Raw genomic sequence first — 72,089 nt, forward strand, 5'->3', positions numbered from 1 at the left:
CACATCCAGCGCCTCGACCTGAGCCATGAGCCCAGCCTTACGGTCCCGCTTCTCCTTCCCGAGGTTGGCCCCCCAACCCTTGAGGAACTGATGCGACAACCTGGCCACACACATCCAGAGCTCAATCGAACCCCTATGAGGACCAAAGTCAGTCAGAAAGGAGTCCAGTTTACCCTTAACTAGATCCAGGAAACCCGGGCCCCAAACCACCAAGTCTGGAACATGAACCTAGCGGGCCCGCATCGCTCATCCTCCCCACTATTAAGTAGAAGAGGGGTGTGATCCGAGCCAATGCGGGTGATCGCCGTCAAGGAGCAGAGTGGGAACCAAGCCTCCCAGGCCGGGGACACAAAAACTACGTCCAGCACACATCTCACTCGGCGACAGATTGCTTGTTCGTCCGAGGTGTAACGCGCCCCAACCCTTGCCACCTCCTAAGTGACAAGTTAGCAATGGCGTCATTAAACCTATGGACCACTGGGCCGGTTAATATTGGCATTATTCTTATCCCCAGCCCGGCGAATAAGATTAAAGTCCCGCACCAAAACCACGGGTCACGATAAGAGCTAACTTCCCTTGTCGGCTCTCCCAAGAACTCGTCGCGTACGGTCGGTGATGCGCCGATCCGTAAACCAGCACAAACCACCACTTCTTGTTAGACCTCCGCTGGAGGATGTGAGCGCTGAGGTAGAAGGTACCCTTCCTCCACACCCCAACTTCAAAAGTCTTATCCCTGAAACCCAGCAACAGGCCCCCCGAGTGCCCTGTCGCTGGCAGCCAATTCCAGTTGAATTGGCCACCGACCTCTAGCCTGCGTAACTCATAGGCCGAGAACTCCTGCCTGATCGTCCCTTGGAGACCCACAAAATCTACTTTCTCCGACCGCAGATAATCAAGCATTTGGGAGGTCTCCCAGACGCCCCAAAGCCCCGGATATTATAAATGAGTCCTCGCATCGCTACCCGGCGCGCTTACCCCGTCCCTTACGGGTTGACAGCATTGGCCGCTTTGCGTACGCACGCTTGGGCTTGCTTCGGGTCGAAGGACCTACCCCCTCCGGGTCCGCAGTCGCCGTAGGGCCCTCCTCCGGCGACAAAGCTTGCACATCGGCCTCCCTAGCCGCGGCAAGTTGCTCTTCCCTTTCCTTCTTGAGGGCCGCAGCCGCAATGGAAGCCTGGGCGAGCTCCCTTGCTCGCACCAAGTCCAGAATCTCACACGGTGAGCCCCTGCTCGGGTTAAACACTATGCAACTATCCACTAGAACATTTGCAAGCCTAGCATCATATCATGCTATTCAGCAAGGTCTCGACCTCCTTAAACAAAGGGGGAGTGTGCTACATGGCGGCAGCGCTCACATGTAGGTCCATGCGGCGGCACTCTCCATCTCCGGTCATTAACTATTCTTTTGATAAAGTTGCATCTCTCAAACGGTTTATCCCATTGAGGATCTATCTCATATTAGCATGTTTCGTAACTTTTTTTCACATCAATTGTCTAATTGTTATCACATAATTGCTAGATTATCACTACTTAGTTGCAGGATAAAAAAATTGTTTGTCGGTATTTGCTAGGTTGTTGTACCTGTAGAAAAGTATAACCCTAATACTTGTTTCGTGTTTATTTCGGGGACCCTCGTGGGGTACATATAGAAGTACAGGAGAGAGGAGACCTGGAGTACAAGATGTTATCTCTAGAGTCCTAGTCTAACTCAGTGTCCTATACGTATTCTAACATTCACCCTCAGTCGTAGCGGGAGTGAAGCGGATGATTGCGACTGGATTCGAAGTCCCGCGCTTCCGTCCTCTTCTCATCCTTGTCATCATCGGCGTCCACTTCTGGTGCCTTCTTTTCCCTCCCGCTGTCACATCGGGAGTGTCGTGGACGCCAATGTGTCGCTGTAGACGTAGCCTTGATGTCGATATTGAGGTAGCTAATCGTGATGTAGGTGTGGTCGAGGTGGGTGTGGTCAATGTCGTAGTTGTCGTATGTTGTGTGTCCGCTAGTGCCGGAGGCGCAAAAAATTGCGCGGTTTTCTTCTTCCTGTTTTTTTACGGGGCTGCTGTCATGACCGACGTTTTGCACCTCGTAAAGGTACCGTATGGGGCGTCTTGCAGATATCAGAGGGCGCAGACATAAGTGAGACCACTAGTTTTGCGAAGCCCGCCATGCACATAACGGTTTTGCAGAACCGTATGCGCGGTTGTAGGGGCATCTCAATTGTGACTGGTTTGTCGATGCAGACTTAGCCGCCAGACGCGGTCATGATGTCGTGTCGTGGGACATGATCAATGCCGCCGTCGTGCCTTGCAGCTGACAAGGGACGTCGTAGTTGTATCTTGTATGTCCATCATGTGGACGATGATGTGTGGCGGCGGCGATGTGTTGACGAAGATGTCGATGAAGACCACATTGATGCAGACCTTGGCGATGATGTGTCGGCGATGTTGGAGCAGCAGACATGTCGACAATGGATTATCGCTTGAAGGCGTCCCTCGCGGCGATGATAGTGTCGACGCCATGCTATCGGAGAAGTCGATGAAGAACTTGCATCTGTTTCCACACCGGCCTGCCGTGTAGATGGTGCATGTCAATGTCGCTTCTCGGAGTAGATGTGCTCGACGAAGATCTTAACTCGTAGCATGTTGTAGTCATACAACTTGATGTCGTGGCTCGGCAGTTCGGCTCGGTGCACATCGATACGGCTTGATTTATGCGACATAACCCTGAGTTGATGAAGACCCGCGGGCCCTCCGTCCCGCATTGCGCTGACTCGGTGAAGACCTAGCGGGTGGCGCATATCATGGTTGTCGGGCATGTGGATGAAGTTAGGCGCGGCGTAGATGTTGGAGTCAATGGTGTTGTATGCATCATCCCAGTGAAACCCCATGTACATATGTTTGATTATGTATCAGTACAAGATGTTATCTCTAGAGTCTTAGTCTAACTCAGTGTCCTATACATTTTTTTGATAATGAGCGCTTTATTACTTAAACACCTGGCCTCTGCATAATTTGGATGCACACATTCATACCAATTCAAAAGTTACAACTATGAAAAAGCAGTTCTCGATTATTACATAAAACATTAAAGACAACTAGGGCGCATCGAATTCGATCCGCAAGTCACGCCGCCATTCATGTTGGGAAAAAATATCCATCGCCGTATCCTCCAACCGTGTATACACCTCCGTAAAGAGGTCGTGATGCTCCACACGCTGTAGAGGTAACCACGAACGGAGCGTAGCTATGCAACGGAAGATTATCTGCATAAGAGAAGCATTTTTATTGTTAAAAATATTATCATTTCTACATAGCCATAGCGACCAAATAACTGCACTCGCTCCCACCCAAATAAGAAGGTTGAACCTATGATCTCCTATACTTACTAACAGTGTCCTATACGTATTCTAACAGTAACATGTTAGCCGAATAATGCATTATTTACTTACCGGATTAAAATAATTTGTTTGCCAGTAATTACAGAATGTTGCCACATACTGGCAAGATTATGTGTGATACAATAGCACCTCTTAGTTGTAAGTTGTTGAAGCATATGATCCCTTCGAGATGCTCATCTTTGCACTTTGCACTCTCAAACGAAACTTGATAACAGCAAATCGAACCCACATAGAAATCTTCTTTTCTGTTACACGCACATGAAAACATATCGAACCCACATAGAAACACCTAACACATAGATCATGCCTTAGTTGACAAAGTTCAGTTGACTTGATCCTGCCGGGTTAACAATGTCCTTGGCTTTAGCATGTTGATGGTGGACCCATTCTTCCATCAAGCTTTGGGCTCCTCAACTGGAGCAGTCGTCGGGATCGATGTTGAGGTCCCCTACCCAGACATACTCTATTTGGATTCGATGGTGCGGAAACAGAAACACTGAACTGTCTATCCTCAGTTAGCTCGGCTGGACGGAATCCTGGAAATGCTCCGCCTCGTCACCTCGAGCCACCGGTGACTAGTTCCTCAGTGCCAGTAGGCGGTCCAACATCTTCCCGCGACGGCTTCCTCCTTGGATTCAGGGAGGGAGGGCTGGCGCAGAGACCCGTTCTTGTGCCTGCTGCCGTGGGACAAACAGACCTGTAGTAATAGGCGTACATTCTTGTGTCCTGGGACAAATGTATTCTCTGCAATTGACTAAGATATACTGAAGAGGAACGTAGGAGGACCAGAATATGGAGGACTGGCAGCAGCTGAGAGCCATCATTGAGCAAACCGTCCTTTCCCGAGGTCAGGACAGGGTCTCCTGGTCCCTGGAACCCTCGGGTTGCTTCTCCGTCAGATCCATGTACCTGAAGCTGGCCCAGGGAGCCTCCATTGCTCATTTCCGGGACGGTTGGGCGGCTCGCCTTCCTCTTAAGATCAAGATCTTCTCGTGGCAGCTAGTCCTCGACAAGTTGCCCTCCTGCATCAACATTGCCACTCGGCAGGGGCCAGGCAATGGTTGCTGCAAGCTCGTACGTGGCAGAACCGGAAGACGCGGCGCATATCTTCTTCTTGTGCTCCCCGGCGATCTTTGCCTGGAGCGTTGCCCGCCAGCTGCTGGGCTGCAGTTGGTGCCCAGCCAATTTTGCTCAATTATACGCCATCATCTCTAGTCTTTCGGGTAGATTTAGAAGATGTGTGTGGTTGCTTTTCGTGGCGCAATCCTGGGCCTTGTGGCTCTTTAGAAATAAGATGACCATTGAATCAAAATTGTATGAACCACCCCGCTAACATCATCTTTAAAACTATGCTGTTTCTTCAGATGTGGATGCCCCTGGCAAAGCCCCTGGACCGGCCATGGATCGAACACGCGATTGCCGAGCTCAAGCTTCTTCACGCCGCCTCCAATCCAAGAAGGCCTGATCAAGTAGCCTGAAGGCCCCTGGTGCTACCCCTGGTGTCTGTGCCGTGCTCTTCTTAGGCCGGTGTTTAGCTCGGACTAGTTCTTTTGGCCAAAGCTGTTGTGCCGCAGCATGTATCTCTTAACTTGTTGTGTTAAACCTGAGGGCTTTATTAATTTAAAGTCGGGCAGTCCATGCCTTTTATCTAAAAAAAAAAGAGGAACGTAGGATGTTCTTCTACAACGATGCAGACAACATGATAAAACTGTGACCTGATTGCACAAGAACTACTTTCCAGTTCACGTTAGGGAAAAAAGAAGACGCGCTCATGCACGTGGAATTAGAACTGTTAGGATGATCTCCAACGTGGTCGAACCCAACGGATCGAGCACGACCCTTTGACCTCGTCCGCGTCCTGATCGGGGGCGCCCAACCGCATCTCTGGTTGGTGAGCCCCTGTCGCTTGTGCTATATATAGAGTGGTGGGGGCGGTGGCACAGATGACGAGGTTGACCGGAGTGCCACTCGCCCCACCAACACACCTACCGATCTAGGTCTGCACAGTGCCGACGGGAAGCTCCGCCGCCACCTCTCTCGCTCGACCACTTCCCCACCCGCCGCCGTCGCCACCATGCCTGCGTCGACGGGATCCACCTCCATGGGAGAAGGTAAACATCACAGCATTCGCAGTATCTCTCACTCCCTCTCACAGTACATGAACACAACTCGTTACAGAGATAGTCTCTACTCGATTAGATCTACACTAGTTGATCCATAGCAGAGCCTGCTAGTGTTGTAGATCTCATGTTTTCGGGTAGAAATGTTCATCGAAACCCTAGATCAATTTAAAATCCCCACAGTAAACGAGAGGAGAAAGAATTGCTCACCGGGCAGAGCCTCGGGCTCGCCGGCAAAGAAAGAAAAAGCCCACCCCCACCGGTTGCTGCTGCTCACGGTTGCTGTCACGCCCCGCGGTCACCTGGCTGCCGCTCGCCACGCACGGCAAAGGGCGCCGTTGCTCGAGCCGTTTGACGCCGGTGCGCCCACCGGGCGCACGCGACGACAAAAGGGCTAGAGGGGCGCCACACCAGCTCGTCGTCGGCCCTCAGTGTGGGTGGCGGTCGAGGATCTCGGTGGGGAGGAACACCAAAGAAAGGGGAGGGGCTCGTTCCCCGGCCACCTGCAGCGCGCGAGCGCGAGGGGCTGCCTTCCAGCCGCCAGAAAGTGGCAAAGAAAAGGGCAGGGTGGCGGGCTCCGCTGTCGCCGGCTTTGGGCCGGGGCGTCGCCGTCGCCTAGCCGCCGCCAGCGGGAGACACAAAGAGGGGGTTGGGGGATCATGCGGCTAGGGTTAGGGTTACTGCGGGGGCGGCGGTTCAGCTGTCGCCTTATACCAGCCGAAAACAGTGCGCGACCGTTGGATTTCATCCGACGGCCAGGGGCGATCCGGCCAAAAGGGAGGCCGCGGGCTGGCCATGGGGCGTCAAACGGGCCGCCTGGGCTGAGCCAGTAGGCCGAATTTTAACGCGCCAGAGCGGCGCGTAACATTTTTTTGCTAAGTGGGCTATGGGCCGCGGAGCAATTTTGGGCTGGGCACAGTGTTTAACAGTCTTTTCTGTTTTTTTAATTTACAGAGGCATTTAATTTAGGCAGTTTTGGGTCATTTGTTTGGCCAAATTTTGTCTAGTTTTTTCTGAATAAATAGGACCAACGAAATATTTGTTCAGAAATTAAAAAGTAAAGGATATGCCTCTGAAAAGTTCAAAAGATAAATAGTTTAAATTCACAGTTTCCGCTGCAAATAGTAAAAGAAGCATTCTTGTCAAGTTTTTTCCTGAGCAAATTGAACCAATGAGATATTTGTTTTAGGAAATTAAAAAATAATAGAGATGCTTCTAAAAGTTTTAAAGTTTAATAAATTCAAAGTTTCCGCTGCAAATAGTTAAAGATGCATTTTAAATATGAAAAATGCAAAAGTGATGATTAAAATTTAAAAAGTTGCTTAAAAGTGATTGTTGAAACAATTATGATCATGTCATTTTATGACCAACGTTATTGATGGCATGAACATGTTTTGTTGTAATAACATGTGCAAAAGTGACAATTAAATTTTGAAGGAGATGATCAAAGTGATTATTGTGACAATTATGGTTCTGTTATTTTTTAACCAACATTATTAATGACATGATCATGATTTGTTGCAATAAGGTGTGCATTTATCTCTATTTTCTGCCCAACGGTGATATAGATTTAATTGCATAAACAGTTGTATGTTCTAATTTTGACCAACGTTGGATTATTGCATGCAATTGTTGTTATGATCTCATTTCATTGTGGTTTAAAGGAGGGTACTACTTGATGTGATGCATCAAGGATGTTCCAACCCTCAGAGGTGACAACTACACTGAATGTAGAAAGAAGGTCGATTTGTGCTGAGGCGGTCAGACCAAAAGATCTAGTCAGAAATGACGAGAAAGATGATGCTGTGTGGCAGAATAAAAAAAGGTGGCTAAGTGTCATTTATAAAGAATACAATTGAGAATGCTATTGTGGGCTCAATTACAGAGTGCGCTTCCGTAGGGGAGTATCTTGAAAGAATAAAGAGCCGGTTCACTGGTTCTTCAAAGATATGTGTGATCCAGCTGCTGTAGCAACTGGTGACAGAAAAGTACACATGGATAGGGAAGGACATGGCAAGTGTGCCATATGGTGTAATAATTCTTATGTGGGTATTGTCTGTGCGTAATGTGAGTGAAAAAGTGTTGTCCGCGTCGGACAAAGAAACAAAAAGAAATGAAAAGAACTGATGAATCATCAAAATTATGGCACTGTCGCTTAGACCATATTTCGAGGGGGGAATAGAAAGACTTGTTAAAAATGATATTCTTCCTCCATTAGAATTCTCAGACATAGAACAGTGCATCGATTGCATTAAAGAAAAATTTGTAAAGCAAATTTAAAAGGGTGCAAATCGAAGCACAGCAACACTAGAAATAATTCACACCGATATATGTGGACCATTTCCTGTGAAAAGTGTGGATGGCTATGATTCGTTCATAACATTCACGGATGATTACTCCCCATATGGTTATATTTATCCAATAAAAGAAAGAACGAAGCGTTGGATAAATTCAAAATATTCAAAGTCGAAGATCAGCATGATAAAAAAATAAAGATAGTCGGGTCCGATCGTGGAGGGGAGTACTACGGTCGACATACTCCATATGGCCAAGTCCTCGGACCTTTTTCAAGGTTCCTACGAGAGATCGGAATAGTCGCCCGGTACTCGATGCCGGGCGAACCACAACAGAATGGGGTAGCTGAAAGGCGCAACCGTACCCTTATGGATATGGTGCGCAGTATGATGAGCTATTCCACCCTACCATTGGGATTGTGGATTGAGGCGTTAAAAACCGCTATTCACATTCTAAACAGAGTACAATAAAATTGGTGCCCAAAACACCGTATGAGCTATGGACAGGGAGAGTGCCTTATCTAAACCACCTGAAAGTGTGGGGGAGCCCTGCTGAGGCCAAAGCATTCAATCCAAATATCGCAAAGTTAGATACCAAAATAGTCAGCTGCCATTTTATTGGCTATCCTGAAAAGTCAAAAGGTTATCATTTCTACTGTCTAGAGAAATACACAAAGTTTGTGGAAACGAGACATGCTGTCTTCTTAGAGGACGAGATGATGAGGGGGAGCATGGTAGCTCGGAAAATTGATCTTGAGGAGAAGAGGGTGCATGCACCTAATCCGATGACTCAGGAGCCATTTTTTGCCCCACCATGTGCACCTGTACCGACGATCCCTACGATTGTGGTGCAAGCGCCTGTTGTGACTCCACCCGTGACAACGATGAGTGAAAATTCGGAACCTGTCCGTCAGGAGCCGAATGAACCATTTGTTGAGCATGAAAGGGAGCAACAACAGCCACCTCCTGAAAAGTACAAAGCACGACTTGTGGCAAAAGGATTTACACAAAGAGAAGGGGTAGATTACAATGAGACATTTTCTCGGTCTCATGTAAGGGTTCCTTCAGAATCATCATGGCACTAGTTGCACATTTTGATTTAGAGTTGCTTCAAATGGATGTAAAGACGACATTTTTCTAAATGGGGATTTAGAAGAAAATGTCTACATGAAACAACCCAAGGGTTTTATCATGGAGGGCAAGGAAGAAATAGGATGCCGCCTAAAGAAATCCATTTATGGATTAAAGCAAGCCTCTAGACAGTGGTATCTAAAGTTTAATGAAACAATCAAAAGATTTGGATTTAAAGAAAATATTGAGGACAATTACGTTCATGCAAAGTTTAAAAGTGGGAAATATATTTTCCTAATCTTGTATGTGGATGATGTTCTGCTTGCCAGCAGTGATGTTAGTCTACTGCAAGAGACAAAGAAGTTCTTGTCCTCAAATTTTGATATGAAAGATCTTGGTGAAGCGTGATATGTTTTGGGCATAGAAATTCACCGAGATAGGAACAATAGAGTATTAGGACTATCGCAAAGGCTTATTTAGAAAAGATTCTAAGTAAGTATAATATGCATAAGTGCAGTGCCACACTTGCCCTATAGTCAAGGGCGACAGTTTTGGGAAACATCAAAGTCCCCAAAATCAATACGAGCTCGATCAAATGAAAGCGGTTCCATATGCTTCGGCCATTGGAAGCCTACAGTATGCACACGTGTGCACTCGCCCCGACTTAGCTTTTATCACCGGAGTACTCGGTAGATATCAAGAAAATCCAGGTTTTGAACACTGGAAAATGGTACAGAAGGCATTGCGTTATGTGAAAGGCACAAAGAATTACATGCTAACATACAGAAGATCTGATTCCCTAGAAATAAGAGGGTATTCAGATGCAGATTTTGCGGGGGATAAAGATGATAGAAAATCCACATCTTTTTTGAAACGAGGCAAAAGCTTTGCCTTTCATTGATATAGGAGAAAAGAGATGGCCCGTTTATGAGGAAAACATGCCGAAAATCGTTACAACATGACACCACACGCCAGCCCCAGGGCTGCGCTCCACACGGGTCGACGACCAGCCAGGTCGACACCACACCTCAACGCAACAGGCGGAGGCGAAAGACCGGAGCCACCGCTCCAACTACCACACCGGCCCCGAGGCCGCGCCCCGCCTGGCCGAAGACGAACCCGCCTCCGCCGAAAAAACCACCAAAACACTCCACAAGTCTCCTTGTCCGGTGGACATCCAAAGCGAGGCCCCAAGAGGCAAAGCGACGCAAGAGCGCCGCCCACGCCCGATCCCGCGAGGGATCTAGGGTTTCCCTCGGGGAACCCGAGTAGAGAACAAGGAACACCCGCTTCGACGACGCCTTCAAGAAGTATGCGGCGCCCACAGGCGTCACCGTCGTCGGTCCCGGCCGGCCGCCAAGACAGAGCTTTCGCCCAGCGAAGAGTTCCAAGACCTCGCGCCCGCCAACAAGGACCGGCACAAACCACCATCTGCAACCGCTAACCCGTAGCGGCCGCCGCGCAGAGGGCAACACATCCCGAAGCCAACGGAGAAACGCCGAAGATCACCGTGGGCGCCGCCGAAACGCCACATAGAGGGAACGCCAACAACACCGACACGGGGCTCGAGGATGATCGCCGAAGTCCGCAGACGTGAACACCCCGCACCATCCGAAGCCGCCACCGCACAGCCAACTGGCCCAACATGCCCAGATCGGGGCCCGCCTATCACCGCAGCCTCCAGAAGCAGCACCGCCGCCATGGCCACCGGCTGGCTCCTCCGCCCACGCTGCTCCCGATGCGGCGCCACTGCCGCAGCCTCCCGAAGCAGACCCGCCGCTACGGCCTCCCGATGCAGACCCACCGCCGCGGCCGCCCGATGCAGCGCCGCCGCCGCAGCTCCCGAAGCAGCGCCGCCGCCGCGGCCGCCCGATGCAGCACCGATGCCGCGGCTCCCGAAAACTGCGCCTCCGCCGCGGCCACCTGAAGCCTCGCCGCCGTCGCGGCCACCCGAAACAGCTCCGCTGGGCCGCCGCAAGCCCGCCCGTAGCCAACACTGCCGCCCGCAGCGCCCCCGCGCCGGGGAACGCGAGGGTAAGTCGAGGAGGCGGAGAGAGACCGCCCCGCCGCCACCATCCTTGAGGCGCGCGCGGCTTCGCCGGCGCCCCCTCAGGCGGCGGTGATGCGGGGGAAGGAGAGGGGGGGCCTAGGCGGCGGCGCTAGGGTTTCTCCGTCGAGCCGCCAGAGGAGCGACGCGGGGGGAAAAAACATAGTATTCACCCTCGCAGGGGGAGCTATTTCGTGGAGAAGCTCCAAACAGACCATAGTTGCATCATCCACGATGTATGCAGAATTTATAGCATGTTATGAAGCCACAGGGCAGGCATTATGGTTAAACAAATTTATACCCAACTTGAAAGTGGTAGATTGTATCGACAAACCACTAAAGATGTACTGCGACAATGAGCCTGCAGTATTTTATGCTCACAACAACAAGTCGAGTAATGCTACGAAACCGATTGAGGTTAAGTATTATGTTGTGAAACACAAGGTCCAGGATCAAACTATAAGTCTCGAGCATATAAGGACAAAAGCTATGCTTGCGGATCCGCTAACGAAAGGCTTACCACCCAGCGTGTTTAAGGAGCACGTAGCCGGCATGGGTTTAAGGGAAAGTCTTACCTATCCTGGATCATAAGAGGCCCAAAAGTAAAAGAATTTGTTTCAAAACAGAGAAGTGTATTGTGGCTGTCTGATTCTATCGGTAATAGAGCTGTGACGATGAAACATGCCCTTGGACTGATCCAAAATGAAAATGAAACGAATAAAATAAAAGTATAAAGCTAAAAAAAAAGTTGAGATCAAGGGGGAGAATGTTAGGATGATCTCCAACGTGGTCGAACCCAACGGATCGAGCACGACCCTTTGACCTCGTCCGCGCCCTGATCGGGGGCGCCCAACCGCATCTCTGGTTTGGTGGGCCCCTGTCGCCTGTGCTATATATAGAGTGGTGGGGCCGTTGGCACAGATGACGAGGTTGACCGGAGTGCCCGCCCCACCAACACACCTACCGATCTAGATCTGCACAGTGCCGACGGGAAGCTCCGCCGCCACCTCTCTCGCTCGACCACTTCCCCACCCGCCGCCGCCGCCACCACGCCTGCGTCGACGGGATTCACCTCCATGGGAGAAGGTAAACATCACAACATTCGCAGTATCTCTCTCTCCCTCTCACAGTACATGAACACAATTCGTTACAGAGATAGTCTCTACTCGATTAGATCTACACTAGTTGATCCATAGCACATTCACTAGTGGAAAACAGGGCTTTCGTGGGAGCCTTTTGTCGCGGGCGTGCCTGCACCCGCGACAAATGGCCTGGCCACGTCGCCCCGAAACCATTTGGAGCGAGCCGGGCCTTTTATCGCGCCCTTTTGTCGCGGGCCGTATCACAACCCGCGACAAAAGGGGTCTGTGCTCTAGCGCCTCCTGCCAGCACCCCTTTTGTCGCGGGTCGTAATACGGCCCGCGACAAAAGGTCCATTCCTATATATACACGCAGCCAGCCCCTCCCCCCCCCCACCTCCCCCTACATTTTTTTCCTTGGTGGTGAAAGGTGGAGGTGTATGCTAGCTCATTTTGTCTTGATGTGCACAAGAGGTGTTTGATGGAATGCTTGTGAGGGATGCCACTTGATTTTATTTGATAAGATTTCTCCTCTTTTTGATCCTAAAAGGTTAGCAACTATTTTCTCGTATATACATAGTCCGTACAATACTAATTTTAGCAAGGCGATTGCATCCGATACACTTATGATGCGGATGAGTCATCCATGGATGTACGGTAACCGATGTGCTCCCGCTTTCGGAGAGGGCGTGAATTCTTTCCTGCTTGTGGCTGAGGCCAACAAGTCGAAGCAAGGTTTTATGTGTTGTCCATGTCCGAAATGTAAGAATGAGAAGGATTAGTCTTGCTCAAGAGACATTAAGAGCCACACCGTTCGGTTTGGATTCATGTCCAGCTATAATGTTTGGACCAAGCACGGAGAAGAAGGGGTTATGATGGAAGACGGCGATGAAGAAGAAGATAACGATGACCAGTACCGATCTATGTTCTCCGAATGCGATGATACCGCAATGGACGACAATGAAGAAGAAGGAGGTGAAGAACAGGCATCGGATGATCCCGTTGATGATGATCTTCGTCGGGCCATTTCGATGCAAGAAGAGACGTGCCACGGATAAGGAGAGGTTGCGGTTCGACAAGATGTTAGAGGACCACCACAAATTGTTGTACCCAGGTTGTGAAGATGGACATAGAAAGCTGGGTAGCATATTGGAATTGCTGAAATGGAAGGCAGAGGTCGGTGTGACTGACTCGGGATTTGAGAAATTGATGATAATATTAAAGAAGTTGTTTCCAAGAAATAACGAATTGCCCGTCAGTACATATGAAGCAAAGAAGCTTGTCTGCCCTCTAGGATTAGATGTGCAGAAGATACATGCATGCATTAATGACTGTATCCTCTACCGCGGTGAGAAGTACGAGAATTTGAATAAATGTCCGATATGCGGTGCATTGCGGTATAAGATCAGAAAAGATGACCCTGGTGATGTTGAGGGCGAGCCACCCAGGAAGAGGGTTCCTGCGAAGGTGATGTGGTATGCTCCCATAATACCACGGTTAAAACGTTTGTTCAGAAACAAAGAGCATGCCAAGTTGTTGCGATGGCACATGGAAGAACGTAAGAAAGACGCGATGTTGAGGCACCCCGCTGATGGTCGGCAGTGGAGAAACATCGGGAGAGAGTTCCCGGATTTTGCGGGTGAGGCAAGGAACTTATACTTTGGTCTAAGTACGAGATGGCATGAATCCCTTTGGGGAGCAGAGCTGCGATCACAAGACACTGGCCCGTGACTCTATGTATCTACAACCTTCCTCCTTGGTTGTGCATGAAGCGGAAGTTCATTATGATGCCAGTGCTTATCCAAGGTCCAAAGCAACCGGGCAACGACATTGATGTGTACCTAAGGCCATTAGTCGATGAACTTTTGGAGTTGTGGGCCAAACCAGGTGTACGTGTGTGGGATGAGCACACCGAGCAAGAATTTGACCTACGAGCGTTGCTATTCGTAACCATCAATGATTGGCCTGCTCTCGGTAACATTTCGTGACAGTACGAACAAAGGATACAATGCATGCACACACTCGTTTAGATGAGACTGAAAGTAAATATTTGGAAAAAAGCGAGAAAAGTTGTGTATCCGTTCAATCGTCGTTTCCTTCCGCGCAAGCATCCCTTAAGGAAAAAGGCAAGCATTTCGATGGCGAGGCGGACCGCCGTCCGAAGCCTATCCCCGTAGTGGTGCTCGATATATTTGACATGGTCAAGGATTTAAATGTTATCTTTGGAAAGGGTCGAGGCAATCGACCTATTCCGAAAGACGCCGACGGACACGCGCCCATGTGGAAGAAAAATCAATTTTTTGGGAGCTAGAATATTGGAAAGTCCTGGAAGTCCGCTCTGCAATTGACGTGATGCACCTAACCAAGAATCTTTGTGTGAATATTCTAGGTTTTCTGGGCGTGTATGGAAAGACAAAAGATACACCAGAAGCACGGGAGGACCAGGAACGTCATAAAGGACAAAACGGCAATCATCCAGGGTAGTTTGTAGGGCCTGCCAGCTATGCTCTTACCAAACAAGAGAAGGAGATCTTTTTTGAAGCCCTATTCAGTATCAAGGTTCCGTCTGGTTTCTCGTCGAATATAAAGGGGATAGTAAATATGAAGGAGAAAAATTCCAGAACCCGAAGTCCCATGACCGTCACGTGCTTATGACACAATTGCTTCCGGTTGCATTGAGGGGACTTCTACCGTAAAATGTTCGACTAGCCATTGTGAAGATATGTGCATTCCTCAACGCAATTTCTCGGAAGGTAATGGATCCAGTAAACTTTGTCGAGATTACAGGAAGATGTGGTCGAATCTCTTGTCGGCTTCGAGTTGTTGTTCCCACCATCCTTCTTCAATATTATGACGCACCTCCTCGTTCACCTAGTTGAAGAGATTAGAATTCTCGGTCCCGTATTTCTACACAATATGTTCCCCTTCGAGAGGTTCATGGGAGTCTTAAAGAAATATGTTCATAACCGAGCTAGGCCGGAAGGAAGTATCTCAAAGGGCTACGGAACCGAGGAGGTCATTGAGTTTTGTGTTGACTTTCTTCCCGACCTTAAGCCGATTGGTGTTCCTGAATCTCGGTATGAGGGGAGGCCGATCGGAAAAGGCACACTAGGAAGGAAAGCAACGGTGTGCAGGGACAAGATTTCTTTCAATCAAGCACACTACATAGTTCTATACAATTCCATCTTGGTGGCTCCGTACATCGAGAAACATAAGAATGCTTTACGAGAAATAAACCCGGGCCAGCCCGAGTCCTTGATTACACGTCAACACATGAATACCTTCAGCGAGTTGGTTGCAAAGACATCTCATTAATGACCCATCTGTTGTGGAGCAGCTGTTCTTGTTGGCCAAGTTACCATCTTCAAACATATGTACATTCCAAGGGTACGAGATAAATGGGAATACATTTTACATGATCGACCAAGATAAAAAGAGCACCAACCAAAACAGCGGTGTCCGCTTCGATGCAAAAGACGAGAATGGGCAGACCACCACATATTATGGATACATAGAGGAGATATGGGAACTTGACTATGGTCCCACTTTTAAGGTCCCTTTGTTTCGGTGCAAATGGGTGAAGCTCAGCGGTATACATATTGACGATAAGTACGGTATGATAACAGTGGATCCCAACAATCTTGCGTACCGGACGAGCCATTTGTCCTAGCCAGCCGAGGTGGCTCAAGTTTTCTACGTGAAGGACATGTCTAGCAAATCAAGAAAAAGAAATCAACAAAAGAATACATCAACCGAGGAGCCAAAGCGCCACATAGTTCTTTCGGGGAAAAGAAACATCGTGGGAGTGGATGACAAGACAGACATGTCAGAAGATTATAATAAGTTTAAAGAAATTCCGCCCTTCACGGTGAAAATGGACCCAAGCATCTTACTAAATGATGAAGATTCTCCATGGCTACGGCGTAGAAGATCACAACACTAGATGGCGATGTAATAATGTATTCTTCATATATAGTTCCCAAGACACAATCTCTACATTTATGTAATAATGAGAACCCTTTCCCCTTCGAGAGGTTCATGGGAGTCTTTCACGGGCTTGCAGGGAAATTTTTCCGAGGAGCAGCTTCCGAAGATGCCGTAGGGCGTGTGCACCAACGACATCTTCGAGAAGCTGCGCCACAGGAGATTTCCCAACCCTTTCCTTCATCCATGGGAATGAAACTGTGCTTGGCTTGTTGATCTGCTTGGCAAGGCGTATCGATGCTCCTTTTATAGGCACGACACCGCTTCTACTTTGTCTTGTTCCTTCGACAAGGCGTCGTGCGCTACATGCTTTATCTCATCGAGCAGTGCGTCCACCCACGCGTCCTTATCCTGCCGACAGCTTTAGTCCCGGTTGCGGCCACCAACCGTGACAAAAGGTTACCGACACATCCTTATCCTGCCGACAGCTTTAGTCCCGGTTGCAGCCACCAACCGTGACAAAAGGTTACCCGCACATCATCCCCCGGATAAGGCCCTCCTAGATAAGCCTCCCCGCGTCTTTTGTCCCGGTTTGAGCCTCCACCCGGGATGAAAGTTTCGCGCGCCACTTCGTTCCCGCCTATTTTCTTCCCGCATTCCCGCCATTTTTCCACTATATATATGTAGGCTTGGACTCATATCTCGCAAACCTCATCACTCTCTCCCATGGCTTCCATCGTATGTCTAACACCCCGGGAGGCGGAGGCGCTTTGCGCCTCGAACTACCCCTCGCCCGCCCGGCTACCGCGTCCCGACCGGCTGGTTGCCGAGCGTCGGAGGCGTACCGGTCCCTCCTATCCCTGTAGGTGTGCCACGCGAGATGGCCATCACGAACCACTACTATTTCGAGCTCACGCCCGAGCAGCCGGAGGAATCCCCGGTGGCATCCCGACTACGGCCCGACTTGGGACAGCTTCTTCATCAATCGGCGTGAGAGGGCGGTTGCCAGGTACGAGGAGGACGGCCCGCCTCCTTCAAACTTCAACGAGGTCGTCCGTCGGATGTGGTGGCGCGGCCGGACTCTCCAGAGCGTCATGGCCTATCGTGGCCCCCGCCTGCGCTACCCTCAATCCCAGCCCACGCGTGGTCATCCGCCGAGGTTCGACAACCGCGACCCCGATGCTAGCGACGATGACGTCGGCGACTATGATGACTACAGATGGCGACTATTATAGGGCTAGGCACGACTATGATTGAATGGCTCCAACATTCGAATCTGGCCATGTATCTTATTTTTCAGTTGAGCTATGTACTTTAATTTCAGTTCAATCGTAATAAATTTCGTGTCAACCACTTTATTGAACAAAAACAACCGATAACGACTTTATAAACTAAATTTAAACTAATATAACCGACAACGACTTTATTGAAATTACAATAAAATAGATAAATTACTAGTCTAGTCTCTACTCGTCGTCGGAGGTTGTCTCCGTCCAAATGTCGTCCCACCGAGGGTCATTTTCGGTCCAAGTTGTATTAGGGTTCTCGAGCTCGAAGGCGCGACGGCCCGACGGTGGCGCCTGTTGGACCTGCGTTGTGCCCTAAGGTTAGCAAAGAACGCGTCGGTGTTGTCGACATTGTTGGGGAACTGCGCCCTCCACTGGCGCATCAACTGCTCGTCGCGCTCGGCGATGGCGATCCTGCGCTGCACCTGGCGCTGCCGGCGACGGTCCTCGTCGTCGACGAGGCACGGCGGTGGCGCGAGGAACTCCGCCTCCTCTAGCGATTCAACATCCGGGAAGTTTATGTCGTGCCCTGGCCGCCGAAAGCGCCACGCCGCCGCGTCGTAAGCGCGCGCCGCCAGCTCCGTCGTGTTGTACGTGCCGAGGGTGAGGCGGAAGCCACCGGCGCGTATCTCGGCGGTGAACCTACCGCTCGGACGCACTCGAACGCCACGGAAACCGGACGCCCCTCGACGACGTGGAGGCATATCCCGGAGATGAATGAGCGGAGGCGGTGGCGACGTGTGGTTGCGCCCGCACTCGTCACTCTATATAGCGCACGCGGGGCATGGCACGTGTAAGCGGTGGCTACATGTCGCACGCCGGCGTCGGCGGGGCGAGGCACGTGGAAGCGGTGGCGACACGTCGCACGATGGCGTCGACGGGACGCGACACGTGGCACGGGGACGCGACATGTGTGGCACGGCGGCACGTGGAATAGGTATATGGATGTCATATTCATGTTCATTAGCTTTTTCTTATCAATATTCATATATAAAACATTTGTACTTGAGTTACCATTCAAAAGTTATTCAAATAATAGTTTTATTAATTTAAAATAGAAAAAAGAAAAGGGGTGAAGAGGGTGAGATGAGCTGATCCATGGCACAGCCCATCCAACGGCTCTAGGCCGTTGGATTCAAACGGCCAGAGCCGTTGGATGGGCCGTGCCACGGATCAGCTCCTACCCCCTTTTGTCGCGGGTCGAGCCACCGCCCGCGATAGGGGACCCCTTTTATCGCGGGTGGTGGCACGACCCGCGATAAAAGGGGGGCCTTTTATCACGGTCCGTGGCTCGACCCGCGACAAAAGGGGATATGTATAAATACCTAACACCGCGGGCGGAGCCCCCACCCGCGACACCCCGGAGGCCATTCCTTAGCGAAATTGCGCCGCCAGGCTGCCAAATTTCACCGCCGCCGCCGGCCATCTTCCTCGCCTCCGGCCGCCGCCTCTTCGCCTCCGGCCGCCACCTCTTCGCCGCCCCCGCCCTCTGCGCCGCCTCCGCCCTCTGCGCCGCCTCTGCGCGCGCCGCCTCCGCCACTGATCTGCGCCGCCTACACGCGCGCGCGCGGCCTCGATCTACGCGCGGCAACTCCGGCCGCCGCCGCCCCCTTAGCGCCACAGGTAGCCGCCACCCTCCGCCGCCCCGCGCGCGCGGCCGCCGGTGCCGGCCGGCCATGCCCCGGCCTTTTTTTTTTCTTTAAGTTTTTTATTAAATTTTTTATTAAGTTAGTTAGTTTAGTTTAGTTAGCATTAGTATTTAGTTTTAATTAGTATTAGTTAGTTAGTATTAGTATTTAGATTGAATTTAGTTAGTATTAGTTAGTATTAGTTAGTTATTATTAGTTAGTATTAGTTAGTTATTATTAGTTAGTATTAGTTAGTTAGTATTAGTATTAGTATTAAGATTAAATTTAATATTAGTTAGTTAGTTTAAATTTTTGTACATAGTTCATTCAAATTTTGTAGTTACTTAGTTTAAATTTTGTATTAATTCAAATCTTGTAGTTAGTTAGATTAAATTTTGTATTAATTTAAATTTTATATTAGTTAGTTTGTAAACAATCGACGCAAACACTCTCGCGAACAACACTCGCCGACACCGCTCTCCCTCTCGCGAACACTCGCCGACACCCCTCTCCATCTCGCGAACACTAGCCGACACCCCTCTCCCTCTCGCGAACAACCGACGCGAACACTCGCCGACACCCCTCTCCCTCTCGCGAACAACACTCGCCGACACCCCTCTCCATCTCGCGAACACTCGCCGACACCCCTCTCCCTCTCGCGAACAACCGACGCGAACACTCGCCGACACCCCTCTCCCTCTCGCGAACAACACTCGCCGACACCCCTCTCCATCTCGCGAACACTCGCCGCCACCGAGAAGCGGAACAAATCTATGTGGATACTACGTTTGCGAGTCCATTCGCATGTTAACCACTGAGAAGCAGAACAAAAATAAATTCAACGTAAGCAATAACACTCAGAACTTTATTTATTATCGTCAATATTTCGTTATCAAGATTGATATAGTCATACTCATCTCATTTTCGTATATAGGTGGACTACATGCGGGACAGACTCCAACCAAAGGAACACCTACTAGGAATTGCGGAGGAACTGGCGGGACTTTTGGTTAAAGAAGTACTAAACAACAAAGGCTTGTTTAGTCCAAATAGATGCTCTACCTCCAAATAGACGGTCGTTAGTACCGCTTGTCGATCGTTATATATATATGTAAGGAGAATCTACATGTAAGGGGAATCGACTTTTGCTTCCAATATTTGTTTGATCGATCTATATATATATATAATGAATGAACGTGTACCACTTCTAGTAGCGTACAAATATATGCAACTTTTATTTTCGAATGAAAAAATGAAATAACAGGCGGTCGGTGGGGGGGGGGTTGTGCTACACCCCTCAAACCCTAAAGCAGCAGCGTTGTGCGCCCGCCACGTAGAGGGCCTTTTGACGCGGGTGGTAATACCACCCGCGACAAAAGGGCCTGTTCCCTGCGCGCCCCGCGGCTGCCACGTGGTGGACCTTATGTCGCGGGTCGTAAGCCACCTGCGACAAAAGGGGGACCTTTTGTCGCGCCTCCCTTGTCGCGGCTGGCCGCCCGCGACAAAAGGGTCATACGACCCGCGACATTAGGCCTGTTTTCCACTAGTGATTAACAAGAACAGCTACAGGAAAAATGAAAACAGCGAGAGCACTGTCCACCAGAACATGAAAACAAGTTACCATTGGATACTTTCTAGTAACCGATTGTATGTACTCATCGTCTAATCGACAACTTAGAAGTAGGGTGGCAGGCGGTGTCCCACATCTCCCTGCAAATGCAAAATTAGAGAAAAATGAGTTATGGAATCAGATCGGAATTAGAGTATGATTAACGAAAACTTCTGCCCGCATGCCACGCCGCTTTCCACCCTAATTACAAGCGCACTGTATATCATTTCATGTCTGATTGAGAAAACTGAAGAAAGATGTGCCATCAACAGGCCACAGCAGACCCAAGTTCTAATGTAGGGGTTGCTCATCTATAATACTCTCATCTCTCATAATGCAGTGGCAATTTCACAGTCAAAATAGATGTATGTGCTCGTCCACACTGAGAAACATATCCAACATGGCCATGGTTTCTTTTACTCAGTCACAGATACAAAATGGAGGAAACACAAGTGACAGATAGGGATCAAACACTGATGAAAACCTACCATACCATACTTGACAAACAATAAGTGAAATGTATATGAGTATATCCATTGGTACTTCAACCTACCTATGCCAATTCAGAACCACTAGCATCATCAGCAGCCCATGTCGCGTGGGCGCAGAGCACCTTGCCTTTCCATCCATGCAGAAGCCACCGATGATCCTCGTTGACGGTGAAATGTTTGTGGTACTCATTCATCACTATGTCCTTGAGCATCAGAACAATATCAGGGTCCAGGGGCAGCTGCCTCAGCCCTGCCCGCTGGTTCCGTGACTGCCATTCCCTGTAGTTCTGAGGGCGCTCCACCCGGTCTGCGCCTTCGCAGGCTATCATGTTCATGGCGGACCGTGCAAGAATGTCCCGCTCCACCAGCAGTCTCTTTTCATTGTGCCGTGGAATGGTGGTCTCCATCACGTCGAAAAGCGCCGTGAAGTAGTACAACGCTTCGCGGAACCGTGTCATGAAGAACGCCGCGCTGTACGCTCCATTGACAACAGATTGGATGAACACGGCTGGCTTCATCTTCCTGATAGTGTGGAGCACCATGTCCCTTGGACTTACCTTGTCAAAGGTGACGCTCTCATCCATCAAGATCCTGAAAAAGAATACGCTGTTCACAACGAGGACCTCATCGGGATCAATCTGGAGGTCCTCGACCCGGACAGCCTCTGGCTTGGATGCAATGGCCCGGAACTTGAATGGCACGCCAAACTGGCGAGCGCAATTGCTGAGCCGGCGTCCTGCCTCCTCAATTTGCTCAGCCGGATGTAACCCAGGCTGAGGGTTATTAATGCCAGTGATCCTCACTTCTGGTGGCCCGCCCTCCCTGTCCGCCAGCCACCGGAGCAACTCTGGCCACTGGAACCCAGTGTTGATGCCGTAGTGCACAATATGCAGTTTCCTCCTCCCTGCAACGGATGTGTAGATGGTCTTGTTAGAAAAGAGCAACGACACCTTGAGGGAACAACAGGCTGCCATGTAAAGATGGTAGCCCTTGATGAGCTCCACGACAGAGGTGCGCTTCCCCATGAGTGCGCCATAGAGCTGGCTCCCCGTGCCTGCCAGCCGCGCCTCCAGCCCTTGGGAGAAGTAATGGGCCAGCCGCTGCCTCGCGTCCCCTGCCGGTGAGGAGTGCCACTTGATCCTGTGCAGCAGCTCGCGCGCACCGCGTCGGTCATTGCTGGCCACTGCTTCTGCACAGTGGATCAGTAGTGTTTCTAGGTCAGTCACTGCCAATTGTCTGATGCCGCGCCTCCCACGCCTGTAGATGCGCAGCTGTGTGCTGCCTTGTTCTCCTTATCCAAAGTGACACGTACTACCTCCTGCATATTATTGAGGTACTTGTCGTAGCCATTGAGGATGAGCCGGTCCAACTTCTCGAGCGCGATGGCTTCCTCATCGGTGTCAGTATGTACCAGCACCACTATTTGCTTGCTTCTCCTTCCCAAGTCCGCCTCCATCTCACCACTCATGCTAAACTTGTTCTTACGCCCCCTACCATCCACCACCGCGTTGTCTGTGGGCAAGAACATGTTGGCCTCCTCCATGCCTTTCAAGAATGCCATACTCGACAGCATGTCCATGCTGGTGCTGCCCTCTCCGGGGAACACCATATTGTTGGGCTCCACCACACAACTACCATTCAAGTAGAAGGTTGGATCTTGTACCTCGCGAGAAAAGAACCTGCAAACCTTGTCGTCCATGTTGTTGTTGCCTTTGCTAGGTAGCACGGTCAAGGCAAGTGTGTCGGGTGCTGAGGATTCCTGGGCATTGGATGACGTGGTGGCAGCACCGGAGAGGATCTGGGCGAATGGCTGCTCGGCCTGCTGGAGCTTCAGATGGTCAGGGTACTGGTAGAGGAACTTGTCGACAATGTCTTCCTCCATAAGTATGCGTGAGATGTTTGCCAGGGTTTGATCATCCTGAGGCAGCTCTGAGTCACCATGTGTCATTGATGGATGGTCGAGGAAGACGGAAGGGCTCGGAGGTGCAGGCTCGATGAGGCCCAGCAACTCCTCTGGGGTGGCTGGCATAATGGGGTGCTTGTTGAGAACCAACCAGTGCCTGGTTGGCTGAAGAGCGCACGCCCGTGAATATCATGTTTAAGGGAGGGACCCCCCCCCCCCCCCCCACCCACCCCAATCACGTTTTTAATGGGATGCTTGGTGATGGTGTGGTGTAAATATCGATTGGAGATATCGTCTTGCTCTCCATCCACTTCATGTGATGCCACCAGGCTCAGCATTGCTAGCTGTTGGAACAATCGAACCTTTACATGTCAGAAGGTTGGTTTGATCAGCCAGCACCGGCCGCACATATATTGATAAACAAAGAAGGGTTCGTTTCAGAAAGAATATGTTCACCTTGGTGTTGCAGCCATCCTTCTGTCCCAGTCTCATAAAAAGCTGCAGTTCCTCTTGGAGAGATTGATTTTATGTGTTTGAAATGTTGTGCTGATGTGAATTCACATGAAGGGATCTGTTCCATTCATAGAGGGAAAGAACCAGTCAAATTCATGAGAGAAATAGTTGTATCTTACTAGTAATTATATTGACATAGATGACCTCTAACCATGTCCGGTCCTATGTTCTTTCGTGCTCCATGGTTGGACCAGATCAGTAGCACTTCACACCTGCAAGCAAACAGATGGTTTGTGAGAGTAAATAAATTAAAAAATTCCAACCATCTGATTGGATCAAATGATGTTGAATTCAGTGTTATCTCAAAACGCATATATGCAATGGAATTTCTACATGGTTAAAACAGATAATTCACTTTTAGCAACAACTGATTGTATGTACTCCCTCCAATTCGTAAATATAAAACGTTTTGGGAGTTCAATTTGAACTCCCAAAACTAACTTATATTTAGGAACAGACAGATACCATTTTAGAATCATTGCCAACTTTCAAGCGCACTATATACCATGTCATGACTGATTGGAGAAAACAGAAGAAAAATGTGCCACCAACAGCAGGCAGAAGTTCTAATGTAGGGGTTGCTCATCTATAATAATCTCATCTCTCATAATGCAGTGGCAATTTTGCAGGCAAACAGATGTTTGTGTGCTCGTCCACTCTGAGAAACATGTCCAACATGACCATGGTTTCTCTGAATCAGTTACAAATACAAAAACGGAGAAACACGCATCTGATGCAACTGACAGATACAGATGACACACTGATTAAACTTACTGTACCATACATGACAAACACCAGATGAAATGTATACCCGTTGGTACTTCAACCTATCTACCTATGTCACTTCAAAACCACTAGCATCATCAGCAGCCCATGTGGAGATGGCGCAGAGGACCCGACCTTTCCATCCCTGCAGAAGCCACTGATGATCCTCGTTGATCGTGAAATGTTTGTGGTAATCTTTCTTCACCATGTCCTTGAGCATCAGAACAATATCAGCATCCAACGGAAGCTGCCTCAGCCCTGCCCGCTGGTTCCGCACCTGCCACTCCCTGTAGTTCTGAGGGCGCTCCACCCGGTCTGTGCCTTCGCAGGCTATCATGTTCATAGCGGTTCGTCCAAAAATATCCCGCTCCACCAGCAGCCTCTTCTCATTATCACGAGGAATGGTGGTCTCCATCACGTCAAAGAACGATGTGAAGTAGTACAACGTCTCGCGGAACCGCGTCATGAAGAATGCCGCGCTGTATGATCCGTTGACAACGGATTGGATGAAAACCGACGGCTTCATCTTCGTGATAGTGTTGAGCACCATGTCCCTTGGGCTTACCTTGTCAAATGTGAGGCTCTCGTCCATCACGATCCTGAAAAAGAATACGCTGTTCACGACAAGGACCTCATCAGGATCAATGTGGAGGTCCTCAACCCGGACAGCCTCAGGCTTGGATGCGATGGCGTGGAACTTGAATGGCACCCCAAACTGGCTTGCGCAGTTGCTGAGCCGGCGTCCTGCCTCCTCAATTTGCTCAGCCGGATGGAAACCAGGCTGAGGGTAATTAATGCCAGTGATCCTCACTTCTGGAGGCCCACCCTCCCTGTCCGCCAGCATTCGGAGCAACTCCGGCCACTGGAACCCGGTGTTGATGCCGTAGTGCACAATGTGCAGTTTCCTCCTCCCTGCGACGGCGTTGTAGATGGTCTTGTTGGAAAAGAGCAACACCACCTTCAGGAAAGAGCAGGCGGCCATGTACAGATGGTAGCCCTTGATGAGCTCCACGACAGAGGTGCGCTTCCCCATGAGCGCGTGGTAGAGCTGGCTCCCTGTGCCTGCCATCCGTGCCTCCAACGCCTGGGCGAAGTAATGGGCCAACCGCTGCCTAGCGTCCCCTGTCGGTGAGGAGTGCCACTTGATCCGCTCCAGCAGGTCACGCCCGCTGCGTTGGTCATTGCTGGCCACTGCTTCTGCACAACGGATCAACAACGTTTCTAGGTCAGTCACCGCCGTCTGCCTCACGCCGCGCCTCCCACGCCTGTAGATGCTCAGCTGTGCTGCCTTGTTCTCCTTGTCAAGAGTGACGCGTACTACCTCCTGCATCTCATTGGGGTACATGTCGTAGCCGTTGAGGATGAGCCGGTCCAACTTCTCGAGCGCGGTGGCTTCCTCCTCGGCGTCAGTATGCACCAGCACCACAATTTGCTTGCTTCTCCTGCCCAAGTCCGCCTCCGTCTCACCACTCATGTCAAACCTGTGCTTACGCCCTCTATCATCCGCCACCCCATTGTCTCTAGGCAAGAACATGTTGGCCTCCTCTATGCCTTTGAAGAATGCAATGCTCGATACCATGTCAATGCTGGCGCTGCCCTCGCTGGGGAACACCATACTGTTGGGCTCCACCACACAAGTGTTGTTCACGAAGAAGGTTGGATCTTGTACCTCGCCAGAAAAGAATCTGGAAACCATGATGTCTGTGTTGCTGCCTTTGCTATGCAGCATGGTGGAGGCAATCGCGTTGGGTGCCGAGGATTCCTGGGCATTGGATGAGCTGGTGGCAGCGCCAGAGAGGATCTGTGCAAATGGCTGCTCGGCCTGCAGGAGCTTGGAGTGGTCAGGGTACTCGTAGAAGAACTTGTCAACAATATCTTCCTCCATGAGCATGCGTGAGATGTATGCCAGGGTTTGATCATCCTGAGGCGGCTCCGAGCCATCATGGGTCATTGATGGATGGTCAAGGAAGATGGAAGGGCTCAGTGGTGCAGGCTCGATGAGGCCAAGCAACTCCTCTGGGGTGGCAGCCATGATGGGGTGCTTGGTGATGTTCAGTGTAAATATCTTGGACTGGGATTGGTACACACCATCTTGCCCTCCATCCATCCCATGTGAAGCCACCAATCTCACTGTTGCTAGCTGTTGGAACCATCGAAACTTTACATTTCAGAAGGTTGGTTTGATCAACCAGCAGCGGCTGCACATATGGATAAACAAGGGTTTTTTTGAGAAAGAATATATTCACCTTGTTGTTGCAGCCATCCTTCTGTCCCACTCTGATCAGAAGCTGCAGTTTGCCTTGTAGAGCTTGATTTTATGTCTTTGAAATGTTCTGATGATGTGAGTTCCCATGAGAGGATCATGTCCCATTATACTGGGAGAGAACCAGTCAAATTTTGAAGATAAAACATTGTACCTAAACCATCTGTACTAGTAATTATATTGCGGTAGATGACCTGTAAGGCTGTAACCATGTTCGGTCATATGTTTCTTTCCTTCTCCATGCTTGGACAAAATCAGCAGCACTTCACACCTGCAAGCAAACAAATGGTTTTGTAGGAGTGTAGAACCTACAGATTCATATCCATTTTGTTGGACTAAATGATGTAGGATTCAATTTAAATCATCTATCGATGCATTTCTACACAATTAAACAGACACATAACTTTTAGCAACAACTGTTTCTTCCATTCTTGGGGTTGTCAATAGATCATATATCAATGCATGAGACACATGCTTTTGCGCTTTTTCGAGGAAAAAATGTTGCAACAACAGCTGATCATTACAAGGTGTCTTTAAGTCATGAAAGTCAAACATGATGTCGTGGAATTAATTTTCAGACAGCTACTGAAGATGTTTTAACTCATGAAAGTCAAACATGGTCTCTACATCATGTACTCATATATTTATCTTTCCTAAGGGAACAGTATGGGATGCGCCGACTATATATTTAACGATAACTTCTTTTATGCAGGAAAAGAAAACTAATAATCAGAGCTAGTGTCGTCTACTACCCATGCCGAGTGTGCATAGAGGATTCGCCCCTTCCATCCCTGCAGCAACCACCCCTGGTCCACGTCGACAACGAAGTCCTTGTGGTACAGGCTCTTGACCTTGTCTGTTGCCACCTTAGTGATAATTGGCTTTAATGGCAGCTGCCTCAGGCCTGCCCGTTGGTTTCTCAGCTGCCACTGTTTATATGTCTCAGGGCGCTCGACTCGGTCTGCACCCTCACAGGCAACAGTATTCAAGGCACACTGCCCGAACATGTCTCGCTCGAGCACCAAACGCTGATAGCTCTCCGGCGGTGTGGTGGCTTCAAGCATATCGAACACCGATGAGTAAAAGAAGAGCGCCTCTCGGAACCGTGCCAAGAAAAATGGGCCGCTCGAACCATTCACAACACCTTGGATGAACAAATCTGGCCGCATCTTCTGGATATTCCTTAGGACCACATCCCTGGGACTGGGTCTGTCGATAACAAGGCTCTCATCCATCAAAGTGTTGAAATTGAACAAGTCATTCACCACAAGCACCTCCTCAGGGTCGATGTTGAGGTCCACCGCGTGGATAGTCTCCCACTTGGCCGTGATGGCATGGAACTTGAACGGCAAGCCGAACTGACGGGCACAGTTCTTGAGCGCCCGCCCTGTCTCCTCAATCCTCTTAGCTGGGCGGAAACCAGGCTGGGGGAGGTCAACCCCAGTGATCCTCACCTCTGGTGGCCCGCCTTCCCTACTCGCCAGCCAACACAGCAAGCCAGGCCACTGGCACCCATAATGCAAGCCATAGTCCACAATGTGCAACCTCCTCTTCCCTTCCACTGCATCGAAGATGGTCATGCTGGCAAATGTGAACGCCACCCTCCTGAAGGAGCAGGCAGCCATGTACAGCTCATACCCTTTGAGGAACTCCATGGTGGAGGTGTGCTTAGCCATGAGAGACTTGTACACCTGGCTCCCCGTGCCCGCCAGTCGAGCCTCAAGCCCCTCGGCAAAACAATGTGCCAGACGCTGAGCGGCATCACCATTCGCTGACGCATGTGCCCTGATCTGTTTCAGCAGATTGCCCGCACCCTGGCGGTTGCCAGTGGACACCTCCTGTGCGCAGCTTAGCAACAGCCCGCGCAGGTCCACCGCCTCTCTCTTTCCCTGCTTTCCCCGCGCAGCCCTCTTATTTCTTTTCTCAGCTGTGATATTTCCCATTGTGATTTCTAGCTCATCCATCGCATCAAATCGGAGCTTGTAACTTTCCAGCATCATTTTGTCGAACAACTCGCTGGCACCATCCTCCTCCAGCTCCGGCACCATCAGTTTGCTGGCCCTGCCCACCACCTCCTCTTCCTTGTCCCCATCAGCCCGTCCCTTCCTCCCCCGACCACAACCACTTCGCCCAACAATCTCTTTTGCTTGGCCCTCGGTGAAAGCACCAGCCTGTAGCTTGTCGTCTCTAGGCAAGAACTTGTTGGCCTCCTCCATGCCCGTCAAGAATGCCAAGTTAAGCATGACTTCATTGGAGGGGAGCTTGCTCTGATCAACGTTCTCGTCCATCTCAGCCCCATCAAAGGCCCAACCTTGGATGCCCTTGTCGGCCAAGAACAGGCTGCCCCCACGAACACCCCGCAAAGATGCATCAGAACTCATCCTCTCCGTGTCACCCTCTTTGCCGGATTGCAAATCCTTGGCGTCATCGAGTATTTGGGAGAATGGCTGCTGCGCCTGGAGGAGGGCAGGATGGTTGGGGTACAGGTAAAAGAACCTGTCGTCTATGTCCTCCTCCAGGAGAATGCGTGTGATGTATGGGAGCACTGGGTCGCCGATGCTAAAGCTGTGGGACGGCTGAGGGATATCAAGGTAGAGGGACGGGGATGGCGGAGGGGACTCCGCGAGTCTCTCCAGGGTCAGCAACTGCTCCGGGGTGATTGCCATGGTGGTGAACTGAACTGGTGATGGTGCTGCACTCCACAAGGACATGGCCGATTGCTCTTGTACAGAGGGAGGGGCAGGGTCGATGCTTCCCATGCTTGGAGACTTTGGTGTCATCCATCAACCATGCACCTGCCTCCGAAATACATGGTCGTTGCCTCTTTAAAAAGAATTGTCCTAAGATATACTATACCAGAACATCACTGGTTCTCCTGCTTGTTCCCACCACCCGATAGTATGTTCTCCAAAAATTCTATGATATGTAGTAATTTTTAATTTAACCACCACAAGAAAATACTCCCTCCGTCCCACCAAAAGTGTCTCAATTTTATCAAAATTTGGATATATCTAGACACTATCTAGTAGGTAGATATATCCAAATTTTGACAAAGTTGAGACACTTTTGGTGGGACGGAGGGAGTAGTATACTTGTATTTTTCTTTTAAACAGTGATCACTATTAGAATGTGGTAGTCGTTTGCTACCTTCAGGCCTGATCCGTTGATCCCCTGCATTGCACACAGCCAAGTAGCACACTAGACCTGCAAGTAAACATAGCGCTCAATGTGAGGTACTTGTGACCTGAAACAGTAAAGCAGAGAGAAAACAGAGAAATTCGAGGCAGTCAATAAGAATCTGAAGAGATTAACAGATACAGTTTTATGTTGGTTACAAATTATCAAAATTGTCTTAGCAACTGACCTCAAGCAAGATTAGTAGCCAGCTGTACAAGAGCATGGTAGCTTCAGAAGAAATAAAACTGTTAACATGCTTGTTATGGGCTAAAAGTATGGCCACGCAGTTGACATGTGACATATTTCCTAGCCAGAAACCAATGGAGTTAGAAGATGCTTCGAAATAGATACGTTTACTGGATCATGTATGAGCACAACATCAAATTCTGGAGATTGATCAGCCACTTTAGTGAGCACAACATCAAATTCTGGAGACTGATGAGCCACTGTAGTAGCCAGCAAAATTAGCAATAAAAACAAGCATGCCACCAGTTCAAATTATACTGGATCATGTATATAGCCATCGTCCCAGATAACGTAGAACCATGAATATATATTTATCTTATACAGTTGGGTGGAGGATGTTTGATACGAGAAAAACGTCTGTGAAAGACAGACGCGCTACGTTGAGGGGAAGGATGGTAGCGTGTTTCTCTCATGCACCGGGGTAAAATAAAGAAGTACGGGCGTGCCAGTGTACCGTAGTACACGAGAAAAAGATAGGGAAGCATGCATTTCATTAATCTCTCTTGGAGAAACAAAGTACAAGTTCCCGAATACAAAGCGCTCCGTGGCCTGCTCGCGCGGCCAGCGTGACTATGGCGATTGTGATCTCCTGGTTCCCGGGGCCTCGGAAGGCACCCGGTTAATTACTCCCGCGGGTTACGCCGCGAGACACCTCCGATTAAGCCGTGTGGTCGTCTTCGTCGTCTTCGCTTTGCGTTCTCCATGCATGATGTGGTAGTGGTGTGTGTGGGCAGCGGCAGAGCCCGTGTCCTCGTCGGTACACGCGCCGCAAGAAGCATGGCCTTTGCACCGGCCATGCCCGCCCTCGCCGTCGCGCCTCGTCGGTCTTGACGGTGTTAATATAGTTGGAGTTGAAGTAGCATGGGTCCGCTCAGCTGGGACTTGTCGACGACCAGCAGCCTTGTCGGGGTGCACAAGGGGTATATGCCTCGTGGGAGTAAGTTGTCGTTGGAGATTGGCGTCGGTGTGAAAACCGACGCACACGCCGATCAATGTAGCCAATGTGGTCGGCGCCTCGTCTTGGACCAACGCCAAGTTAATGGCTGTCAGCATAGACAAGGATGTCGTCTCACGGACTAGTGGGGAGTGGCGTCGAAGGTGTCGTCTCGCCTCGCCACGAGTGGTGTTGTCGCCAGGCTCGAGTGGCCTCCATGTGATAGCCACACAAAGCCCATCCCGTCTTAGATGACCCTCGGGCGCGGGCCGCTCTCAAGTTGGTGGTGACCGCGGTTGCCGTGAGCCCGTGACTAGCAGACACTGCTTTGACGGCAAGGATCGAAGAGGTCCGACACCCGACGAACGGTCGCCTGTGTACATGATGTGGCAAGGGCCACCATTTGTGCCCCATGGTTTGCGTTGCATCGGCGGCCATGAGGATCTGAGCAGCGCGGAGGCTGCTCTATACCATGCACGTAAATCGGTAAATGCATGCATACACATAAGCCCAGCTCCAACCTTCTTTATTTCTGTATAGGCTCTTGAATTGGAGAGGACATATTTATCACGTCCCCAGCTTGCTTCCTAACTCAACTCCTGCGGCGCCATCGTCCAGCAAGGCTGCTGAGCGTGATGAAGAGGCGGTACCGGTTGTGTCGCCTCGATGATCCCACGGCCGGTCAAGGGAGAGAGCTACACGCTGGCAGCCCCGTGAAGGACGCTGTCGCCGCGTCTCGTGGGTGGTGGAGATGGCGCCGCGCTGCACGCCGACAGCCTCATCAAGGTCGGCGTCGTCCTCGCCATGGCGGATGGCGCCGGGTTGTACGCCGGCAGCCCCGACGTTGTCATCGGTGGCATGGTGTAGAGTTGAAGATGACGTCGCGCCTCGTGGGCGTCCTGGAGAGGGCGCCGCGCTGTACGCCGACAGCCTCCTCATGGGCGTCACCGTCGCGCCTCACGGGTGGTGGAGATGGCGCCGCGCTACGTGCCGGCAGCCCCGACACGGATGTTGTCTCTGCGCCCAAGGGTGGTGGAGATGGCGCCGCGCTACACGCCGGCAGCGTCGTCAAGGTCGGCGTCGTCCTCGCCATGGCGGATGGCGCCGGGTTCACTACAGGAAAAACAGGCGTTGCCGTGCAGCACATCATTGCCGTGAGGTGCTGCACGGCAAAGAAATCTTTGCCGTGCGCCGCGAGTTGTACCCACGGCAAAGAAAAAACGCACGGCAAAGTCTTAGCGCGGCGCACGGCAAAGATTCGGTTCACGGCAAAGTCAGCAGCGCCGCACGGCAAAGTATCATCGCACGGCAAAGTCCCTCGAAAGCCCACGGCAAAGAAGCAAGCACGGCAAAGAGCATAAGAGCCTCACGGCAAAGAAAACCTGGTCGGCAAAGGGGCTGGGACGTTGCCGTGGGCCTCCCTTTGCCGTGAGGCCGAGCAAAGTGCACGGCAAAGCCTCCTTTGCCGTGCGATTTCTTCTTTGCCGTGCGCCGTCATTCATTTTATTTGTTTTCTATTTTATTTCATCTAATACTTATATTTTTTTATTAGTTTTACTTTTTGATGACTATTTATTAGTGTTACTTATGACAATGTGCAATACAAAATTAGTCTCCATGCTCATCCCCCACAAATATCGGGGTTCCGGTGCTCGGCGGCCGTCCCCCTCCTTCCCCCCAAAACAGCGGGACGGCGGGTCTACCCCCGTTGATTTCTCCGCGCGAGGGTGCACAATGTACTTTTTCATTCTCTTAGGTTTGTTAGGGTAGGTTTTAGGTCCAGTTGCAAGTTTTGGTTGCATTTCGGTGCTCCGGGGTCATTCCCCCTAAAAACGGCCGTCTCGTGGGCCCCGGATGGTCTACCCCCTAGATTTCTCCGCGCGAGGTTCCACCAATATACCTTTTCATAGGTTTAGGTTTGTTTAGTCCATGGACATATGGAAAACCATGTGTGGCACCCTTTGGCACAGTCTAGCCCCCGATATACCCGCGGCGGGACACTTCAGCGTACACGTCCGGGGAATACGTTAAGTGTTATCGCCCGAAGGTGAGGTATGTCGACCGGGGATCCATGCCATGCACCATTTGGTGAATCACACCTTGCATCACACTTTGACACATATCATAGGTCCACATGCAAGGTTTGGTGGGGTTCCGGTGCTCCGGCGGTCGTTCTCCCCCTCCTCCCCCCAAAACAGCGGAACGCGTGCCCCGGCGGGTCTACCCCCCTAGATTTCTCCGCGCGAGGGTGCACCAATGTAACTTTTCATTCTTTTAGGTTTGTTTAGTCCATATACACATGGAGAACCAAAGATTGGCACCCTTTGGCACATATACCCGCAGCTAGAGCCATTATCACACGATCGACGGTGTCGTCGATCTACTCGGTTAGGGTTAGGTGTAGGGTTAGGGCTAGGGTTTAGGGGCTAGGGCTAGGGTTTAGGTTAAAGGGTAAGTATTTATGGTTAGGTATAGGTTTAGGGTTTAGGGTTAGGGTTAGGGTTTATGATGCATGGTTCTCGCAGCTCCGCGTCGTGGTTTAGGGATTTAGAGGGGTTTAGGGCTCGAAGCCTCCCCGGCTTAGGGTTTAGGGTTTAGGGGAGCTACTTTTGCACCATTACACCTTGCACCACACTTTGACACATATCATAGGTCCACATGCAAGGTTTGGTGGGGTTCCGGTGCTCCGGCGGTCGTTCTCCCCCTCCTCCCCCCCAAAACGGCGGAACGTGTGCCCCGGCGGGTCTCCCCCCTAGATTTCTCCGCGCGAGGGTGCACCAATGTAACTTTTCATTCTTTTAGGTTTGTTTAGTACATATACACATGGAGAACCAATATTGGGACCCTTTGGCACATATACCCGCAGCTAGAGCCATTATTACACGATCGACGGTGTGCCTGATCTACTGGTTAGGGTTAGGTGTAGGGTTAGGGCTAGGGTTTAGGGGCTAGGGCTAGGGTTTAGTTTAAAGGTAAGTATTTATGGTTAGGTATAGGTTTAGGGTTTAGGGTTAGGGTTAGGGTTTATGATGCATGGTTCTCGCAGCCTCCGGCGTCGTGGTTTAGGGATTTAGAGGGGTTTAGGGCTCAAGCCTCCCCAGTTTAGGGTTTAGGGTTTAGGGGAGCTACTTTTGCACCATTACACCTTGCACCACACTTTGACACATATCATAGGTCCACATGCAAGGTTTGGTGGGGTTCCGGTGCTCCGGCGGCCGTTCTCCCCCTCCTCCCCCAAAACAGCGGAACGTGTGCCCCGCGGGTCTACCCCCTAGATTTCTCCGCGCGAGGGTGCACCAATGTAACTTTTCATTCTTTTAGGTTTGTTTAGTACATATACACATGGAGAACCAAGATTGGGACCCTTTGGCACATATACCCGCAGCTAGAGCCATTATCACACGATCGACGGTGTGCTCGATCTACTTGGTTAGGGTTAGGTGTAGGGTTAGGGCTAGGGTTTAGGGGCTAGGGCTAGGGTTTAGTTTAAAGGTAAGTATTCATGGTTAGGTATAGGTTTAGGGTTTAGGGTTAGGGTTAGGGTTTATGATGCATGGTTCTGCAGCTCCGGCGTCGTGGTTTAGGGATTTAGAGGGGTTTAGGGCTCAAGCCTCCCCAGTTTAGGGTTTAGGGTTTAGGGGAGCTACTTTTGCACCATTAGACCTTGCACCACACTTTGACACATATCATAGGTCTACATGCAAGGTTTGGTGGGGTTCCGGTGCTCCGGCGGTCGTTATCCCCTCCCCCCAAAACAGCGGAACGTGTGCCCCAGCGGGTCTACCCCCCTAGATTTCTCCGCGCGAGGGTGCACCAATGTAACTTTTCATTCTTTTAGGTTTTTTTAGGACATATACATATAGAGAACCAAGATTGGGACCCTTTGGCACATATATACCCGCAGCTAGAGCCATTATCACACGATCGACGGTGTGCCGGATCTACTGGTTAGGGTTAGGTGTAGGGTTAGGGCTAGGGTTTAGGGGCTAGGGCTAGGGTTTAGTTTAAAGGTAAGTATTTATGGTTAGGTATAGGTTTAGGGTTTAGGGTTAGGGTTAGGGTTTATGATGCATGGTTCTGCAGCTCCGGCGTCGTGGTTTAGGGATTTAGAGGGGTTTAGGGCTCAAGCCTCCCCAGTTTAGGGTTTAGGGTTTAGGGGAGCTACTTTTGCACCATTAGACCTTGCACCACACTTTCACACATATCATAGGTCCACATGCAAGGTTTTGTGGGGTTCCGGTGCTCGGCGGTCGTTATCCCCCTCCTCCCCCAAAACAGCGGAACGCGTGCCCGGCGGGTCTACCCCCTAGATTTCTCCGCGCGAGGGTGCACCAATGTAACTTTTCATAGGTTTAGGTTTGTTTAGTCCATATACACATGGAAAACCATGTGTGGCACCCTTTGGCACATATACCCGCAGCTAGAGCCATTATCACACGATCGACGGTGTGCCTGATCTACTGGTTAGGGTTAGGTGTAGGGTTAGGGCTAGGGTTTAGGGGCTAGGGCTAGGGTTTAGGTTAAAGGGTAAGTATTTATGGTTAGGTATAGGTTTAGGGTTTAGGGTTAGGGTTAGGGTTTATGATGCATGGTTCTGCAGCTCCGGCGTCGTGGTTTAGGGATTTAGAGGGGTTTAGGGCTCGAAGCCTCCCGAGCTTAGGGTTTAGGGTTTAGGGGAGCTACTTTTGCACCATTACACCTTGCACCACACTTTGACACATATCATAGGTCCACATGCAAGGTTTGGTGGGGTTCCGGTGCTCCGGCGGTCGTTATCCCCCTCCTCCCCCAAAACGGCGGAACGCGTGCCCGGCGGGTCTACCCCCTAGATTTCTCCGCGCGAGGGTGCACCAATGTAACTTTTCATAGGTTTAGGTTTGTTTAGTCCATATACACATGGAAAACTATGTGTGGCACCCTTTGGAACATATACCCGCAGCCTAGAGCCATTATCACACGATCGACGGTGTGCACTCGATCTCATCGGTTAGGGTTAGGTGTAGGGTTAGGGCTAGGGTTTAGGGGCTAGGGCTAGGGTTTAGGTTAAAGGGTAAGTATTTATGGTTAGGTATAGGTTTAGGGTTTAGGGTTAGGGTTAGGGTTTATGATGCATGGTTCTCGCAGCTCCGGCGTCGTGGTTTAGGGATTTAGAGGGGTTTAGGGCTCGAAGCCTCCCCAGTTTAGGGTTTAGGGTTTAGGGGACCTACTTTTGCACCATTAGACCTTGCACCACACTTTGACACATATCATAGGTCCACATGCAAGGTTTGGTGGGGTTCCGGTGCTCCGGCGGTCGTTATCCCCCTCCTCCACCAAAACAGCGGAACGCGTGCCCGGCGGGTCTACCCCCTAGATTTCTCCGCGCGAGGGTGCACCAATGTAACTTTTCATAGGTTTAGGTTTGTTTAGTCCATGGACATATGGAAAACCATGTGTGGCACCCTTTGGCACAGTCTAGCCCCGATATACCCGCGGCGGGACACTTCGGCGTACACGTCCGAGAATCGTTAAGTGTTATCGCCCGAAGGTGAGGAATGTCAGACCGGGGATCCATGCCATGCACCATTTTGTGAATCACACCTTGCACCACACTTTGACACATATCATAGGTCCACATGCAAGGTTTGGTGGGGTTCCGGTGCTCCGGCGGTCGTTATCCCCCTCCTCCCCCCAAAACAGCGGAACGCGTGCCCCGGCGGGTCTACCCCCTAGATTTCTCCGCGCGAGGGTGCACCAATGTAACTTTTCATAGGTTTAGGTTTGTTTAGTCCATATACACATGGAAAACTATGTGTGGCACCCTTTGGAACATATACCCGCAGCTAGAGCCATTATCACACGATCGACGGTGTGCCTGATCTACTGGTTAGGGTTAGGTGTAGGGTTAGGGCTAGGGTTTAGGGGCTAGGGCTAGGGTTTAGGTTAAAGGGTAAGTATTTATGGTTAGGTATAGGTTTAGGGTTTAGGGTTAGGGTTAGGGTTTATGATGCATGGTTCTCGCAGCTCCGGCGTCGTGGTTTAGGGATTTAGAGGGGTTTAGGGCTCGAAGCCTCCCAGCTTAGGGTTTAGGGTTTAGGGGACCTACTTTTGCACCATTAGACCTTGCACCACACTTTGACACATATCATAGGTCCACATGCAAGGTTTGGTGGGGTTCCGGTGCTCCGGCGGTCGTTATCCCCCTCCTCCCCCAAAACAGCGAAACGTGTGCCCCGGCGGGTCTACCCCCTAGATTTCTCCGCGCAGGGTGCACCAATGTAACTTTTCATTCTTTTAGGTTAGGGTTAGGGTGAGGGCTAGGGTTTAGGGGTAGGGCTAGTGTTTAGGGTTCAGGGTTAGGGTTCCGGTGCTCCGGCGGTGTGTGTGACCCCGACGGTTAGTGTTAGGATTTATGTGCTCGAATTTGCACCCCTATAGATTTAAGAAAACATGATAAGAACATTATGAAATATTACTCATGTTGGAAAAACAAGTTTAATTTAATTTGAAATAAAACTAAATTTTCATATATGAAAATTTAAATGGTAAAAACAACGTTGCCGTGCGCTAGCGCACGGCAAAGGCCAAAGACGCACGGCAAAGGCCGTTGCCGCACGGCAAAGCCGTCCTCGCACGGCAAAGGCCGTTGCCGCACGGCAAAGCCGTCCTCGCACGGCAAAGGCGCGTGGATAAGGTGCGGGTTGGCCCGACCAAGTTTTATTTCGCTGTCCAGATCGAGTCCCGCCCGCTGCCGTCGCCGAGCTCCCTCACTCCTCCCCCCGCCGCCGCCTCCCGCACACGCCGCCGACACCATTGACGCCGCCGCCTCCCGCAGACGCCGCCGCCCGCAGACGCCGCCGCCTCCCGCAGACGCCGCCGCCTCCCGCAGACGCCGCCCACCCTCCGCCGCGCCCTACCCCGACGCCGCCGCGCCCTACCCCGCCGCCGCCTCCCTCCTCTCTCGCCGCTGCGTCGCGGTCGGACGCGGTGCACCCGGCGGCTCCTCCCTCCGCCACCCGTCCCAGGTCAGGCCCCCCTCCCCCTCCTCCCCCTCCGCTGCTCAGTGCACGGATGCCCTGCACGAGATTTGACATGTTCAAACAAACTTGTAGTATCCTTTTATGGACATAGGTAGTAATACAAATGCACAACTATATAAGCAGAGCATTGTATGTTCCGTATGTGTAGATCAAGAATGTATGTTGTAGCATGGACATAGATATGTAATACAACCAAAAAACCCGCCCCGTTCCCTGAACCTTTGAGAGTCCACTTACGACGGGGCCGCGGAAGCCTCTCCGGCGAGCTCGTAGCAACACGGCCGTGCCGCCGCCACCATGTAGCAACGCCGGCTGCCCTGTAGCAACACCGGTCAACAGAAGTACCAAAGTCCGGCCTCTCATCGGAGCAACGTCGGCTGCCCATCGGTGTAACCCGTCGCCTATTGTAGTAAGCCAGAAGATGGAGCATGTTAAGACAAATGCTCCGAGCCCTCGCTGTCCTCTTCTTAGATGTAACATTGCATTACCTCATTCACAAAGCAGCAAAAGTAACATTGGCTTTCTACTGCTCCATATACTCTATATACGCGCATACATGGTAATTATTAATAGCCCCTAATTGTTTTTTTTTGTTATGCAGGCGATGCTTCGAGGTGGACACGAGGGGCGGCGTCGCGGGGGTGTTTGACGGGGCGTTTCGGATCTTCTTCGACGATTCTCTCGGAGGGTCGTTGGTCTTCTTCGCCGGTCGTCGGTCACGCTTCGAGGGTGAGAATCCGTTCGCCTCTCTTGTACCTAGGTTTTTCTTTATGTCTAGATCACCAAGTCTGTCGCGATACCTAGGCGTCTCTTCCCGACCGTAAGGGTTACGCGGATAAATATGCATTAGTGGTCTCGCATATTATGAACCGTAACTCTTACGGCATTTATCGGGACAGCCGGCGGATGCGTAGTTGGGTACGTTCTCCGTGCTCTACCCCGATCCGAGACAGGATTTCGGTAGCGCCTCCCCGTTGTTCTCCGGATGCACACCCCTCTCGGCTTTTTGCCGAGACGTGTATCGGGAGAGCAGCGGGGAGGTGCTGCCGAAATTCGGTCTCGGATCGGGGTAGAGCTGGGAGAACGTACTCAATCTACGGATCCGGCGGCTGCTAGGAGCCCACCTAGTAGAGTTTCGGGTTGATGCACGCGTAAAAAAATAAAGATATGATGCATTTATTTCCTATTTGATATATAAATGCTATGTTCGTCTGTTTTGTTGCTGATTAGAGGATGGATAATCGTGGCTGGATGTACGATGGCGAGAATCGGTCGGTGCAACTATACTCGATGAATGGGGAGAAAAGACCGAGCGGTTTGTGGATAGGGCGTTTGCCATCCCTAGCAGACCTATAAGTGTTTGGTGCCCTTGTAGTAAGTGCGCTAACCGAAAGGCACGGGACAAGGAAACTATGAGTATGCACACTGATCAAGTTTGGGTTCACACCGTCCTACAGGATTTGGACTTACCATGGAGAAAAGGCAAAGAAGCGTGCTAGGAAGGAGGTGCGGCAGATTCAACCTAGGGGGAATATGACACCTGGTTTTGATAGGTGCTTAGAAAACTTGGCTAATGGTAATGTGCTCGAAAGCTCTCATGTAGAGGTGGAGACACCTCAGGATGCGGAGACAAGTGAGGACCCGGAGGAAAACACAAAGGAGTACTATGAGGCTCTGTTTGCTTCGCGAAACCCCTACATGAAAATACGAGAGGTTACCCAACTAGATGCCATCGCTCGCCTTATGGCCTTGAAGTGCCATAGGAACTTGTGCGAGAGATGGGTTCGATGAACTTACGGTCATCGTAGGCAGCCTTCGCCGAAAGGGCACCTCTTGCCGCAAAACTTCTACTATTCGACCAAATTGCTCGGTGACCTTAAGATGTCATCTCGGCGGATACACGCTTGTCCAAAGGGATGCATGCTATTCGAGAGAGGAGCACGCCGACACAAATTATTGCATCAAATGCAATTCCTCTAGGTACTTTGAGGTAGACCGCAATGGTGATGGTCGAAGAGGCGGACCACGGTTGCCAAGAATATCCTCCGCTATCTTCCGGTTCTACCGAGGATCCAGCGGCTCTTCATGACCGAGGATGCCGCCCGGCGGATGAGGTGGGCCGTGGAAGGAAACAGATACACCGACAAGATGATACATCCGTCGGATGGTACTGCATGGAAGAACTTTGTGAAGAAATTTCCATTGAAAGCGGGTGACCCGAGGAGCGTAGCGGTTGCGATATCAAGCCGATGGGTTCAATCCATATGGTATGTCGGCTGCAGTATACGGTTGTTGGCCGGTGTTTGTTATTCCCATGAACCTCCCCCCAGGCGTACGCATGAGATCGAGAGAACATGTTTGTGTCGATGATAATCCCGGGGCCCAAATACCCGGGCAAGAACATGAATGTGTACCTGGAACCGCTGGTGGATGACTTGGTTCGTGGCTGGGAAGGTCGCGGGATCCGAACATATGACGCATCAAAGAAGGAGTACTTCGATATGTATGTGTGGTACCACACGTCCCGCATGACCTGCCGGCACGTGCTTTGTTCTGCGGGTGGTGTACACATGGGAAGTGGCCTTGCCCACAGTGCGGACGAGCCGTGACTTTCTTCCGGCTAAACAAGGGAGGCAAGTATTCATGCTTTGATGAAGCTCGACAGGTTCCTTGAGCGGAGGCATGCATACAGGAGTGATGTAAAGAGTTTCAAGAAAGGCCGTGTTGTCCGTGGCCCGAAGCCAATTCCGAAGACCGGAACGGAAATCAAGGCCGAGTTAGATGCTCTTCAGCCTAGCCCTGATGGGAATGGTTTCTTAGGATATGGGGAGACACACCAATGGACTCACAAACCGTGCTTATGGAAGCTCCCTTACTTTGAGTTTCTCGAGCTCCCGCATAACATTGATGTAATGCACACCGAGAAGAATATCAGTGAAGCCATTTGGAGCACTATTGTGGACACTGAGAAGACGAAGGATAACATAAAGGCTCGAATTGATCAAGAAAGGTGGTGTGATAGGCCGGAGTTGAACATGCAGCCACCTAATGGTGCCAAAAAACTTGGACTAAGCCACACGCTCCGTTACGCCTCACAAAGGCCCAAAAAGGGAGGTCTTCCAATGGATGAAGGACTCCTTGTTTTTCCCCGATGGGTTCGCAGCCAAGCTGGATGAGGGGCACGAACATTGAAACGCTGCGAGTACAAGGACCGAAGAGTCATGACTACCACATATGGCTTGAGCGGATAATGCCGGTGATGATTCGAGGCTATGTCCCCGAGAAGACTTGGCGAGTGCTAGCGAGGTTGAGTTTTTTCTTCCGCCAGATTTGTGCTAGGGAGTTAGACACTAAAGTGATTGAGAAGGCTGGATGAAGAGGCACCCGTGTTGCTTTGCGATCGCGGAGAAGATCTTTCCTCCGGGGTTTTTAATCCGATGCAACACATGATCCTGCACCTCGCGGAGGAGTGCTTAAAGGGGGCCCGAATTGGGGCCGTTGGCAGTTTGGTCCCGAGAGAGAAACACAAAAGCTTCGTCAAATGAGCTGGCAATAAATGCAAGATCGAAGCATCCATAGCCGAGGCAGTCCTGAACGTGGAGGTGGCAAACTTCACCACTAAGCACTATGATCCCAACATTCCCACAAAGCACAACCCGGTCCTCCGTTTAAATGCCGCCAACAATGAAGAAGTACCCAAGCTTAGCATCTTCGTGGGGCTTGGTGGCAAGTCAAGTGGCTCGAAGCCGTACGAACGGACCTACCTGAGCGGACCTTGATCCACTCGTATGTCTTAAACACCATGGTCGAAGTGAAGCCGTACATCGAGTAAGTGCGAACCATTTAATTATTCGCAAACATTCACTCGTATGTTCGTGGCTAACTCTTCCTCTTTTCATCGGTATAGGAAATTCAAGGCTATACATTGGAAGAATACCCACAGGGAGCCTACCCGGAAGAATCCAAGCAAATTTTCGATAAGGGAGGCGGTTTCGGTTTCAGTAGCTGGTTTTGTAATTTGGTACTATTCTATCCAAATTAGCTAGCACTTCCTACATTGATCGGTCATTTCTCGTTCTAAACTTCTTGTGCTAAACTTGTAGGCAAGAGCTGACAAAGAGATGAAGTCGAGCTAAGAAAAATTGCTAGGGGCTTTGACCATTCCGTAGAAGCGTTCAACTCCTATGACGTGAACGGGTATCGCTTCCGGACCCATCAATACACAACAAGCCGGCCCAACGCGAAGACAATAAATAGTGGGGTGGTATGTCAAGGTGATGATGGGCTCCATTACTATGGAAGAGTCGAGGGTATATACGAGCTGAATTACGGGTTTCACAAAGGGCTAAATCCCGTCGTCTTCAAATGCCATTGGTTTGACCCACGTCGGGTGAGACGGGATCCTGAAATTGGGTTGGTCGAAGTTGAAAGGAACTCCGTTTATAAGGGAGAGGATGTGTACATCTTGGCAACCCGGGCCTTTCAAGTATTCTATCTCCCGTACGCGTGCGAAACCCGACAAAACGTCTACATGGATGGGATGTTGTGATGACGGTGCCTTCACGCAATAGGCCGCCCCGCCAAACAAGGACGATTACCGCCGCGTAGACCCCTCGGCAAGGAGTGTCGAGTTTTATCGGGAAGAAGGGCTCCCCGGCCATTTCACAATCGGCTTGCCGACTATCGATGACATGGTCGTAGACGATGAACAAGAAGACGCGGGCATGGATGGAGACAATGCGAGAAGATGAAGCCGAGGATGTCCGTGCCCCGGAAGACCTGAGTTTGCTTGAGGCGTTCAAAGCAGGGATTGACCTCGATGCGGATGGACCACCTCCGGGTTTCATTGATGATTATTGGTTCGCCGAGCTCGATGACGATGAGGAGACACGCGGTCCAATCACGGATGGCGACACGGGCTACTCGATCTATGTAGTAGTAATTGTGAGGCTAGCCTATTTGTAATAACTCCGTGTAATAGAGATTGTCTAGCTAGGTTATTTGTAAGAACTCCGTGCTATGTTTGAGAGAACTCTATGGTAGCTATTTGTTGCTTCCACTAATTAATGTTCATCCTTTTGCATTATTTGTTGCTTTCATTAATGTTCATCTACTTATATTTACTGTTGCTTTCACTAATATTTATCTCTTTGCAATATTGCGTACTAATAAACCACTCTCTTCATTTGTGTTTGCGGGTGATTGAAGCATGGCGCCAAAAAAAAGGGGTGGCGGTCTTAAAAGAAGCTCAAGGACTTGGTAGGTGTAGGGACTTCGAGGCGGGGCCGAGCTACTACCCCCCTCCTAGCCCCCCTCACGTCGCTCCCACGGGGCGGCCGCGTAGGAAGAATGCGACGCGGGTACTCACTCCTAGTCCTAGCCCCCTCCCGCAGCCGATGATGATGACGAGGAGGAGGACCGGGAGCACCACGGGGGTGGGGAGGACCAGGAGGAGGAGGTGGGTGGGGAGGACCAGGAGGAGGAGGGGGACGAGGAGGACCAGGAGGAGGAGGGGGACGAGGAGGACCTCTCGGAGGATGAGGGGTTGGGGAACTTAGTGTTCAATCCTGATCCAAACCTAGAGTGGTGTGAGCCGGAGGATTACCGGTACGTTCCAGGCTGTGGAGAGGCTGAGGCCACGTGATAGGAAGCCATATCGGCGTGGGATAACACAGCTCCCCTCGGCGAAGAGCTGGCGCTACGAGGCACGTTGTTCTTGTGCCCTATGGAAGGAGGTACATGTTAATTTTTGGCACTTCGTTATCGCAATTTTGTCATTATCAAAATTATTATCACATACATATTGATGTTGTCGTTTCATGGTGCAGCTCGTTCCGGTTTGAAGACCCGACGCGGAGACCGCCACGTGGGTACTCGAACATCCTTGGGGGCCTACTTAGATTTTATTTCCCTGGGATAGTCAATCTCCCCTGCGGGTGGCTGCGACGTAGCTTGGAGGTGGGCGCACTACGGCCTCGCGGAAGATCCTCTTGGCCGCGGCACCGCGGCGGATTTGGTTGTTGCCAAATTCGGGTACGTGACTTTTGACTTCTTACCATTCATACACTCTCCTTGGTTCACAATAATTGCACTAATGCCCCTTGTTTTACCTATGTTGCAGAAATTCTTCAAGAGGGCCGAGGGCAAGGAGAATGCGTGCGATGATGTCCTACACCAGCTTGCAAGGAAGAGGGTGACTGGCATGCACTACGAGGCACGTGTTCAATGCGTCCGCGGCTGGCACGCCGACCGCTTCGTCCACATGAGTAAGGAGGACGCTCGCGACACGCTCATGCGGCCGTGGCGTACTTGCAGGTATTTGCATTTATGTGTTATTGATTTCTTTATCGCCATGTAGTTTATTTTACCATAATGGGTTTATCTTGTGCATGTAGAACCCTCCTCGATACGTCGGCAACGACGATAGGTGCTTTCGTGCGATGGTCATGTGGTGGACATGCCCCCGGTACCTCAAGAAGCACGAGGAGGGCAAGAAGAAGCGGGCAGAGATGCGAGGTGGATCGCATATCCAAGGCAGCATCCCCATCTCTCTTCACCTGCGAGAAGGAGGTGAGCAAATTAATGGTTCCTTCATTCTTTGAATTCATGTTATATATTTGTTAACTCTCCAAGGGTGTGTCACTTCACTCAATTACATGTTCTCTTTTGCGGGAAGTCGGGACAGGAGCGAAGCCTAACGTCTTTGCCGTGCTAAAGAAGATGAAGCAAAGGAAGACGCCTGATCTCGAGACGGGGTCCGTGTGGGTTAACCCGCAATCCGAGACCCGAGTGCACGTCGTATGTCTCCAAGTTCAAGCAGAAGTACGGCGAGGAGGCCAATCCAGAGGCCGAGGACTTTGACCACGAGGTCGCGGTGCTTGCGGGAGAAGGCTTGAAGCATGGCCGCCTATGGTTTGGTGACGGGTGCGTCGACCCGGCGAGGGTTCCCTCTCTCCGCCGGATCCGTCGTGGTCGTAAGAGCGGCCAGCCCGAGGTAGAGCCCCGGCCACGGGCTTCGGATCTAGGCTGTCGAGCGGTTACGGGTATGTTCTTCCTCGGGTCTCTACATTTCCTTTACATGCTTTCCATTGAAATGTTAATGACATCGCGGCAACACAACGTAGGAGGAGATGGCAGCGAAGGAGCGAGGCGGCCCGGGAGCACGCACGGAACATGGAGCGGCAGATTCCGGAGTACCAGCGAGCAGCGGACACGGATGATGCAGCGGATGCAACAGCAGCGAGCGGATGATGCGAGCAGCGAGCGAGCACAGATGAGCTGGCTCATGAGCCAGACGGCTCTGTCTTCTCCACCGGGGAGTCTTCCTCCTCCACCTTACTCCATGTGGATGCCGCCACCGCCCACTCAGATCCCGGGGACACCTATCACCGTCAACAACATGAACATCATCCGGAGCATGAACCTCGGTGAGTCCTCTTGTGCCCAACCCGCTACTTGTACTTGTTCAAGTGTTCAATATGCAAATGCAAATGTTCATTCCATCAACCTGCTTATAGATTTTATGTCACAAGGCAATGACAATGAGGCCGGCGGAAGCGGAGGAGGACAAGGTTGATGGCATGGTCTTCGTGCACTCGTCGTCGTTGCAATGGATTGTTCGCACTTGTTATGGATTGTAATAATGGACATTGCTATGCATGAACTATGTGTGCTCGATGTGGACTCTATGTAACGGATTGTATGCATGAACTATGTGTGCTCGATGTATTTGTGGTGTTGTTGATGTGTTTGGTGATCTTATGTTGATATATATGTTATATATGCTATATTTGTGAAATGCAATATTTGAAATGCAGGGATAATTGAAAAATAGAAAAAAAATGAAAAAACCAGGCCCCTTTGCCGTGTGTGTGCACACGGCAAAGGACATTTGGTCTCTTTGCCGTGTGCACACGCACGGCAAAGGGGCCACGTGTCGCCCAACTGTGCTCCTGGGAGCTCCTGGGGGGCGTGCCTGCATGGTTCTTTGCCGTGCGTGGCAGAGCGAGGCCGCACGGCAAAGCCTCGCACGGCAAACATTGCTGCGCACGGCAACGCAGGGCGCACGGCAAAGAAGCAGGGCGCACGGCAAAGCAACGGCGCACGGCAGCGATGGTGACGCACGGCAAAGATGCCTCGCACGGCAGCGTCCGCAGCGCACGGCAGAGATGGCGACGCACGGCAAAGGGCGTTGCCGTGCAATCCGTCCATGCGCACGGCAAAGGCGGCTTTGCCGTCGAAGACTTTGCCGTGCAAACTATGCCGTGCGTGCACGCACGGCAAAGCCTTTGCCGTGCGTATGGCCCTCTTTGCCGTCCAAAGCCTCGCACGGCAAAGCCTGTTTCTCCCGTAGTGGTTGTACGCCGGCAGCCCCAACGTTGTCATCGATGGCATGTTGTAGAGTTGAAGATGGCGTCGCGCTGCACGCCGGCGATCCAGGGCGTTGTCGTCGCGCCCCATAAGTGTGGTGAAGATGGTGCCACGCTGCACGCCGGCAGCCTCGGTGCGGACTCGTCATCGTCGGCGCTCCTCGCGGGTGGTGGAGATGGCGCCGCGCTGCACGCTTGCAGCCTTGGCACGGACTCGTCATCATTGCGCCTCGCGGGTGGTGGAGATGGTGCCGCGCTGCATGCCAGCCGCCTCGTCAAGGATGTCACCGCCGCGTCTTATGGTGATGAAGATGGCGCCGCGCTGTACGTCGGCAGCCTCGTCACGGACGCCGTCGTCGCGTCTTGTGGTGGTGTTGATGGCGCCGCGCTGCACGCCGGCAGCCTCGTCACGGACGCCGTCATTGCGGCTCCGAGGTGTGTTGACGGCGCCGCGCTGCACGCCGGCAGCCTCCTCGCGGGCGTCGTCGAGATGGCGTCGCATCGCACGTCGTTGGCCTTGTCGAGGTCGGTGTCGTCGTGCCTCGCGGGTGTGTCGATGGCGCCTCCTCGCGGACGTCGTCATCGCGTCTCACGGGTGGTGCAGATGGCGCCGCGCAGCAGCCGGCAGCCTCGTGGCGAGCGTCGTTGTCGCTGCGGCGGATGTCGTTGATGGCGCCGCGCAGCAGCCGACAGCCTAGTCGCGGGCGCCGTTATCGTTGCGGCGAATGGCGCCGGGCTGAGCCGGCAGCTCCGGCGCGTGTACTTCGTTGTCGTCCGCGATCGTGCAAGACGAGAGCGAGCGACACCGGTCGGCGAGTATGCTGCATGGAGAGGGAGAGTTAACCGTAATTCTCACCGTTTGGGAACGCCGGCGTCGTCGTCTCCATGGCCTTCTCCTTGCTCGAGAGCTGCCTCCGGCTGGGCGTCTTCAGGGGCGAGACCTGCGCGAGAGTTCTGGCCTCCGTGCCTCCATGGTCTTCTCTCCGTCTTGCTCTCTGGCTGCTGCGTCTGGTTAGATGGGATGGTCTCCGGGGCGTGTCTTCCGAGCTGCGCCTCCGGCTGCTGCGTGTTCAGAGACGAGAGTTGTGCGTGTCTTCAGGTGCGAGAGCTGTGCGTCTCTCAGATCGCTGACCCCCGGAGCTGCGCCTCCGGCTGTTGCGTCTTGTGTGTTTTTCTCCTTCCCAAAGAACGAGCTGTGTCTTCCTTTTATAGGCAGCCGGCGATGGATAGCTGCGCGGAGTCTCCTTCCGCGAGTATGGCGGCAGCAATGTTTATCTTACGCTCGCACCCGCGCGCTAATAGCGATCTTGTTTTTGATGTTTATCAGATCGCTTTCAGCTGGCCAAAATATCTTGTGAGGCAAACCGATCAGTGTACCGGCCCGCACGCGTATACACGAACTGGCCGGTGTATATGCACGGATGTACGTATTTACTTTTGGGCTTGTACTCGTATGCCTGTAGAAATCAAAATAATAAACATAATTGAGTTAGTCGCTTCACGTTGCTAGCTTAGGCGCTCGTGAAGGTGAAAGCTGCCTGTGTCATAGCCTCATGAAGCTCGATGGATCCATCAATTGCTAATTTACTATCTCCACGTATCCAATGGCCAGCTCTACGCATATTGCTTGTTGTTCAATACTAGCTTAGCTTGCATGCTTCGCATACTAGTACATGAATCGATCAACTATTTTCTTTTCACGCTAATTTGCCAAGCAATGAAGCACTGCTGCAACTTATACAAAATCACGTCGAACAAATGCCCCTCGCCAAGGTAAGGTCGCGCGAGAAGCAAGTCGGCCTTGGCTTGGCGAAACATCCGGCGTAACTAGTGTATGTGCAGCCCAAAAGAGATCTTTTAACCATATGTTTCTTCAGAGACACACCCGTGCATGATCGTGGAGTAAGGGCACCATTTCAATAAAAGGAGGTGGGCGTGTCGGTAAGGTAAGAATGTAAGAGGGCGCGCTCCGTGACTCATTCGTGGCGCGCCTATCCCCGACGTCAGCCGATAACCACCGGCCGCCCCGGAGCGCCATGGTTTGCCGCCGCTGTTCTGCCAGGGCATCGCGGGGTTAAGGGATCGTATTAATGGAGTCAGGACATGCATGTATGTGTGCATGTTCCGCCATTCCTCCAGGCCTTCAAGTGAAGGCATTGAGCTGAAGAAGTACACACGTGCATGCAGCGCACGCGTGTACTCCACGGGGCTTTGCGCGGCTGCCGGTCGCTGGCGCCTACTGCCGTGAAAGTGTTGTGTTGATGATGAGCTTCCAAGCACAGCTCCTTGCATAGGGCTTGTTTTATTTTTAACCCAGTGCTAAGGGTCAGGATGGTTGATGCAGATGAACTTCCAGCTCGAGGAAGTGTCACGGCACTAGAGTGTTGACGTAGAGGCAGGGTCGCGAGTGCCGAGCGTTGATGTAGAGGTAGTGTCGCTACTGCTGAGTGTTGATGTAGATGCAGTGTAGCTACCACGGAGTGTTGATGTAGAGGTGGTGTCGCGAGTGCCAAGTGTTGATGTAGAGGCAGTGTAGCTAGATGTAGAGGTGGTGTCGCGAGTGCCAAGTGTTGATGTAGAGGCAGAGTCGCGAGAGCCGAGTGTTGATGTACATTGGTGCGGGAAGGTACGTCCTACACATTTTGAACAAAACCGGTTGGGATCATGTGCGATGCCAACTAATCGGCTAGTCTTCCTTCATCTTCATTCCACGGCGAAATAACATGCCATGTCGTGGAGAAATTTTATCAATCCAGTCGGGACCATGTAGCCATCATGGTGCCAGCCGACTAGATTGAAGGGTTTCACAGATTCACGCTAGCCGCACTGGCGCGCTGCACTGCTCCCTTATCTTCATATGTTGATGTAGATGTGCCGCCGGAAAGTCATCGGCGTCAACACCGTCCCGGTATTGCCGAAGTAGGTCGGTGTAGATATTTGAAGGTCATGGCGAGCCCATCATATTGGGCGTCGAGTCGCAACTCAACTTGTGAAAGCGTGTTCCTATACTTTCTCGGGTTCGAGGAAACAAGAGCAAGGAAACACGAAGCAAGGTAGAGACTAACAAAAAAAACACAGTTTTGTTGGGGATTTTTTTAAAATGTTGGCTTTCCCGATATACACTAGCTATATGTGTGATATCCGAAAAGGCCGCCGAAGGACTTGTCATTGGGAACCGTCGAAAGACCATGACGATTATATCTTGTCCTTGCGTGTAAGTGTGTGTGGAGGCGCCGTATTCGGAGATGCTTCCGAGAGGCTGTAGAGAGTCATGCCCTAGCCCATCACGGTACCGAGGAACCCCACAGCTCAGCATGCCGCCGACATGATGCCCCACAGACCCAGAGGCTTAGGCATGGTAGGATGGGGCTGAATGGCTTTGGGATAATGGCTTGGGAGTTTCCATGCATTCTTGAGGGGTGGTGAACAGCTACCTTCCGCCTTCTTCCAATGGTTCCCTCGATCTTCGGGATCTTTATACTTGATTCTTGGATTTTCTGGATGGTTGCCGTCTTGTGAGGGCTGCTTGTACGGGCCATTTGAATAACCATGGACTTCATGAGATTGCTTGTACTTCTTTTGGAGTTTTTGTTTGCTTGAGCTTCTTTGTAATTCTTCTCTGCTTGAACTTTTGGGTCTCTTCTTCGCTTTCTTGAGGACCCATCTTGAGAACTTGGAAGGCAACCGTTCACCTTGGTGGACTACAAAACCCTTAGGCACTTTATCTGGAGCTTATGGTAGCACGCCCCAGGGTTGTCACGTGGCTCCACACCTAGTCCAACTTGTGCTGGGTTGGGCAGGCCTTTCATGATCTTTCTCCTAAGGTCTTCCCCGGAGCGTAAGCCTCTGTGAGAGAGTGGCACGCCGGGAAGCACGGGACGTGGAGCCTCAGAACGATGAAGTGCCCAAGTAATCTTCTCCACTGCCTCCGGAAGCATACACTTGGTACGTGTCGTGCTTTATGGGTGTGAGAGCCGCTCAACTTGCAGCTTGACACATTGTGCCACCCTCCGACAAGCCCTAGGGTAGCCAAATCTTCAATCACAAGCATGGTGTGTTGGGGGAAAGCCATTTTTTGTTGTTGGACATGGTCCGTTTTAAAATGGGGGAAATAAGTATCCATGCCATGCATATAAGAATGCACCATGGATCGAGCCGACCGAGGATTCCCCACTATTAAAAAAAAACAAAAAAAAGGCAATGGAAGAGGCAAATGTTTAGCAAAAATATTTTTTGAGGAACCTTCCATTGATTGGAGGCATGGGCCGGGCTCCCTGGGGATCGACCAGCTGGTATGCACCCCCGTCGTAGACTTGCTCGATGGCGTATGGTCCTTCCCACTTCGGCTCGAACTTCCCCTTCGTCTTGTGTGTGACGACGATGGGGCGCCTAAGCACAAGGACCAGCTCGCCTTTCCGGAAGACGCGCCGCTTGACGAGCTTGTCGTAAGCTCTCACCATGTTCTGGCGATAAAGCTCCAGATTTTGTAGGGCATGAAGTCGCTCCTCTTCCAGGGCGTCGAGCTCCTGAAACCGCAAGTGTACCTGTTCGTCTTTGGTGAGTTCGTCTTGGATAGCCACCCGTAGAGAGGGTAGCTGGACCTCTAATGGAAGAACCGCTTCACTCCCATAGACCAAGGAGTAGGGATTAGCTTGAGTTGGGGTACGGACCGTAACGCGGTACGCCCATAAAGACTCGAAGAGACGGTCAGCCAGTCTCTTCTATGTCTTGTCACCGTCTTCTTGAGTATCTTGCCAAGCGTCTTGTTGAAGGCTTCAATGGCTCCGTTTGCTAGAGGGTAGTAGCCGGTGGAGTAGTTCCACTTGATCTTGTACTTCGCCATGAACCTGTGCATCTTATTGGACTTGAAAGCCTTGGCGTTGTCGGAGGTGATGCGGTGTGGAATCCCAAAGCGATATATGATATTTCGCTCTAGGAAGTTGATGACGTTGTCGCTCTTCACCTCCCGCAGCGGGACAGCCTCTACCCACTTGGAGAAGTAGTCGGTCGCTTCAAGGATGAAGCGATGTCCCCCGGAAGATGGTGGGTCAATAGGGCCGATGACATCGATGCCCCAAGCGTCGAATGGCCATGCAGGGATGGTGGGGTGTAGAGGCGCAGGCGGCTGATGCCTGAAGTCGCCATGGATTTGGCAACCATGGCATGACTTGGCCACCCGGAGACAGTCGGCCATGATGCCGGGCCAATAGTACCCAGCTAGGCGTATGCCATGGTACATTTTGGCCCCGCCTTGGTGGCCACCGCAGACTCCGTGGTGCATCTCCTGCAGGATCTTCTCAGCTTCACCTCGGTTGACACACCGAAGTAAAATCTCCTGCCCATGAGACCGTCTGTACAAGACGCCGGCCTTATAGACATAGAACGGAAGTCGTCGCTGCAGTTGGCGCCTCTGGACGGGGTCGTCGGGGAGGCTGCCGTGTTTGAAGTAGTCGAGGAAGGGTTGCAGCCACTCGTCCTCCTCCACGGCATTTGTCGTGATGGTATTGACTTCGCCTTCCTCCGGGACGAGCTCCAAGACAGCGGGAAGAAGCCACCGTTCTTCAACCGTCACTTGCGTGGATTTGTCACTTGGGAGAACCAGCGCCGATGCCAGTTTCGCAAACGCGTCGGCAGGTGCATTCCTGCTTCGCGGAACATGGAGCACTTCGACTTGTTGAAATTTCTCCATGAGCTTTCGGGCCGCGTTGTAGTACGGCACTAGTTCAGGCTTGCGTACCTCGTAGATGTCGTTGACTTGCCGAACAATGAGTTGAGAATCTCCATAGGCCCGTAAGGAACGGACTTCCATGGAGAGCGCTAGGAGAAGGCCGAAGATGAGCGCCTCATACTCCACCTCGTTGTTGGAGCACTCTTCCTTGAGGAGGGAGAATGAGTGGTACATCACCCCTCCTTGTGGTGTCTTGAACACCAATCCTGCCCCTGCTCTTCGCCTAGGAGTTCCGTCGGGGTCGACCTCCGTGCGGGAAGCACCGTCGAAGTAGAGCTCCCATGGCGCTTCCAACTCGACGGTGAACGCCTCCTCGTCTGGAAGGTTGGTGATGAGCGGGGAATCATCGGGGACAGGGTGCGCCGCGAGGAACTCCGCCAAGGCTGACCCTTGACTGCCTTCTGGGGGAGGAACGTGATGTCAAACTCCATCATGAGCAGCGCCCATTTACCGAGTCGCCCCATCAACGCAGGCTGACTTAGCACATACCTTATAGGATCCGCTCTTGCAACGAGCTGGATTTGGAGTGCTAGCATGTAGTGCCTCAACTTCTTTAGTGCAAATATGAGCGTTAAGCATAACTTCTCTATTGGAGAGTAGTTGCGCTCATCACCCACCATGGTGCGGCTCAAGTAGTAGCAAGCCACCTCCTTCCCTTCATCATTGTGTTGAGCGAGTAGGGCGCCAATCGAGGTAGGCTGCGCTGCAATGTAAAGAATAAGAGGGCGCCCTTTCATATGAGCTGCCAAAACAGGTGGGTTAATGTTCACGTCAGAAACCCCCTGGCGGGCAGAGACGGGCAACACGGTAGAGCCGGGAACAACTAGGGTTGCGGCTGGCCCCAGTCCCTCTGAGCGACGGCCCGCAAAGCCTCCTGGTCGCACGCGCCGATGTTTATCACAAGGGCGTGCCACCCGACCTATACCTGGTCGGGAAGGTGTGGATGATGCCTCGCTTAGTTTCCTGCGGGGCACACACGTAAACGTTAAATACGAGCCTCGATCGGCTCTCGGGTTATCCTGTGAATCGGCTCAAAGAGCCGATCCACCCATGATTCGAGACGAGGTGTCCGAATATGGTGGTCCTGCTTGATCAAGGTAAAGCTAATGAGATCTACGACGATTTAGGGTTTTCACCGCATAATCGGATCATCCTACTCCAGGTTGGGCCTCGCGCTCGCGCACGGTGATCGTAAGCCGATCCTAGACAGGGCCTAAAAACCAACACTAGGTTGATCCCCGGAACATCCTTTCTAGGGCCAACGAACGTCACCCTACACGCCGCTGGATCCTCCCCCCCTTTGTAAGGCCTAACTATTGCAGATATTAAACTAATCCTTGTAGAACAAGGAGCAATCGTAACGGATCAGATCTACTAAACTATGATCAAGTGGGGTGCCGCCCCTACACCTAAGATAGGTGTAAGGGCGGCTAGACATGCAAGGGTTGCACTACGAAAGCATGTAATATGAAGAACAATGCTAACCCTAACATGTCTAAGATAACTACGTTGCTCGCCATCAAAAAGGCTTCGAGCACGAGCAACGCGTGAACAACGTAGGCAGGCTTGTGCTGCCTAGATCGCAAGATGCGATCTAGGCAGCATGATGCTTACCGGTAGAAACCCTCGAGACGAAGGAGTTGGCGATGCGCCGAGATTTGTTGTGGTTGAACGTTGGTTGTTGTTTATTCCATAAACCCTAGATACATATTTATAGTCCAGGGAACTTTCTAATTGAGGCGTGCACCAAACCGTGCACGGGCAAAACTCTAACTTCTAAACTAAGATGCGATCTAATATGTTACAGATACACGGGCAATTTAGCCCAACTTGGTATAAAAGGCCGATTCATGTACTCCTTCTGTGTATATTCTTCGAACCCATCTCCAGTCGCGGCCCACCTCTGATCCGGTCAAATTTTGGTGATAACACATGCCCCCCTGGTTTTGGAAATGACATTTCCAAAATCATTATACTTTTCCTTCGTCGGGTCATGTCGTGGCAGAGCAGAAACTGCCGATTGTTAGCTGGATCGACGCCCAATGAGCCGATAGCAACGCATTGGTCTCTCATAATCTGTCCTTCATCTTCTTCGACTGATGACTCTGAGACCTGGTGACACTCCTCTGCAAAATTCACCATCCTCGAAGAAGGTTGCTACACAGGACCAGCCGATGATACTCCAATTGGCTTCTAGAAACAGAACATTTACCTGTGGGTTGCCCCCCGAGTCTCAGTCAAGGCGAAACAGAGACGAGGATACACAACTTAGCCGAATGGACCTGGGCTTGATCATGTCTGAGGGCACTATCATGCAGAGCCAACCGATTTGAACGAAATCGGCTCTCCAGAGGAGAGGACCTTCGGGGTGAGCTGCCCCCCGAGTTTCTTCAGTCCAAATATGCAAGTATTCTGAATGTAGTCTTGTGTATATCTTCTAGATATTGTCAACATAAAGTAATATAACAAGTGCAATATGCAAGTATGTAGGAATCAATGCACAGTTAACACAAGTGTTTGCTTTTTAGATAGAAGGAAATGGGCAAACTGACTCAACAATAAAAGTAGAAGAAAGGCCCTTCACAGAGGGAAGCATGGATTGCTATATTTGTGCTAGAGCTTTTATTTTGAAAACATGAAACAATTTTGTCAACGGTAGTAGTAAAGCATATGAGTTATGAAAGTTATCTTTTACAAGTTGCAAGCCTCATGCATAGTATACTAATAGTGCCCGCACCTTGTCCTAATTAGCTTGGACTACCGGATCTTTGCAATGCACATGTTTTAACCAAGTGTCACAATGGGGTACCTCCATGCCGCCTGTACAAAGGTCTAAGGAGAAAGCTCGCATTTTGGATTTCTCGCTTTTGATTATTCTCAACTTAGACATCCATACCGGGACAACATGGACAACAGATAATGGACTCCTCTTTAATGCATAAGCATGTGGCAACAATTATTATTCTCATATGAGATTGAGGATATATGTCCAAAACTGAAACTTCCACCATGATTCATGGCTTTAGTTAGCGGCCCAATGCTCTTCTCTAACAAATGCATGCTCCAACCATTAAGGTGGTAGATCTCTCTTACTTCAGACAAGACGGACATGCATGTCAACTCACATGATATTCAACAAGGAATAGTTGATGGCGTCCCCAGAAACATGGTTATCGCACAACAAGCAACTTAATAAGAGATAAAGTGCATAAGTACATATTCAATACCACAATAGTTTTTAAGCTATTTGCCCCATGAGCTATATATTGCAAAGGTGAATGATGGAATTTTAAAGGTAGCACTCAAGCAATTTACTTTGGAATGGCGGATAAATACCATGTAGTAGGTAGGTATGGTGGACACAAATGGCATAGTGGTTGGCTCAAGGATTTTGGATGCATGAGAATTATTCCCTCTCGATACAAGGTTTAGGCTAGCAAGGTGTTTAAAGCAAACACAAGTATGAACCTGTACAGCAAAACTCACATAAAAGACATATTGAAAGCATTATAAGACTCTATACCGTCTTCATTGTTATACCTTTATCATCATATCGAAGCCGATCGCTTGAAACGGCCTCCTCTTTGTCCTTGCCATGGCGGTAAACAGAATGAGCTACCATGTAGTTAACTTCCTGGTGCAGAGCTCTGGTCCGTTCTTCTGAAGGGGTGGACAGATCTACTTGGTCGAGGGCACCCTCGGCTGTAAAGCCGTTCCACCTGATGCCATGAGAACGGGTCTTCGAGAAAGAGCCGATTAGATCGGCTTCAAAGAGAGCCTTGAGCTCATCGTACTTCTTCTTGTGCTCATCAGGCAGCTCTGCGTACGTGACTGGGTCGCCAGCCATCTCAGCTGTGGATGTCGACATGGTTGCTGAATAGTGTCTTCCGCCATCTCAGATGTAGATGGCGATGCGGTGGATGTCGAAGATTGTCCCACCGGGCGTGCCAGAATGTGTTGACGTCAGAAACCCCCTGGCGGGCAGAGACGGGCAACACGGTAGAGCCGGGAACAACTAGGGCTGCGGCTGGCCCCAGTCCCTCCGAGCGACGGCCCGCAAAGCCTCCCGGTCGCACGCGCCGATGTTTATCACAAGGGCGTGCCACCCGACCTATACCTGGTCGGGAAGGTGTGGATGATGCCTCGCTTAGTTTCCTGCGGGGCACACACGTAAACGTTAAATACGAGCCTCGATCGGCTCTCGAGGTTATCTCGTGAATCGGCTCAAAGAGCCGATCCACCCATGATTCGGACGAGGTGTCCGAATATGGTGGTCCTGCTTGATCAAGGTAAAGCTAATGAGATCTACGACGATTTAGGGTTTTCACCGCATAATCGGATCATCCTACTCCAGAGTTGGGCCTCGCGCTCGCGCACGGTGATCGTAAGCCGATCCTAGACGGGGCCTAAAAACCAACACTAGGTTGATCCCCGGAACATCCTTTCTAGGGCCAACGAACGTCACCCTACACGCCGCTGGATCCTCCCCCTTTGTAAGGCCTAACTATTGCGGATATTAAACTAATCCTTGTAGAACAAGGAGCAATCGTAACGGATCAGATCTACTAAACTATGATCAAGCGGGTGCCGCCCCTACACCTAAGATAGGTGTAAGGGCGGCTAGACATGCAAGGGTTGCACTACGAAAGCATGTAATATGAAGAACAATGCTAACCCTAACATGTCTAAGATAACTACGTTGCTCGCCATCAAAAAGGCTTCGAGTACGAGCAACGCGTGAACAACGTAGGCAGGCTTGTGCTTGCCTAGATCGCAAGATGCGATCTAGGCAGCATGATGCTTACCGGTAGAAACCCTCGAGACGAAGGAGTTGGCGATGCGCCGAGATTTGTTGTGGTTGAACGTTGGTTGTTGTTTATTCCATAAACCCTAGATACATATTTATAGTCCAGGGGACTTTCTAATTGAGGCGTGCACCAAACCGTGCACGGGCAAAACTCTAACTTCTAAACTAAGATGCGATCTAATATGTTACAGATACACGGGCAATTTAGCCCAACTTGGTATAAAAGGCCGATTCATGTACTCCTTCTGTGTATATTCTTCGAACCCATCTCCAGTCGCGGCCCACCTCTGATCCGGTCAAATTTTGGTGATAACAGTTAAGCAAATACTTCTTGATGTCTTCGAAGCCTCTTTGACACCCTTCATCCCACACGAACGGAGCTCCTTTCTTCATGAGACACGAGAAGGGATGGATACGTCCGGAGAGGTTGGATATGAAGCGGCGGATGTATGCCAACTTCCCTTGCAATGCCCTCAACTCCTTGAGGTTACAAGGCGGTGGCATGTTGAGGATGGCCTTGATCTTCTTGGGCTCGATCTCTATGCCTCGATGGTGGACAACAAATCCTAGGAAGAGGCCTGATTGTACGGCGAAGGCGCACTTTAATGGGTTCATCTTGAGCTGGTGTTGTCGTAGACGCTCAAAGACAACCCGAAGGTCCTTGTGATGATCCTGGCGGTCCTTGGTCTTGACCACCATGTTGTCAACGTAGCACTCCACCGAATGGTGGATCAGGTCTCCGAGGATGCAGGTCATGGCCCGCTGGTACGTTGCACCAGCATTCTTCAAGCCGAACGGCATGACGGTGTAGTAGAAGTTGCCCTTCGGGGTCCTGAAGGCGGTGTCGATGGCATCATCTGGGTCCATCTTGATTTGGTTGTAGCCGGACGAACCATCCATGAAGGACAGTGCGCCATGACCCGTTGTGGAGTCGACGACCATCTCCGTGATGGGCAAGGGAAAGTCGTCCTTGGGGCATGCCCGGTTTAGGTCGCGAAAGTCCTGGCAGACCCGCACCTGGCCGTTCTTCTTCTCTACGGGCACGATGTTTGCGAGCCACCGAGTGTATTTGGCCTCCTTGATGAAACCTGCAAGGATAAGTTTATCTACCTCGGTGATGACTTGGTCTTCAAATTCAGGTCGTAAGCGTCGTGGAGGCTGCTTGACCGGGCGGTGATGTGGATCAATCGCCAGCTTGTGAGTGGCAACACGAGGGTCCAGCCCCGGCATCTCATTGTAGTTCCAGGCGAAGCAATCTCGGTACTCCATCAAGAAGCTTCGATAACCTTCACGCTCCTCTTCCGTCAGCGTGGCGCTAACGAAAGTGGGGCGCGGATCATCCTCTGTCCCAAGGTTGACCTCCACGAGCTCGTCGATTGTGGGCTGCCCACCGTCTTCTAGCTCTTGCGGGGCTGATGTCGAGTCAAGCTCCCCCACCTCGGTTTGGTCGTTGTCGTTGTAGTTTCGTCGATGGAGACTGCGACGTGAAGTTTCGGTGTCGTCTCCTGAAGAGACAGACGTAGCATGGCACATAGCTCGTGGGACGTAGGATGGCCCCTCTTCTTCATCGTCGGAGCCGCCAAAGTTGATGTGACTGAGCCCAAACTTGGGTCGAGCCTTGTACCTCTTCTTTATGAGATCCTCGGATTGCCTCCACCACACCTCGCACACTGTGTGGGGCGGAGGGATCTTGTTGTTTTGCCGGAGGATAAACCCGGCCTTCTCCAGCAGGCGAGCCATCCTCGGGTCGGCCTTCATTGTTGACGAAGCCTCTTCTGGATGAATTTGGGATGGCCCAAACCTCCAATGGAGAAGCCACATTTACGTAGAGGGATGGGGGCTGCATGTCTTGAGCTCCCCTTGCGGCTTCTTCTATCTCCTTGATTCTTCGTCTAACTGCGCCACCTTGTTACACACACCTCCTTTGGAGCATTGCGCACCCGTAGCGTGATGGTTGGTGGCGCTTTATTACTGCCGATCAACGTCTTCGGACCTTCCGGGACACCTCAACGTGATTTGCGTTGACGGTGGGAACCTCGCCTTCAGAAGCAATGTGGCTGTTGGGGCGGGCGTAGAAGAGCTGCCCCCAGCGAGATTGGAGCAGAACTCCCCATCCCTACCAGGAAGGAGGGCTTGTAGTTTTCTTGCGTAGTCGAGGAAGATCTTCTATGCACGACGTTCCTGCGGCTCCAAAAGCACCAAGTCCTCAAGTTCTTTGTATAGAACTCGGCGGTTTCTTCAGCGCATGGGAACCCCATGGGTTCTTGGAAGCACCAACGTCGTAGGTGGATGCGGCGGTGTAGTTCCCTCATGGATGAGGTGGGTGCTACCCTCAAAGGTTGCACCTGAAGTCGGTCCCCACGCCTAGCAGGTGATGAAGGTCGAGGAGGAAGTGGAGCTTGTGGAGGATCCCGGGGTCTCCACGTAGAGTGGGACGAGGGTTCCTCCCGTCCTCTTGGTGACGTGACCACCGGTTCCAACGTGGGGGCATGTAAGGATGCCCCCGCTGAACGTGTCGAGTGGGTGAAGCTTGTCGTCGAGACCCTCCATGTTTGGCGCTCGTGCTGAGGATGATGGTTAGGGAACTGGTGCCTCATCCTTCCCTCCGCTTCCGCTGATGAAGAACTTGGCGCTACTTGTTCGCGGAGCCGCCTTTGGATATGGTTCATATGCTCCTGTAGCTGACGGAACTCATGTCGCAAGTCCTCTCCGCGTGGTGCGGGCACCTCCCTCTGATGAACGGCGAACCTGTTGTCGTTGCGGATGGAACGTCCGCCTACCTCCGAAGTGTGGAAGCATGGTGCACACATGCCTCTCCGAGCATCTTCGGAGTTGGTGGAAACTGTATAGCCTGTCAGAACAGGCTCTTTGCGGGAGCGCCGTTTCCAGAACTCCTTCATGACGACTCGTCTCACCACCTCCTTTGCTCTTGATGACCCACTCGCCCCCATCGCCGGGAGGCAAGTTACGCGCGAACACCTTGTCCGCGAGGTCCTTAGCGCCGAAGGACCAATCCTCCTCTAGCATCGTGTTCTGAGTGATGCGAGAGCTCATTTGTTGGTGGAGTCATTGTACCTTGAGGTACTTCCTCTTGTAGTTGCGTAGTGGATGTGGGCTATCAGACGAACGTGCGTTCGTTGCAAGCCTCCATAAATCCCACGAAGCATCCTCCAAGTCTTGGAGGAGCTCCACTTCGGTGCGCCAAGTCGGCGTAGGAGCGCTAAATGACGCCGCACCCGCCTTCTTGCTTTCGGCCTTAGCTTGGAGGTGTTGGGAGTCCTCCGCGTCTCCCTTGATGTTGGCCCTCGTTGACTCCTTCAGCAGAGGGCGCGTGCCTCGAGCATTAGCTCGCGGAGCTCCTTCAGTGCCATGGCGGATACCCGCCTTTGTGCCTTCTTGGATCGCACAGTTTGGAACTGCGCTGGCTCCTGGGCCTGGTGCATGTATGTCTTGGCGTCATGCGTGATGACGACCATGGGTAGCAACATGGCTCCAAAGTGGATCACCCAAGGCTCCGAGGCGTTGGCGCGGGAGAGTCCTCATGGATGAAGAGGATCCTTGATCAGCGGAGATCCACGCTAGTGGCTTCTCATGCAGGATGTTGTGTGGATTGGATGAACCGGCGAAGACGACTTTGACGACCACAGCGAAGCAAAGATGGGAGGAGAACCAGGTCCCACCGGGCGTGCCAATTTGTTTGACACGAGAAAAACGTCCGTGAAAGACAGACGCGCTACGTTGAGGGGAAGGATGGTAGCGTGTTTCTCTCATGCACCGGGGTAAAATAAAGAAGTGCGGGCGTGCCAGTGTACCGTAGTACACGAGAAAAAGATAGGGAAGCATGCATTTCATTAATCTCTCTTGGAGAAACAAAGTACAAGTTCCCGAATACAAAGCGCTCCGTGGCCTGCTCGCGCGGCCAGCGTGACTATGGCGATTGTGATCTCCTGGTTCCCGGGGCCTCGGAAGGCACCCGGTTAATTACTCCCGCGGGTTACGCCGCGAGACACCTCCGATTAAGCCGTGTGGTCGTCTTCGTCGTCTTCGCTTTGCGTTCTCCATGCATGATGTGGTAGTGGTGTGTGTGGGCAGCGGCAGAGCCCGTGTCCTCGTCGGTACACGCGCCGCAAGAAGCATGGCCTTTGCACCGGCCATGCCCGCCCTCGCCGTCGCGCCTCGTCGGTCTTGACGGTGTTGATATAGTTGGAGTTGAAGTAGCATGGGTCCGCTCAGCTGGGACTTGTCGACGACCAGCAGCCTTGTCGGGGTGCACAAGGGGTATATGCCTCGTGGGAGTAAGTTGTCGTTGGAGATTGGCGTCGGTGTGAAAACCGACGCACACGCCAGTCAATGTAGCCAATGTGGTCGGCGCCTCGTCTTGGACCAACGCCAAGTTAATGGCTGTCAGCATAGACAAGGATGTCGTCTCACGGACTAGTGGGGGAGTGGCGTCGAAGGTGTCGTCTCGCCTCGCCACGAGTGGTGTTGTCGCCAGGCTCGAGTGGCCTCCATGTGATAGCCACACAAAGCCCATCCCGTCTTAGATGACCCTCGGGCGCGGGCCGCTCTCAAGTTGGTGGTGACCGCGGTTGCCGTGAGCCCGTGACTAGCAGACACTGCTTTGACGGCAAGGATCGAAGAGGTCCGACACCCGACGAACGGTCGCCTGTGTACATGATGTGGCAAGGGCCACCATTGTGCCCCATGGTTTGCGTTGCATCGGCGGCCATGAGGATCTGAGCAGCGCGGAGGCTGCTCTATACCATGCACGTAAATCGGTAAATGCATGCATACACATAAGCCCAGCTCCAACCTTCTTTATTTCTGTATAGGCTCTTGAATTGGAGAGGACATATTTATCACGTCCCCAGCTTGCTTCCTAACTCAACTCCTGCGGCGCCATCGTCCAGCAAGGCTGCTGAGCGTGATGAAGAGGCGGTACCGGTTGTGTCGCCTCGATGATCCCACGGCCGGTCAAGGGAGAGAGCTACACGCTGGCAGCCCCGTGAAGGACGCTGTCGCCGCGTCTCGTGGGTGGTGGAGATGGCGCCGCGCTGCACGCCGACAGCCTCATCAAGGTCGGCGTCGTCCTCGCCATGGCGGATGGCGCCGGGTTGTACGCCGGCAGCCCCGACGTTGTCATCGGTGGCATGGTGTAGAGTTGAAGATGACGTCGCGCCTCGTGGGCGTCCTGGAGAGGGCGCCGCGCTGTACGCCGACAGCCTCCTCATGGGCGTCACCGTCGCGCCTCACGGGTGGTGGAGATGGCGCCGCGCTACGTGCCGGCAGCCCCGACACGGATGTTGTCTCTGCGCCCAAGGGTGGTGGAGATGGCGCCGCGCTACACGCCGGCAGCGTCGTCAAGGTCGGCGTCGTCCTCGCCATGGCGGATGGCGCCGGGTTGTACGCCGGCAGCCCCAACGTTGTCATCGATGGCATGGTGTAGAGTTGAAGATGGCGTCGCGCTGCACGCCGGCGATCCAGGGCGTTGTCGTCGCGCCCCATAAGTGTGGTGAAGATGGTGCCACGCTGCACGCCGGCAGCCTCGGTGCGGACTCGTCATCGTCGGCGCTCCTCGCGGGTGGTGGAGATGGCGCCGCGCTGCACGCTTGCAGCCTTGGCACGGACTCGTCATCATTGCGCCTCGCGGGTGGTGGAGATGGTGCCGCGCTGCATGCCAGCCGCCTCGTCAAGGATGTCACCGCCGCGTCTTATGGTGATGAAGATGGCGCCGCGCTGTACGTCGGCAGCCTCGTCACGGACGCCGTCGTCGCGTCTTGTGGTGGTGTTGATGGCGCCGCGCTGCACGCCGGCAGCCTCGTCACGGACGCCGTCATTGCGGCTCCGAGGTGTGTTGACGGCGCCGCGCTGCACGCCGGCAGCCTCCTCGCGGGCGTCGTCGAGATGGCGTCGCATCGCACGTCGTTGGCCTTGTCGAGGTCGGTGTCGTCGTGCCTCGCGGGTGTGTCGATGGCGCCTCCTCGCGGACGTCGTCATCGCGTCTCACGGGTGGTGCAGATGGCGCCGCGCAGCAGCCGGCAGCCTCGTGGCGAGCGTCGTTGTCGCTGCGGCGGATGTCGTTGATGGCGCCGCGCAGCAGCCGACAGCCTAGTCGCGGGCGCCGTTATCGTTGCGGCGAATGGCGCCGGGCTGAGCCGGCAGCTCCGGCGCGTGTACTTCGTTGTCGTCCGCGATCGTGCAAGACGAGAGCGAGCGACACCGGTCGGCGAGTATGCTGCATGGAGAGGGAGAGTTAACCGTAATTCTCACCGTTTGGGAACGCCGGCGTCGTCGTCTCCATGGCCTTCTCCTTGCTCGAGAGCTGCCTCCGGCTGGGCGTCTTCAGGGGCGAGACCTGCGCGAGAGTTCTGGCCTCCGTGCCTCCATGGTCTTCTCTCCGTCTTGCTCTCTGGCTGCTGCGTCTGGTTAGATGGGATGGTCTCCGGGGCGTGTCTTCCGAGCTGCGCCTCCGGCTGCTGCGTGTTCAGAGACGAGAGTTGTGCGTGTCTTCAGGTGCGAGAGCTGTGCGTCTCTCAGATCGCTGACCCCCGGAGCTGCGCCTCCGGCTGTTGCGTCTTGTGTGTTTTTCTCCTTCCCAAAGAACGAGCTGTGTCTTCCTTTTATAGGCAGCCGGCGATGGATAGCTGCGCGGAGTCTCCTTCCGCGAGTATGGCGGCAGCAATGTTTATCTTACGCTCGCACCCGCGCGCTAATAGCGATCTTGTTTTTGATGTTTATCAGATCGCTTTCAGCTGGCCAAAATATCTTGTGAGGCAAACCGATCAGTGTACCGGCCCGCACGCGTATACACGAACTGGCCGGTGTATATGCACGGATGTACGTATTTACTTTTGGGCTTGTACTCGTATGCCTGTAGAAATCAAAATAATAAACATAATTGAGTTAGTCGCTTCACGTTGCTAGCTTAGGCGCTCGTGAAGGTGAAAGCTGCCTGTGTCATAGCCTCATGAAGCTCGATGGATCCATCAATTGCTAATTTACTATCTCCACGTATCCAATGGCCAGCTCTACGCATATTGCTTGTTGTTCAATACTAGCTTAGCTTGCATGCTTCGCATACTAGTACATGAATCGATCAACTATTTTCTTTTCACGCTAATTTGCCAAGCAATGAAGCACTGCTGCAACTTATACAAAATCACGTCGAACAGAGGAAAACTGCAAAGAAAACGCCATGTCATCTGAAATGCTTCACGCCATCCAATTGACATCAGACAACTCAATATGCATCTTTCAGGTTAAGAGTATAAACCTCACCACAAACAGTATAGTATTTATACCCTATCTATTTATGTTCAGGTGCATGAACTAGAACTACAGAAACATAGCTAACAGTCAGAGCTAGCTCCCTTGGCCACCCATGTCGAGTGGGCCAAGAGGATACGACCCTTCCACCCCTGCAGCAGCCATTGGTGATCCTCATCGATGATAAAATCCTTGTGGTAATTGTTCTTGACCATGTCCTTAGCCATCTGAACAGTTTCTCTGTCCAGTGGCAGCTGCCTCAAGCCTGCCCATTGGTTCCTGATTTGCCAATGCTTATAGGTCTCACCACGCTCCAACCGATCCTTTCCCTCGTACGCAATGGCATTCAGGACAACCCAGCCAAAGACGTCTCGCTCCAGTGCCAGGCGCAGCTTGCTCTCCCGTGGCATGGTTGCGTCAAGCATGTCAAACATTGCAGAGTAAAAGAAGAGGACCTCCCGGAACCGTGACAAGAAGGTGGTGCCGTATGAGCCATTCACGGTACCTTGGACAAACACGTCCGGTTTCATCTTGCTGATATTGCTGAGGACTGTATCCCGGGGGTTTGGGCTGGTTATGATGACACTCTCATCCATTAAGGTCCTGAAATTGAACAGATCATTCACAGCAAGCACCTCGTCAGGTTCCATGTCCAGGTCCTCGATGCAAACAGTCTGCCATTGCGCTATCACAGCTCGGTACTTGAATGTTACACCAAGCTCTCGGGCAATGTCACTCAGCCTATCACCAATCTCCTCCATGGCGTGTGCTCCGGTACAAACCCCCCCCCCCCCCAAACTCCCTCAAACTCAGTTTGGGCTTAAGCGGGCTCAAACACAAGAACGGCTAAGATCGCTCGATACCCCTTCGTTATTAGTATAAAATACCGATCACGTGGCACCGTACAAAATTCGTATAGCCCAATTCAATCAGTCAATTATACGAGATACAAGTACGGCACAGTTGTGGGCCCACGGCGAGTTTGGCGGATCATCGTGGGCTGTGCACCATCGTGGTGGGCGCCGGCCGGCCATGGCAGATCGGAGACACCGGACAGTCCGGTCAGGACCTAGCCGGACTGTCCGGCCAGGACCTGGCCGGACAGTCCGGATACGGCGGACATCCAGTTCATAGGGGACGGACTGTCCGGGGCGCGGTTTACGTGATCGACCGGTCAGACTGTCCGGCATATACACCAGACAGACCGGTAATGTTGTTCCGGAGGAACATCAAATTTCCAGAGGCATTTGCCAATTCTATCGGCCTGTCTGGCCAGACGGGCCAGCCTGTCCGGTCAAGGAATTTTTGTACGCAGCTTTTGTCGGCCTGGCCGGCGTAGAGAACCGGCCAGGCCGGACAATAATTAACGAATATACGAAGGCTTTTGGCACTGCATTCCGGTCTGGCCGGCCACAGCCACCAGCATGTCCGGGGAGAAGACTTACAGGCAGCAGCCTCTGTCGGCCTGACCGTGATCCTTAGCCGGTCTGTCCGGCAATGAATTAACACCACCAAGAAAAATGCAGATGACAAGTACCAAACTTTTATCCATTGCGCCAAATGTTGAAACGCTTTTTGTGAAGTCACTTTATGAGGCTAGTGTTATCCCTTTTGTACCAGTTCAGTAATTTGTTGACCTAAACTATTAATAAGTCCTAATCTTTGGGTATTATTTTTCAGAAAGTCAATACACAATTGGTTTTGGGTAAATTCCTGCACCTGAAGTATTTGGAGATAAAGCTTTTCATACCAAGTTATTATCATCCGCAAAGGTGTTAACGGATTGTTTGCAAAAGTTTGACAACAAATTCTGCGCAATAAAGATTATAGTGATGTCCACGGTCAATAGTGAGACTATCCGGCACTTGATGATTGCATACATATTCCACAAAGTATGGTATTCCATATGACGCAAATAGGTATTGTAAAGTATAGTTTCCAAGTCATTACACAGCAAATAGAATATAAAATGAACAAAGTCTTGAACACCGCCGGGAAACCTTCTACGGGACGAAAACCCGACCATATCCACTAGACCTTGGACCTAAGCATCATCTTCCTCGCCATTGGGGTTGAGTAGTTTATCTTTGACCCTATCCAGCTCGTTACTAGGTGAAAAAATTATTTCACCGACCATAACTTCTCCGGTAGAGTCAACGAGTGTACTGCAAAAATAAATTAAGAGAACATGTTATGACATGTGCTGCTAGTTCATCATGTAAGTAGAATTTTGTTTTACCTACCTGTGTAATAGTGGTTCTAAATTCATCTCCATCCCATTCTTCCATACATTTTAGGACCCAAAGTCCACATGAGTTTCTGTCATAATACAAGACAAGCAAAAAACAGTAAGTAACATTGCATTGTATATTAATAATATAGATGAAAATTAGTTGCACCATGTACTCACCCATCCTTTTGTCTTGGCATTTTGTATTGTTTTATAGGCCAGTTTGAAGGATCAGGAAAACCATGATCTGCTTTTGCTATGTCATAAGCAAGTTCGGTTCTCTGAAGTAAAACGAGTAGTTAAGATTAAGTAAGTAATGATTAATATTTTAACAAAATACTTATGACAGAGTAAAGTAGTATGAAAACATACCAATGCTTCAATGATATGTATGTAACTGCGAAGAACATAGAGGGAATCTAATACTTGAAATTCCTTCTTGGGTACATGCATCACGACGGTGACCCAATGATTGCCATTAACGTTTACAGCGAGATAGTACTGCAATAAAAATATGTAAGTATGTTTCAATATACACTGAATGAATTGTGTACACCATTGCATTGCATTGCATGTGCTCGTACCTTCGGTTTATGGAAATACTCGTCCATGCATCTGTGAATGGCTCGATTCTTCTCTATTTCGATCTGGTGGTGGCCGGGTGGAAAAACATCTCTACCCCTCGTCCTCCCTTCTATGAGATGCGTCGACCTCCATGTGGTGGACAGGACACGATCATCTGGAACACGACGAGACAAGTGTCGCACATAAGCATTGATGACCTGCAAAATTTATTGGTACACACAACTAATTAGCCCTTCAATCAAGAAAGTTATTATGTAATACAACAGGGATAAAAAAATTGTTTTTACATCGCCCATCAACCGGTCATGGGTTATAATAGGTGCAACATGGTGGGCAGTCAGCACGAGTCCTTCAGAACTGTAAACTTTTTTGTTGCGGCGTCGGGAGCACTTTGATAGTTCTTTTACAAGTGACACGGCAGCTTCGACGTGATCTTCTGTCAAATCATTTACCTCAAGTAGTGCATCTAGTGAATGGAAGTTACCTGCAACGAACAAGTAACGGGTGAACTGCGGTTAGTGATATGCAAAGGTCGTTAAGAAATTTGCATGTGAGACGAACAAACTTACCCTCAGAATTTTTGTCATCTCGGAATTGACGCTTGTTTGCCATTTTTTCAGACAAGTAAGGGGACCGGACCTTTGCGGATGGCATGCGCTTCCGCTTCTGAGGTTCATTTGGCTTTGCAGATACAAATGCTGAAGACGATAATGAGGATGACGATCGAGCGGGAACATCATTTGTAATTTCGATAGGATCTTTTTTGTCACCCTTGCTGCAATTAAACCAGTACAGATGGTTGAGGATCATCGGTCATTAATTTGCGTGCAACAGGTGGTGCAGGTGTGCTGCCATTTGCATTGTCTAGCTCGTCCTCGTCAACATCCTCGTCGTCAGCATCCTCGTCCTTCTGAACTGATGTGAAGTACTTTGATGGATAAACTCCCTTCTGGCTGCTCTCGCTTTCCTTGTCCCCTTCAGACGTGCCTTTGTTCTCACGTCTATAAATGATCCCCTCCTGATTTAACTTTGCAATAACTCTCTGCAATCGAAAAAAAAATGTGTCATGGCAGGTCCAAAATGAATGATGCGTGCATAATTAAACTCGCCACGTTTTTACCTCTGCGCATAAGTCTGCTATAGTTGCAATCTGCTTACGGACAAGAGTAAGCTACCCAGCCATGCGATTAACCCTTTCCAAAAGTTGCTCCATGTAAGGGGGGCTTTTCGCAGGAGTTTTTGTGGCCTTCCTTGAAACAGATGTTTTTCTCCCAACACTATTTGATGTGTTTATTTTTGAGAGTCTATGCTCCGCAGTAATATCGTTGTCAATCTGCATGTTACAACATCAAATTATTTATTGTTGTTAAATATGAGCTGCTGAAACAAATATGAACAAGAAAAAATTGTTTACATTTCCCTTCCCACGGCCATATTGCGCGTCGGAGGCGTCTCTCTTCTTCCCTTCTACTTCGGTCCAGTTCTTCATCAATGGGTACATACATACCAATGGGTTAAAGGCTGGTGCACCAGGAGGTTGCACCTTCTCCCAATACATGTACTGCAGAAGAAAAGATGTTAAGAATGAGTAAGAAACAGTTGTGACCAAAAAACTGCAGTTAAATATTACCTGACTAAGAAATATTACGGTTTACCTGTAATGCCGCCATGTTTCCTTTTGGCCACTGCCTCATTACGCGTCCACCTTTACACTGCCTTATGCCCTCCAAGGTGTACTCCAGAGTGAATGAGTTCCAGTTTATCTTCCTAGCTCGATCGAGGTCTTCTACCAATGCATACATCGGCTTCGAAATTACCTTATTAGAGTACGGTGCAATTACTGTGGCGAGAAGCACCATCATGGCCTTGCGTACAAAATCGTCATCCGAGGCACCACGAAGCTCAACATCCAATATTAAATCATCTATTAAGAGATTCTCTGTTGACGGATCGAGCCACTCGGGTGGTATCCGTCCCTGCGCTTCTTTGCCTTCTTGAGCAATTATGGCCACAGCGTTTAAACCTTTGTCTTCTAAACCAAATAATGCGTAGATTTCTTTGCCTCCTAGAGAAATATGGTCCTTTCCCTCATTTAACCCAAATGTACTTGTTGTAAGATCAAAAGCTTGCACTAGAAACTTCAGCACAGACTGCCGCATCCTTATCCTTGGCATTTCGAGCATACAATGTACACCGGATCCAAAAAGTGCACCTCGTTGTTCGTTTGACAACATATCAACAAAGTTGCACCATTTTTCAACCGAGCAAGGAACTTCGTCAACTTCTTCCATCCTGTAGATAACATACATGATTATTTAGCAATTAGAAAAATTATGGGACTAGAACAAGCTGATGCGGGAGCGGTGTACAATTAAATATAAGCATCCCAAGTGATTCATGAATTTTAAGTACTGAAGACATGGAAATATAAGTAATACTTGTCTCAATAGAATAATATCTTAGACTAATTAACTAAGGCAGGATTGGTAATACAACGCCATTGCCGGACATGCCGGCTAGAGCTCCGGACAGGCCGAAACAGCAACGGACATGCCGTCTTAAACATGCCGGACTGTCCGGCACACGCGCCGGACTTGCCGGCGAGATTGAGGGACTGGCTGGCGTGTAGGGGAACGGACAGCCCTGTCGGGAGCTCAACGGACTGGCCGTCGTGGTGAGCAACGGTCAGGCTGGTCGTGCAAACCCGGACTGTCCGGTAGATCCGTATGACATTGATGAACCCTAGTCTGAACCCTAATACCCTATTTTCGCCATTGTTTACAGATTACTATGATCTACATACGCAAAGTATTGAAGAACTTGTACTATTGCAGAACCCTACCATTAATCTACTTGCCACATTGATGAACCTTAGGGTTGATGTGTAATACCTTGTAGGATGCTTCCAAGTTGTCGATGGTGCAGAACTTGGACGCGACGTGGGTGGTTTCGATGGCACTCGTCGGAGTGGCTCGCCACGGCGGGTCATGCACCTCGCTTCGAAGCAAGGCGGCGACCGGAAGACTTTTTGTCGATGGCGGCGGTGTCGCGGTGACGAGTAGTTGATTTGTTGCGTCGTGGAGGTGGGGCGTATATATATAGGGCGAGCATGTCTCGGATGGAGCGGTTTTGTCCCACGTAAATAGGGGTAGTTGCAACAGATGCTTACGCCGGACAGTCCGGCCAAATACCATACCTTGTCCGGCGATGAAGGCCCTGCCAATTCGCGATTGGGCCGGCCCGGGAGTGCAAAAAAAAAAGAGGCCGGACAGTCCGGCTTACAGACAGCCAGACTGTCCGGATAAGTTTAAATTACCAAATTATTTTCATTCATATTTGTAACATATTTTATAATTTTTTTTGTTGAATCATGTGAAATATATCTATTTTTACTAGGAGAAACAAGATTGGTCCATTTGAAGAAATTCAAAAAAATCAACTTCTCAGAAATCGGTCCCATAGGTAGGCCTAATAGAACCATTTCTAAAAAGATGATTTTTTCGACTTTTTTAAATCAGCCAAAACATAATAAACAAGTCAATATACCATAAAGTTGACAAAATTCAGTGCTGATCGCGTGAAGGATGTGGTCCAAACTAGGGTTTTCATGCAATACCGTTTTAACCCCAAAAACCCTGGTTTCGACTCCTTCGCACCATGGGGTGACCTTGGAAAGCACACAAAAATGGGAAGACCCTACGAAACATGTGTGCGACATGCCACCATGCAAGTGTGCCATATATGGCTCCAATCCAAGTTCGCCGCCGCCTCCGCTCGAAACAAAGGTTTTAGGGTCAACATGGGTCTAACATGCCCTGATGTAGATGTAACCACCATGGATGGGGCAAATATTTGGCACACTAGTGCATGGTGGGGTGGCCCACCATTTGTAACCAGGGGTTTCTAGGTTGGTTGTCTGATTCATGGTGATCCCATGGTGGGGAGACGCCGAAACAAGGGTTTTAGGGTCAACATGGGTCTAACATGCCCCGATGTAGATGTAACCACCATGGATGGGCCAAATATTTGGCACACTTGTGCATGGTGGGGTGGCCCACCATTTGTAACCATGGTTTTCTAGGTTGGTTGTCCGATTCATGGTGATCCCATGGTGGGAGACGCCGAAACAAGGGTTTTAGGGTCAACATGGGTCTAACATGCCCTGATGTAGATGTAACCACCATGGATGGGCCAAATATTTGGCACACTTGTGCATGGTGGGGTGGCCCACCATTTGTAACCAGGGGTTTCTAGGTTGGTTGTCTGATTCATGGTGATCCCATGGTGGGGAGACGCCGAAACAAGGGTTTTAGGGTCAACATGGGTCCAACATGCCCCGATGTAGATGTAACCACCATGGATGGGGCAAATATTTGGCACACTTGTGCATGGTGGGGTGGCCCACCATTTGTAACCATGGTTTTCTAGGTTGGTTGTCTGATTCATGGTGATCCCATGGTGGGGAGACGCCGAAACAAGGGTTTTAGGGTCAACACGGGTCCAACATGCCCTGATGTAGATGTAACCACCATGGATGGGGCAAATATTTGGCACACTAGTGCATGGTGGGGTGGCCCACCATTTGTAACCAGGGGTTTCTAGGTTGGTTGTCTGATTCATGGTGATCCCATGGTGGGGAGACGCCGAAACAAGGGTTTTAGGGTCAACATGATTATGAAACATGGTGGGGAGAAAAGAAGGCCAAAACACCCCAAAAACTACAAGTTGCAAGACTACAAGAAAATGTCGAGGAAGGATTACATTCTTGCAAGGAAAGCTGATTATTTTGCGCAAAGAAAGAATGCTACTGATCCAAGGTTTTTGTCTCGTGTGCACCAAGATATCTATGAAAGCATAATTCTGAAGCATGCTATCCTTCCTCAGAAATCAGTCAACATGGAGTTCATTGATAGCAACAGTGCAAGCTTCCCAGGGTGTGTGGAGATAATTGATGCTATGGGGCTGCGTGGCATTTTGACTCTTTCTCGAGACTGGAGTGAAGAAGCTGTAATGCAATTCTATGCCTCGTGTCGGTTTGTTCCGGATGATGACAGGTCACTTGTATGGAGTACCGAAGGGACGCAGTTGAGTGTCACCTTCGAAGAGTTTGCCCGCCTACTCAATATTCATACGGGTGAAAATCTCTATAAGATCCATGCCAGATCGGACACATGTGATTCAATGACCGGTGTTGCTCTTGCCCCTCTTCGTCGTGCGAATGCTAATGTTACCGTAGACAATGCACAGATCACATCTCTACTTGTGGCACCGTATCCTTTCATGCACAAGGTCATCAACATGGCGCTAGTTCCTAAGATTGGTGATAGGGAGAAGGTGA

General features: G+C 51.1%; 2 protein-coding genes and 1 pseudogene across 2 annotated transcripts; all 3 read right to left on the minus strand.

Moving 5' to 3' along the window:
* Positions 1-20,910: 20,910 nt before the first annotated feature.
* LOC124696206 lies at positions 20,911-22,975 on the minus strand (annotated as a pseudogene).
* Positions 22,976-24,197: 1,222 nt separating this feature from the next.
* LOC124696207 (scarecrow-like protein 33) lies at positions 24,198-26,018 on the minus strand. Its single transcript, XM_047228966.1, has one exon. It carries the CDS (start codon positions 26,016-26,018, stop codon positions 24,198-24,200), a length of 1,821 nt encoding a protein of 606 aa, XP_047084922.1.
* Positions 26,019-27,112: 1,094 nt separating this feature from the next.
* On the minus strand, positions 27,113-28,691 carry LOC124696208 (scarecrow-like protein 9). The gene has a single exon (XM_047228967.1). It carries the CDS (start codon positions 28,676-28,678, stop codon positions 27,113-27,115), a length of 1,566 nt encoding a protein of 521 aa, XP_047084923.1. The 5' UTR covers positions 28,679-28,691.
* Positions 28,692-72,089: the final 43,398 nt, after the last annotated feature.

Source organism: Lolium rigidum, chromosome 3 (genome assembly GCF_022539505.1).
Source record: "Lolium rigidum isolate FL_2022 chromosome 3, APGP_CSIRO_Lrig_0.1, whole genome shotgun sequence".
NCBI lineage: Eukaryota > Viridiplantae > Streptophyta > Magnoliopsida > Poales > Poaceae > Lolium > Lolium rigidum.

What these genes read in the sequence shown, in the direction of transcription:
- LOC124696207 (XM_047228966.1), bottom strand. Translation starts at nt 26,018, where the DNA reads ATGCTCATGGAGGAAGATATTGTTGACAAGTTCTTCTACGAGTACCCT.
- LOC124696208 (XM_047228967.1), bottom strand. Translation starts at nt 28,678, where the DNA reads ATGGACGAGAACGTTGATCAGAGCAAGCTCCCCTCCAATGAAGTCATG.